This window comes from Lycium barbarum, chromosome 3 (genome assembly GCF_019175385.1).
Source record: "Lycium barbarum isolate Lr01 chromosome 3, ASM1917538v2, whole genome shotgun sequence".
NCBI classification, from domain to species: Eukaryota; Viridiplantae; Streptophyta; class Magnoliopsida; order Solanales; family Solanaceae; genus Lycium; species Lycium barbarum.
The window spans coordinates 7,091,591-7,163,679 of NC_083339.1; the positions used below are offsets into that span (position 1 = coordinate 7,091,591).

The 72,089-nt window shown below is 36.3% G+C and overlaps 3 protein-coding genes, 1 long non-coding RNA gene and 1 pseudogene across 4 annotated transcripts; 3 read left to right on the forward strand and 2 right to left on the reverse strand.

The window, feature by feature from the left end:
• Window positions 1-4,633: 4,633 nt before the first annotated feature.
• LOC132630208 (UPF0481 protein At3g47200-like) lies at window positions 4,634-6,798 on the reverse strand. The gene is made up of 3 exons (XM_060345792.1): window positions 6,308-6,798; window positions 6,031-6,120; window positions 4,634-5,207 (listed from the first exon to the last, which is right to left on the reverse strand). The coding sequence occupies exons 1-3, from the start codon at window positions 6,796-6,798 to the stop codon at window positions 4,634-4,636; spliced, it is 1,155 nt and encodes a 384-aa protein (XP_060201775.1).
• A 3,012-nt stretch (window positions 6,799-9,810) lies between these two features.
• On the forward strand, window positions 9,811-11,897 carry LOC132633690 (uncharacterized). Its single transcript, XR_009579743.1, has 3 exons — window positions 9,811-9,981; window positions 10,732-10,855; window positions 11,574-11,897. It is a non-coding gene; the product is annotated as an uncharacterized LOC132633690 (long non-coding RNA).
• A 15,941-nt stretch (window positions 11,898-27,838) lies between these two features.
• Window positions 27,839-28,555, reverse strand: LOC132630209 (UPF0481 protein At3g47200-like). Its single transcript, XM_060345793.1, has 2 exons — window positions 28,043-28,555; window positions 27,839-27,874 (listed from the first exon to the last, which is right to left on the reverse strand). Exons 1-2 carry the CDS (start codon window positions 28,553-28,555, stop codon window positions 27,839-27,841), a joined length of 549 nt encoding a protein of 182 aa, XP_060201776.1.
• A 45-nt stretch (window positions 28,556-28,600) lies between these two features.
• On the forward strand, window positions 28,601-29,176 carry LOC132630210 (uncharacterized). Its single transcript, XM_060345795.1, has 2 exons — window positions 28,601-28,721; window positions 28,794-29,176. Exons 1-2 carry the CDS (start codon window positions 28,682-28,684, stop codon window positions 29,174-29,176), a joined length of 423 nt encoding a protein of 140 aa, XP_060201778.1. The 5' UTR covers window positions 28,601-28,681.
• A 21,283-nt stretch (window positions 29,177-50,459) lies between these two features.
• On the forward strand, window positions 50,460-55,989 carry LOC132630211 (uncharacterized; annotated as a pseudogene).
• Window positions 55,990-72,089: the final 16,100 nt, after the last annotated feature.

The window sequence follows — 72,089 nt, forward strand, 5'->3', positions numbered from 1 at the left end:
CATGGTTAAATGAACTTAATCAAGTGAGATGGAGAAAAATTAATGCATACAAATGCGATTAACAGGTCATCTAATCTGAACCAACACCTGATTAGTCCAATGACATACCCACCAACAATGTAAACTTGAAGCACCGGGTGAATCTAAACTTACCCATAAAGCTAACATACTCACAGAATTAAACTAAACAGGACTGATTATGCTTAATGCAACCAAAGTAACTCCAAACGAAACTAAGATACCAATAAGCAAACAAATCAACAAAAATAGTTTAAAACATTCAAACGATTGCTAAAACAATTTAAAAGGAGGAAATTTACCTTCTTTGGGTGCAGCGAAATGAGGCGAAGGTTTCGATATCCACTCGAACACCACACTCCGAATTTGTATAGATCCGAAACAGAACCCAGAGCGAAAAGCGGACAGAAATGATTTGATATGTTTCTTATCAATCACCAAAATATATGACTACTACAAATTGATATATTTTTTAGGGGGGGGGGGGTTTCCCACTTTAATTTCTAGGGGATTTCTCGGCTAAAACGACCTGTTCTTGGGGAATTTCTTGAATCGAAAAAATCCTCGTTCTTGGGGAATTTCACCAATCAAAAAATCCCTCCTTTTTAGGGATTTCGGGTTCCAGCCTGGTTTTTGCAAGGCAATTTTTGGGGGTTCTAAAACCTCAGTTTCTTCGGGAATTTTTTTTTAATCCAAAAAACCTCCCCTTTCGATTCAACTTGACAACCATTTATAGGTTTTTTTTTTAGCTTTTGTGTTGAAGAAAGAGAGAGAGAGGAGCAGGGGGACAAGACGAAGGTGGGGAACAGAGGGAAGTGGGAGCGGGGCGTAGGCGGCGGTGGTGGGGCGAAGGAGATATGATGAAAAAGAGGAGGGAGCGGCAGAAAAGGGGAGAAGAGAGAGGAAGGAGAGAAAGAGGAAGGGAGCGGCGGAGGAAAAAGAAAAGGGAGAGGGAACCCTACCTGTTTTCTTCATTTAAGAAACGGGTTGGGTCCATTTTTGGACTGGGTCGATTTTAAATGTGGGCTGGGGTGAAAAATGTTGGGCTGGGTATTAAAATGTGGATTGGGATAAATTAAAATGTGGGCTGGTTGGGTAGATGAATTAAAATATGGGCTGAATGAAAGAAATAATTTGGCTTCTAAATTTAAATAGAAGATCCATTTTAATTAATTATATACTAAGTGTGCTAAAATATCCCCTAATATAAAGTATGTGTTTACTAACATTTATATGAAAATAAAATGACGCCGTAATAGTCGGGCGATAATATATTTGAAATTCAACAGTAAGTAAATGCTATTATTAAATTACGCGAAGATAAATGTGACGCGTGTGCATAAGCTGGTAAAATGCCAAAATAGATAAAAAATTGTGAATTAAAATAATAATAATAATAATAATAATAATAATAATAATAATAACAATAATAATGATAATAATAGTGGTAGTAGAAACGGTGATAAGATGATGGCAGGATAATGCAATGCCGGTATTAATAAGGAGCTAATGATTATAGTAAGATATAAATATATATTTTTTTAATTTGCCAAAAAATATTAGAAGCGTAAATAGGTATTTCGGAGGAGAGGCGGGACAAAATCGGGTGTCAACAGTGACTATGCAACTGAAGCGTGTGGTGAGTCTTCCAAGAAATTTAAGTTCGACTATGAAAATGCCTTTCTTGACCGTCGCCATTTCTGGTCCACCCCAAACTCTAATCTATTCCACTCCCTTAAAGGTAAATCTTTTGCTCATGGTCGAATAGTGGATTTTGATGTAATCTCGTCACTACATTGTAATATCCAGCAGTTTTTTACTTTCAAGGTTGGGTAAATCTTTTCTCATACGCACCTACTCGTGTTTATGAACATCATATTCGCATGTTTTATGCTAATCTTAGAGCTACGAAAGATGATCTTGAAACCCTTGTTTTTGGTACTCATATTCTGTTTGATAACTCTGGTTTTGATGAAATGTTTAATATCGAAAGCTCTGGTTTTTCTGCCTTGTCTCGTAACTCCTGGCCATCTGACTTTGAGGTCACTTATGAAGAGGCTAAACGGTCCATTTCTCTTGACTCAACTGGTTCCCTTCCCCCTCACTTAGGCCCCAAACACTAGTCTTTTGAGACCTGTGTGATTGCTCACATTATTGCTACTACTATACTACCTCGTGTAGGCTCTTTGTCGACCCTCACTCAGCATGATACTCTTCTTACTTATTGTCTGGTTAAGAAGCGTAAAGTCCACATTTCCTCCCTAGTCATGAACCATATGTTAGACTCTGCTTCTGATCCTACCAACTTGCCCTATGGTATACTCATTACTCGCATTATGGAAGCCCATCATGTTAATCTTGATGACCACCCCTATTTTTATTAAACAATGTTATGACTCTAGAGCATTTTTTAGTATGGGATATGTATGTATGGATGATGTATGGGTTCTCAAAAAGGATGTAGATAAGGAACCTGACCAACCCTGTCCACCTGTCTTCCAATCATCCAAACCTTCCTCCTCCAATCACCCATCTGATCATCCCTCTGATATTCTTGCTAAGTTCTCAATCCTTGATGACAAAATTGACTCTCTCAAAGATCTCCTTGTGTCCACTCATTTTCATATGAAAAAGTCAGGTATATCTCTAAAGAAACTGGTGCTGATATTGCTCGACTGCGTCTTAAGATTGATGGCGGTTTAAGGGAAGCAGGTAAGGTGGCTACCAAACTACAAGGTAGTGTTGATGGTCTTCTTGCTAAGTTCACTGCAACTCTGGATGCCATGAAGGAAGCTATGGTTAATACCTTAGCGTACTTTCTTCGGCCCTTTGCTCAACAGCAGCAGGAGCAACAACAATCTGATGGGGAGCAGGATTAATGATGTTTTGTCCTGTTTTATTAAGACAATCTTTTTGGTTTTAGGCATTGGCCCATCTTGACTATGTTATTTTTTCTTAACTATCCGTAGACTACAACTTGTGGATGATCGTTCAGCCTTATGATCTAACCCCTTATCGCTTCACCTATAGTTTGTAATTTTTGTTATACTGTTATTATGGCCTTTGCTGTGTGTCTTTCTTTTTGATTGATGCCATAGGGGGAGAAAGAGTTCAGTTTGAACCAGTTAACTATTCAGGGGGAGAAGTCTCGGGATTAGCAACTACTCAGAGGGAGAAGTCTTCTACTCTAATATTCAGGGGGGGGGGGGGGGGGGGGGGCATTATTCAAGTTTAAAATCAACTAGTTAAACAGGGAAGTTGACTACACTTACACTCACTTTGAGTAATTATTTTTTTGTCATCATAAAAAAGGGGGAGATTGTTAGTGTTATGATTTTAATGATGACAAATTGTTGTGTAGGTACCAATACTCAAAGGTTAAATCAAATGGATCGAAAAAATAAGCCTAACGAACAGCAGGAGTTCAGTCGGCTGAATAGAAGGGCAAGCCCAAGTCGGTTGCATAAAGAAAGGAATTCAAGATAGGCTACTGCGTATTTTTGGAACAAAATCAGTTTTACTCAAGCATTTAAATCAGCACAATCATGGTGAGCCAAGCATTAAATCAGACCTGCTATACAAGGAAACAAGTACCACTCCAACAAGGCAAATGGCGCACAAGGAAAGCAGCTGTACAACCTTTATTTCTCATCAACAACGTACAAGGAAAGAAGCATCTGCCAACCAGGCTGATACCATAAAAGGAAAGGATCATTACAAGTCTTAATAAGCTCTTGCTTTATTCTTGGAAATTAGGATCCTCAAATATTCTTAATTTTCAAGGATCATATCTCTTGGGTTGATATCTCTGCAAAAATAGAGCGTAACGGCTAAACATGTGAAGACTATTTAGTCGAGGCTCCAGTGACAAAGAAAAATATACAGTCGTCTCATACTCTCAAGTTCTCTGCTTTACTTTTCACAAACATTGTATTCTTGAGTGATATAGTGTAAACAAAAAAGAAAGGAGATATATAGAATAGTTTGTGAGGCATTGTATCAAAAAGAATTCGAGTGTTTGAGTGTAGACGTAAGAGCTCCATTCAAACAAACCATTGTACCAAAACATTTACAAAGAGCTGCAGAGAGCACCCTTGCAACTCAAGGGGATTGGACTAGGATTCACATTGAATCTGAACCAATATAAAATACCTGTGTCAATTTTATTTCTGCATTTTTATTACTGCATTACGATATAGTCGACTAGTGTTCTCAGTCAGTCGACTATCTGAACGAAAAAGTTACAATTTACCCCCCCCCCCCCCCTGCCCCCCTCTTGTACTTTCAATCACGATGCTACATTACTATTCCGCTGTAAATACCGTGAATATTATTTCTGTGACGGGTTTATTCCCAACAATTTCGTCTTTCATTTCCCCCATACGTGGGTGTTCCATATGACCAAAATAAGATTCAAATTGATAAATAGTATGCAACTTTATTGATCACCATAATCGTTGAACAAAAGCACGAGCTACAAGAGCCATTTAAAACAAATAATACAAACAACGAAAAAAGGCAAAACTATAGAGCTTATTAATTCCAAATACCAAAGTACATATAGAATAGTGGCTACATAAATACATTACTTCCTAGGATAGATAGTGAAATAGGTTTAGACAAGAGTTAAGCCAAGTAGTACAATTACTACAAGCAAAGCCATAATTGACCATGGACTACTAAAATGAGTCGAAAACAACTCTGCCAAAAATATTCCCTTTTTGCTGCTAGTATGATGTTGAATTTCCCGTTTGACATCCAAAAAGCTACCAAAGGAAATTAAAGGACCAGCGGGAATCTCTTGCAACACTTTGACGACTTCCTTATCTGTTCCTAAACCATTGAAGAGTATTCCTTGCTCTCGTAATTCTTTGACATCCTCAGCGCTTATTACGAGCGATTTCATAAAGTTGACATAATTTGTTATCTGAAAGTCAATTGCCATTGCCGATGTGTCAATGCTCATCTCATAAGCTATCATGTTCGCATACGTTACCATGGAGATGATATCGATACGTAAAGGTGGAAGCTCGAGCTGCGCAAACAAGTAGTGAGATTTGAATTTGATTCCTGTGAGAGTTTTTAGGCTACTTGGCTTACACAAAATGCCTTTTGATTTGAGGTCTCTAACCGACCGAAACGAGTTGATACCATCAACTTCTCTTTGATTTTTGGAAACTCTGGCGCATCTGAAAGATGTATGTGATAATAAAAAGATGGAAATACGTCATGCTAAAGAATATTAAGGATCTAATATTGTGATTTGTTAAAACGAGACAAACATATTGTAATATGTAATGATAATTTTAGAGATCTCTCGTCAAGTTTAATTTAGTAACACAAACTTCCCTTTTGATTTACAATATTTAGCTTATGTCTCTTGATTTACTTTTCAAAAATAATCACGTAGGTTAGTTTTTCCTCCATATATATCACAACAATACTGAAAGCACGATTTAATCACAGACATTGGGATTTAGTTAAGCCTAATATCATAAATCACAAAAAAGATTAGTATAATAAAACCAAACCTCAAAAAGATCTCTGAAATCATCCTCTAATAAATACAACTACGTCATAATTTTTGTGGCGGCGTTTAGTTTCGAGAGTCAAGGGAGTTTTCTTTGACCACGACTGTTTCATATGCCTTTAAATTTTTAAGTATTATGACTTATATAGTACTTTTGACGTATGTACTTCAAAAAATTTAAAGATTTTATGTCCAAATTCATAATAAAAAATTATGAAATTTGACTCTTGAAATCCAAAATTATATTGGGACACGGGTAAAGGGTAGCCCGGTGCACTAAGCTCCCATTATGCGTGGGGTCTGGGGAAGGGTCGGACCACAAGGGTATATTGTTTGCAGCCTTACCCTGCATTTCTGCAAGAGCCGGTTTCTACAGCTCGAATCCGTAACCTCCTAATCACATGACAGCAATTTGACCAGTTACGTCACGGCTCCCCTTCAATTTATTGGGACAGAGGTTCTGCCAAAAAATGAATACATACCGGAAATACATTTGGAAGCAGGTTGACGGGAATTGGTCTGTTGCTAATGAATTAGGTCGTCCAGAATTGTAACCAGGCACATATACTTCCCTAAAAAGTTGAAGAAGATGAAGACAATACTCATCACTACTCTTTATTTCAATTGCCTCATCAATATCCCCCCCCCCCCCCCCCCCCGAACACCATGAGCTGGCAGAACTCGTAAAGCAATTTCTTCCAGGAGTAATTTTTACCTTTTACAATAATATTACCATCACCATATATCGAGGTGGCCAACCTTTTGAGAATCCAGAGTGGAATTTGGTTCTCGAGTAATAGTATATCATTTACAATTGCAAGTATTGTTACTCTGTCAAGTGCACCAAAAGCTAATGTGAAATCCAGCATATAGCTCAAAAGTAAACACGCATCGAGGAGCATCATTCGAGCTAACTCAGCATCACTATAACGGTCCGTAGAACCTTCAACGTAACAGTCTCTGATTTCCTTGATGCTAACAAGAAAACTATTGTAATTATTAACCACGTCATTGTGCCCTGGAATCAAGTGTTGCATCACTTTATATTTGTATTCTTCCGTAATTTGAAACTTTGGGTTTCCATGATGATAAGGCCCAAAAGAAACAATCTTTGGATCGTAAAGATGGTCCTTGTTCTCATCTCGTAAACATTGTGGAACTTTACGAATTTTCCATCCACCCGAGGAGGATCTCGGCGTGCACAAATCTTGGAGGACAACCTCATCGATGTTGACAACGTTAATTTCCATATCTGGTCTGCTAGCTAGAGAATGCTCAAGTTTGGGTTTGGGAGCTATATATTTTAACTCTTTGGAAATCCAAATCCATTACTCCAAATATATAAGGAAAACAAGAGGGAATAAATTCTCATATCCAAGGATAGCTTTGAGGTCAATTTAAACATTTTAAGGAATGAATTGAGATCAACTCAAGTACGTACAATAATACTGACATTGCCAATAAGTTTATTTGTGTGACTGCAAATAATCTCATAAAGTCAAATTATTTTTAAATGTAGAAATGTGACATTCTTTTGAGACAATATAAAAAGAAAAGTGTGCCATATAAATTGGGACAAAGGGAGTTTCGTTATTGAATAGTTAACAAGGTAGTTATATATTTTTTAGTATTTTCCTATACTTAATATATTGCCATGTGTTTCTTTAATAGAAATAAAATAGGGAAAAGAACGTGTGTGCCCCCTCAAATCAAAATAATTATCAGTTCATATGCCCATTACTTCGTACTCCCAGAAAAAACTAAAACTATTTACCCAAGATGCCCCCTAAATTTATGATACCAACATGGTATATAAATATACTGAGATAATATCTTGGAAGACAGCTTTAGTCCTTCTCTTAGTCCTCCATGATATCATCATGGTATATAAATATATAGAGATGGTATTATGGATGATCATGTTCATTTATTCAAAAAGACACACTTTTCTTGAAAAAAAAAACCTCTATGATACCATCACCTTATATACATATACTGTGGTGGTATCATGGAGGACCGCTTGAGTCCTTCAATGAAACACTCCTCGAGACTGTGGTACCATTGTGATATATAAATATACTGAGATGGTATCTTGAAGGACTACTTCAATCCTTCTCTTAGTCCTCCATGATACCATCATGATACATAAATATACTGCGATGATATCACTAAGGAAGGAGTTTGGGCAAAGGGGTACGTCGGGTAAATAGTTTTGGCTGGTTGGGTAAGAAGGGAGTTAATTTAGGAAGGGCATGAGGAGAATAATTATTTTATATTTTAGGAGTAGTGTTTCTTTCCCAATAAAATATGGCATAGCCACATTATAGAGTCGCTTGAAAAATCCCACGAGGGCATTTGCGCGTGACACATTTTTAGAAAAGAGCAGGGAATCACACTCTAAAAATTTCAAGGAAAGAATAGAGTAAGTCTAAAAAAACCCACGAGGGCACTTGCGTGTGACACATTTTTAGAAAAGAGCAAGGAATCACACTCTAAAAATTTCAAGGAAAGAATCGAGTAAGTCTAAAAAAGCCCACAAGGATACTTGCGTGAGACACATTTTTGGAAAAGAGCAGAGAATCACACTCTAAAAATTTCAAGGAAAGAATAGAGTACGTCTTTTCAGTTGGCTCTTCTCTGAAGCAAAGGAGTGACTCTCTTTTTGTTCCTTGTCTCAATAATCACGTAATTTGTTATCAAAGACATTTATTTTTCTTTTGTGTTTTAAAAGTTATTTAACTTTGTCTAATTAGCTTTCATAGTCATTTTAACCAAAAATATAATTTTCGATAACGATTTAATGACGTGATAGCTGTAAGTGTTATAAAAAATATTTAAAAAGTTAATATCAATACTCGGGTTTAGTTAGAAACCAATACCCGACCCCATCCAGCTCTTTCCAAATTGGATCAGCTCTAAAATTAATAAAATACTTCCTTACAATCCATTGAAGTGTCATATAAAAATTGTTGAATACATTTAAAATTTATACTTTAGATTCGAAGATTATTAATTTGACGATACTACTTACATGACTTGCATAAACTCTAAATCGACACCCAAACTGTTTTTGCGGGTCGGGTTAGGGATTGGGTCGGGTTTAAGGTGGGTTGGGTCCTAAATAAATTTAAACACTGATTTTAATTTTTTTTAATATATTTTTTAAAATTTACAGTTGACACGTCATTAAATAAATATAAAAAAAGTATTTCCGACTACGATGACCACAAAAACTAATTAGATAAAGTTAGATGAATTTTGAAAAACTAAAAATAGGTGACTTTGATGATCAATTACTATTAATTGAGTGGCCATTCAGGCAACTAACTCTTTTAACTTTAAAGTAGTAACTTTGCCAATAATAACTATATAGCTACATCTTTAATATATATATTTACTATTTTATGTTTATTATATATATATATATTCTACATTTTTTGATAAATAATATATAAGGTTAACAAGGTAATTAATGTATTTATATATTTTATTATTTTTCTATAATTTCCATGTGGTTCTAAAATAAAAATAAAATATGGCATAGGCCACCAGTGCCGGCTAGACTATGAAGCCACTCAAGCAATGGCTTGAGGTTCCAATTTTTTGAGGGCCAACACTTTTAGATGTATTATACTATGTATTATTAAAAATAAATTTGTTTTGTTAAATTTGAAGAGAAGTTTTTGAGGAGAAAATACAATATTTTTTTTTTTTTTACTGTGGGGATCATTGTAATAATTAGAGAATGAAATGTTTTTTAGGAAATTGTTTCCTTATGTAGGTAACTGGGTACCTACTTTATTGCCTCATTTATATCTTAACAATTAAAATGGACCCTCATTATTATTCTACATTTACCTTTTTCATTCTCCGTTTTACTATTCTTGTAACACCCCAAAATTTTCTTTTTTTGAAAGTAACACCTCAAATTATTTTTAGAAGAAAAAATAATAATATTTTTTTAGTTATGTTTCGGGTGATCTGACTTCGGGAGGTCGTAATCCCATCCGAATTTGGGAATTTGGGAAAACTCATAAAATGAAAGTTGTAGATAATTGAAGTACCTTTCCAACCATATATTATGGGCTTATAGATGACATCTAGATAAAGAGTTATGGACATTTTAATGCAGAAAGGTCAAGCTGGACAACAAAATTTGGCCCAACCCGATTCCAAGTCGGGTCAGGCCCATTTCCTTGACATTTAAGGGATATTTTCAGCCTCCCTTCTTCATTTCCAGACCAAGAAATATCCAGAACATTTTAGAGAAAGAGAGAGAACTTCCTAGGCTAAGAAAAGTCATTTTTGACCAAAATCGGAGCTCCGAATCCCAAAGCTCGTGAAGAGAAAAGTGTAGTACGAGTTGTCATCGTCATTTTGAGCTGAATATTGACCTTGGGGAAGGATATTTTCGTGGTTGAGCTACTTCTAAGGTATGTATAAGATTTATTTTATGTTATTAAAGTGTTTATTTGGAGTTTTAACGGATTAGAACAGAGAAAATAACATTATAAACCCATTTGTTGCCTTATTGCAATTTATGGATTGGGGGCTGTTTTGTTGGATTTAAATGGGTGGAATTAATGGAGTTATGATGTATAATAATTGTTGATATTGTTATTGATGTTGTTGATAAGTTGTTGTTCTTGAATTTGAGGGAATAAAGTGTATGAAGATATTGTATACAAACCCGTTTTTTGGATTGGGACTGCTGTTAGTGTTTTTAGCATAACTCCTTGTATACAACTCCATTTTGAGTGCTTCAAGATGTTCTGGAAATCTATTTCATAGACCTAAAACTTTCATTCAGGCCGTAAAACCCAGTTTTGCCTTTAGATACTCGAAAAGGGGTGATGAAGTCCAGGGGGAGGTGCTATCCAGATTTCTGTTTTGAACATCCTACATGGACTGCTGTTAGTATTTTGGGCATATCGTTTTGTACAAAATTGCTGTAGGGGTGATTCAAATTTCTATGAGACCCTAAGACATATATCTACAACTTTCATTGAGGACACAAAGTCCAGTTTTTCCATTACCCCTTCGAAACTGAGCAACAATACAAGACAGTAGCCCTGTCCAGAATTTCTGTTTTGATAGTTTGGGCTGATTTTCGTTGATTTCGTGTTTAGTTGTGATATGATGGGACTTTTGAACTTAAGTAGATATTGTATTGTGTATTTAAGGTATATATGCTCTTGTACAAGCTAAGAGGAACTATTTGACGAAGTGGACTTTGATTGGTCTATGGCGTAGATGATTTGAACTCCTCGAGTTGTGGTAGAACTTGTTGTGTGGTAAAACGCCAAGGTTTGTGTATAAACTTGAACTTAAAATATCTTTATTTTTCTGGAATTTTGAAGTATCTTGATGAGTTATTTCTTTACTCTTCATCTTATATTATTGTATGGTTATTGTCTCAAGTATTGCAAGACTTTTGCTAAATCGCCCACTTGCACGAATTGCTTGATCATTTTGCATTCTTGTTGAGACTTTGTCCTTCTTGTTATGGTGACTAGTCATCGATATTGGCATGCCCCTCGATTCGGATCTTGCCCATCTTGACTTTGGATTTACATTTCGTCTTGACGATGGATTTTCGTCCATTTTCGAGTACGAGTGGAAAGCCACTTTCAACATGGTTCTTGATTCTCTTGATATTGGGTGACAACCCTTCTTGATATGGGCTTCGGTCCTTCTTGATTTCGGAGCTTCGGCCCGTCTTGATATTGATTGTGCGTAGTGTGATGGCATGACGTACATATTGGGCGAAATTGGTTATTTGACAAATTCTCTTGAATTGAATTATAAGCTTTCTTGATACTTGAGCCTTAGTATATTAGTAATGATATTTTGAAACTCTCCAAGGTTTGTATTCTATACTTTGACATACTTGTGCACTTGGGCTTATTGTTACCTTATTGAGTCACTTACGGCGAACAGGGGAATTGGAGAATTTAATGGCTCCAAGCCCAAAGTTTATACACCACTAAGCTTTATGCTTAGTGATAGTTGTTTTCTATCGTAGGTAATGTGCGAGATGAGATATGAAGATGGCCACTTGGAGTATACTTTTGGGAGCCTTAGTGAAGATCACATGTGCATATGCATTTAGTTTTTGTAAACTTTTGGGGACTTGTACATGATACATGTGTGACACTTATGTATGAAATTTTGAAGGCTTGTGGAAAACAAGACCATGTGCTTGTAACTTAAACTTGGTGACTAGTTTTGCTATTTTAGGGTGTGATTTTAACCCAAGTCATGCCATGTACTGGGTTTATATTTTGTCTTGTAATTATGTACAAAGGATGATAATAGTTTTGTGAAAATCACTAGTTTGAGTTTTGTGTATCTTATGGACCACCCGCAATGGTGTTGATTTGAAAATAAAATTTCAAAACAAAGTTTCTTAAATGTGTTGACTATTTGAGAAGGGAATTACCGTTTTAAAATGACACTCTGTTATTGTATTTCATCTAAGAAATTTTTCGGAGAGCGCAATAAAAAAAAATGTCGTACTTTCAAATATTTCCGCATGGGCCTTTTTCCGCTATTAAATATATTTGTGAATATATTTTGGCATAAGTTCCTTCTAAACGGTGTAAGTGTAAAATTGACTTTTGTTTCGTAATGGTGTCCTCCCAAAGGGGGGTGCTACAATTCTTGTTCTCAATATTCTGAATTCTCAAACGGCTGCAAAATTACTACTGCTTACAAGTTACAAGAGATCAAAATTTGCTTGTTGATGTATTTTAGTGCCTCTCTCCGAAGTTTAGCTTTAGGCCCCTAATTTTGTTGAGACGGCCCTGTAGGCCACATTTAGAGTCATCTGAAACAGCCCATGTGTAACAACCCATAAATTTGAACTAGGTGTGAATATGTAAATATCAAGTGTTAAGATTATATTTTATCTATATGAATCCATTCTTGATGAATTCGGGTGGAGGATGGTCGTTTTGAAGTCAAACCAACTAGTGAAGTTCTTGAGGGCTCTTAAATTCGCCTTAGTTTTGGTAGGTCTGTATTCTGGACGATTTTCGTGAAAATGTGTTGAGAATTTGGAAAAACCTCCTCAATGAAGGTTGTAGGGATTTGAAATAGCTTTCCAACGGTATATTATAGGGGTCAAACGGACATCTGTGCAAAGAGTTATGCCCGTTTTACTGAAGCCTTTCTGCACTGGAAAATTTGCCTGCGTTACGCTCCACGTTACGGGCCATAACATGCGTTACGGGCCGTAACTTGGAGCCGTAACGTCCCCAAAACTTGCAGAACCTCACTGGAAATTTGGCCTGTGTTACACTCCAAGTTACGGGCCGTAACACGTGTTACGGACCGTCCCTTGGGGCGTAACACAGGTGAAAACAGTACGTTTTCGGGTGATCTGACTTTGGGGGGCCATAACCCCATTATTCTTTGGGAATTTGGAAAAACTTCCTAATGAAAGTTGTAGATAATTGAAATACCTTTTCAACCATAGGTCGTGGGCCTCCATGTGACATCGAGATGAGGAGATATGGGTGTTTTAAGACAGAAAGGTCAAGCTGTTGGCCCAACCCAATTCAAAACCGGGTCAGGCCCATTTTCCTTGGTATTTAAGGGAAATGTTCAGCCCTAGCAGCCACATTTCCCCTACCAAACCTTCAGATTTTTATAGAGAGAGAGAGAGAGAGGAGAGTTAGAGAGAGAAAGTGGTGAATCAATCAAGTTCGAGGCCCCGAATCCCGAGGCTCGTGAAGGATAAAGTGTAGAACAAGTTGTTACCATTGTTCTAAGCTAAAAATTGAACTTGGGGGAGGTTGTTTTCGTGGTGGTTGTTCCTATAAGGTATGTCTAAGATTTTAATGATGTTTTTATCCTTATCATTGATAGATTTGATGAGTTAGAATAGAGAAAATAGCATTGAAAGTTCGGTTATAACATTTGGATACCAAATGACTTGGGGGCTGTTTTGGTATGATTAAATGGATATTATTAGTTGGATATTGATATAAAATAATTGTTGATATTGTTGTGGATGTTGTTGATAAGTTATTGTTCTTGGATTTGGAAGTATAAATTTTATTCAAGATCCTTTAATGAATGGAAGGAAAAGCAATCTTTTCATGTTCCTTGAACTCTAATTCATGTCTAAATGGCGGTTAATGTGTGTGAGGGGACAAACCCACATTAAACCTAGTTTGTAGCAAACCCTATATATGTATAAGATATTAATAATGTTTTCCTCTATAAGAGATGTTTAGTAATGTTAGTTAATTGTTGGTAATGACATTCTCATTGGTGAATTGGGACACGAAAATCTTTGTAAAGAAGTTGTACGTTTTTCAATTATTGATTGAAATGACTTATCCTTTCGACATGCATAATGAACTTTAAGGTTATTAATGGTGTGACTACTTTGAGACAAATTGTGAATTGGCTTCTATGCCATGGATTTTGTTGTTGTGTTTGCCTTGCCATTCGGGAGGAAGAGTGGCCACTTCCGGGTTCGCTAGCTGAGGTGCATTAATTGACTTGCTATTCGGGAGGAAGAGTAGCCACCGTGAATCCATATTCCGGTGTATTGCGCAGTGTGCCTTGCTATTCAGGAGGAAGAGTAGCCACCGTGAATTCATATTCCGGTGTATTACGTAGTGTTGTTGATAAGGAGTTGGGTCTATATGGGCGATTGTGATATACATCTTTATTATGGAACTGGTTACTATGCCTGATCGATTTAAAGTATAATCGAAACTGGGATTTTGGAATGGCTTTATAAACTGTGCAATAAGTGATATTAAGAATCACAAAGTGGAATGACAGTTTTATACTATCTTTTCAGAACTGATTTCTTTATGTATTATTATATTTTATTTTTATATTACTTATTGTCCCCGAGACACTCACTGAGTACGAAGTACTCAGGCATACCATTGTTGTTTTTGATGGTATGTTAGGTAACGAAGGAGAGCAGGTTCTTGGTACTTCAAGCGCTTAGAAAGGACTTGATGTTGCTGCTGATTTGGTGAGCCCACACGTTCATTTGTGGGACACCCTTTTATTTTGTTCATTTATTATTAGTTTTGGGCTGCGTCCCGATGAGTCAAACTATTACCTCTTATCCTAGAAGCTCCATAGTATACATTCTTGTGGGCAGTTGTTGAGTTTTGTTAACTCTTGGGCGTTTGTCACGTTTTGATTAACTTTTATGATATTAAAGACTTCCGCTGATTTAATTCTTGATTCATGATATGTTACATTTAATTTATAAATTGTTGGAGGCGAATGTTGAACCTGGCGGGTTCAACTATTATTATTGTGTTGTTTAGGTTCTTCCGATATTGTTCATGATGTCGGATGCCGGTCACGTCTAGGGTGGGTATTGGGGCGTGACACCATGAGGGCATTCATGTGTGACATATTTAGAAAAAAAAAGAAGGGGGAATTACACTTCAAGGATAGAATAGAATAAGCCTTTCAGTTGGCTCTTCTCTGAAGCAAATGAACGAGTCATTGTTTTTTTTTCCTACTCGGTCTACAACATTTATTTTGGAGCCTCAATTAATATAATCAAATTACGTCCCGCATGTCTCATTTTAAGGGGGGAAGCGCCCCCTATCAATTTTTTTCATATCCAAGAGTCGCACTTGAATATTTATTTGCATTTATTTAATTATAATATTTTATCATATAAAATGTATCACCCCCAAAAATATTTTCTGGAAGAACTAAAGCACAACACCACCTAAAAAACGTCTAGGACCACGTGGAAGCAATTCAAGCCCAAATAAAATGGTCCAAGTGAAAATAGGAATGCACTTTAATTTCCCACTTTATATAGGGGTAGGAGGCTGATCAAAGTGTTACTCCATTATCTACATGAAATTGGTACGACTTTACAACTTCAACGAAAGGTAGATTTGATTAGTTTTAGAATTTGATACGAATTCATATTGGAAAGAAGTTTAAAGGTTCTAGAACTATAGTTCTAATCTCTATTTCACGTGCATGTGTAGCCCCTAGAATTATTGTAATTGAAAACTTTATCTAAAGATAATAAATTTAATCACGATACATAATTTTAAAACACATTAAATAAATAGTGTTATAGCTTATAGCGGGGGGTCGGTTTTGATCAATAATGTATTCTGGTTTTGATTTGTTAAACAACACATCATGAATACTTAGTGTTGGATTTAATATAATTTTTTCCCCTCAGTTATGTATCTATTTCTGATTATAGTGCTATGAATATTCTCAATGATCCGATTATTTGAATAGCTCAAACCTCATGAAAAACTGATACAGTAACCATTTGAATGTTCCCCTCCTTCAGTTGGATTGAAAAACTCTCTAACTTGATGGTCGCATCAACAATTGTTATTGATCCATATTTCTATTATACCTCACACGATGTATCATAATCCCTACTCCTCTTCTACCAAGTGCTATAAATAATAGCCAATACATTAGACAATTACTTAAATACATTTACTAAATATATTATATACAACCATTGTCACTTCATTAAGCAAATTGACTTTCCATAGGACAAACATATCCTCAGCTTGAGATGAATGAATTTATATTTATTTTTAATTTAATCAGATTTTTTTTCTGCAGAAATGTTATGCATACATAATTTCATGGCTATTGTTATTATATTTATTATAAAAATATTTTCTTGGGATTACTATAAAAGATGAGTTTCAATTTTTAAGGGCATGAAACTTCAAAATTGCTTTTGTAAGTAATATAAAAATACTGATAGATAAATAAGAGGACATTAATTTTGAGAATATTTATTTCTTATTATTTCCTAACATAAATTTTAAATAAGATATAACTCAGTGACAATACATGGTTGATTTTTTTTCACTTATTGGTATTAAAAACAACACAAGATGAAGTTCATCTTGTACACGTGTCAATATTTGTTACTTATTATTATTTTTAATAATTGGATTTGTTTGGCTTAACGTGTCTAAATCTTAAAAGGCATGCATGCAAACATAAGAAGATCACAATAAATAAGTTAGAATATAACACCAACACATCTTGGGTGGGATCTACCTTAGGTTACAATGTACAAGGTAGTTACATTAGTGCTGAGATTTCTAGTATTCAGCTATGTCTAATAGAATTATAGATATCTACTTTGACATATTCCATCTGAAAATACGTAGAATATGTGTATTTTTTTTTCTCACTATGACACAAACGCCCAATAGTTAGTGGATGTAAAACATCACAGACTCGGGGATCAAAATTCCCCCAAGATTAATCAACAATAACCCAAAACTAATTGCATCTCGTCCGCTATAAAGGGTGTGTTGCTTGAAAAGAGTCTGGTACCTTTTTGCATTTATCGCTACTCCAATTTTGACTCATCTTTTCGCATAGAATCTTCATATCTGTAGTCTGTGGAAAGTTCTCATGCTCTTCATTGGCTTTGTTTCTCAATTGATTTTCTGATATGAAATATACTTCTACAAATTGTAATTGAACTTACATATTAGAAGAAAGTAATAACAAAAGTGTCAATTGAGAATGCAACACTGACAAACGGTAGAAAGAGGGTTTAACATTATCTGGGAAAGGAGAAGCAGTAGTCTGTCTTTCTTTAAGTCTAGGTTTTTAATTTGTGGTTTACCAAGCCTGAAGGCACCGTCCGTTAGAGTTTATATAGTTGTAGGAAGTGGTCAAAGGGGGTTTTTACGTAGATGTTTTAAAAGTTACAATAATATCCAATAAATAGTTTACTTATGAAGGGCATAAACGTTGTTCAATATTTAAAGGACATTTTGATGTTCAACATTTAGTGAAATGTTGAACATCATCGTTTAAATATAGAAATGTTTTTTCTTGGTTGAATTTCATAAACTGGGGTTTAGGGTGGAAAAACATAAAAGAGTAGGAATATGCAAATACGTTTGATTGTTTATCAGATCATAAGAACCAAATTTGTATCAGTTAATCAAGATTAAAGAGATACCTCAATTAAATAAGTAAATATTTGAAGTTTACTTAAATTGATGATGTACAAAAGGCAAGTTCATGACAATAAGTTGCTTGATATATACTATAACTAACATGGACAAATAAGTACCAACCAATGTAGATTTCCAAAACTCTAAAATCTAAATCATGAACAAATTTCTCACGAATAGGGAAATAGTCTATGAGGAAAAATAGAGAGTGTGAGCGATATCATAATGAGATGGGAAAATCTTAAAAGAGGGTTATTTATTTTGAGTGTGCAGTGATCTTTGGAATATTTTACTCAGACCTACAAAGTGTAAATGTCACGCCCCGAACCATGGCCTGGACGTAACACGGCACTCGGTGCCCGACTGCATGTGACCGAGCGAACCACATGGCTTGCTGAATCATCATGATACATAACATATGCGGAATATAACGTGAATGCATGATGAGCCTTTATAAAACATGTTAAGTCATAATACTTAATAAAATACTTGTTTAAACATGAGTGAGCCAAAATGGCTATACGACTCCAGATGTCTGACACGACATAACTGACTTGTCTAGTCTATGAAACCTCTATCATGAGTCTGACTGGAAAACATACTTACTGGGAAAAGGCCCCCAGCATACCTTTAGATACATAATTAATCATAAAATAAACGTTGACTAAACCCCGAATGAGATGGGGCTCACCAATAAGCTGATACGAATGTTGTCCTACTGGGCAGATGTGTCGTCCTGTATATCAGTACCTGCATCGTGAAATGCAGGCCCCCGGGCAATAAAAGGGGACGTCAGCACATTGAATGTACTGGTATGTAAAGCAACCGAAAGAAACAACATGGGACATGGAATAACATGTTAAGAACTGAAACTGAAAACCTGGACATGAACATGGGCATGAGTGCATATGTATATAACATAAGTAAAAACATGATAAGTAGGGAGAGCAATAACTTATAACCGATCCATGGTCTGGTTCTTGCGTCCCGCCAGCAGAACACTCAGTCCTTGCCAGGGAACATGAGATTTGATAAAATATGAAAGGATCCAATCATTATGAGAGATCGTCCGGAACATGGGTGGAGCGATCCTCATCCTACGGTGGCTACGTAGTTTCAGGCTATCTGAAGCCCTCCTCGGTAATTAATGCAACTCCCAAAATATGAACATGAAAAATAGTGGCACTTGCTGCCCATGGTATATCATGAATCATAACTTGCTTGTACATAGTGTTCATGAATCATAACTTGCTTGTACATGGTTTTCATGAATCATAACTTGCTTGTACATGGTTTTCATGAATCATAACTTGCTTGTACATGGTTTTCATGAATCATAACTTGCTTGTACATGGTTTTCATGAATCATAACTTGCTTGTATAGTTTCATAAGATAACTTGTCATAGTCTTGCAAAACTTGTTTTTCGTTCATGAGTAATAACAATAGTTCGAAATCATATATATATACTTGTCTTGAAAACATGCTTGTAACTTGCTGGATGAAATCATAAAGTTTCATATAAACATAATGAGAACACATGAGGAAGAATTCATGATTCATGGATTAAGCTAGGATTTCCTAATAACCGTAATGGAAGATTAGGAATGCAATAACGAATATAGATACAAAATTCATGCACATAAATACATAATTACGGGCTACCAATATGTTGGGTTTAATGCCCTAGGATTTGAACTTCATGGATTTTACGAAACGGATCATGGGGAAGAACATAGAGATTCCCACATGTGGATGGAAGTTATACATACCTTAACTTCCTGCTTTTGAGCGTATCACAATGTCCTTCAATCCCTTCTACTTCAATCTATAGCAATACAGGTCATAGGGACTCTATATTAGCAACAATATCCATGTTTTGTTCATCTAAGCATTTTATCAAACACTTGGTGGGCATGAAGCTCCACAACCTTCATTAATGGTGTTTTCTTCCCCCAATCCCCATTCTATTACTTCTAGCTGATTCTACAATCTCAATTAGATGTAATTGACATCATTCTTCATCACCCATATGAATACAACAATCCCAAGTCAACAATCCAAAAACCCTAGCATAGTTCATATAATTCTCTTTATCAAACCCATTTACTATTCTCCCAAGAACTTATCAACACTTTAATCATCATGAAACATCATAAAACTTACCTTGGTTATTGTAGGAATAATCCTTGAGTTGAAATACTTCACTTGAACAAAACCCTAGTTCCACCTTCCATGGAATTTCTTGACTTGAATGGATTTGATGTGTTTCTCACACTTAGTTTTGTGGATTGATGAAGTGGATCTTTAGTTTCACTTGGATTCTTGCATATGAAGTGTTTGGATGGCTCTACAGAACCCTTGAGTCGTGTAGGAGAAATGGGAATGAAAAAAATGGGTTTGGGTCTCTTATTAACATCTTAAAATCTGACCCATCGGGCAATTCTACGCCCATTTTTACGTTCCGTATAATGGTTTTACGGACCGTATAACTCACCGTAAAACCATTCCAGTGATTTGGACATTCTGTGCTCATTTTACGGTGTGTTTTACGTCCCGTATAATGGTTTTATGGACGGTATAACTCACCGTAAAACCATTCCAGTGATTTGGACATTCTGTGCTCATTTTACGGTGGTCTGAGTCAATTTTACGGACCGTATAATTGTTTTACGGACCGTAAAATTGAACCGTAAAACTGACCAACGAAATATCATTCTCTGTGACCATTTGACGGACCGTATAAATATTTTACGGACCGTCAAAATGTTTTACGGACCGTCAAATGGTCCGTCAAAATTCTTCTGCTCGGACAGTCTGTCGTATAATGGGCATAACTCTTTGCACAGATGTACGTTTGAGGCCCATAATATACCGTTGGAAAGCTATTTCAAAGGGATACAACTTTCATCAAGAACGTTTTCCCAAATTCTAAATTAATAATGGGGTTATGGTCGTTGGAAGTAAGGCCATCTATAAACTCACTTGCAAACATGCCCCGTAGAGTGGTTTTCAACTTTGTTTTGCCCAAAGACTCTTCTCAAGTCTTGATTGGGTTTCAAACACCATTTATACACTACTAAAATTGGGTTCATTATACCCCCATCTTATAATACAAATCTTAACCCGAATGCACGAGGTGTTACAATATCTCCCCCTTGGGATCATTCGTCCTCGAATGATGGGTCTTGGTTAAGGATATGACTGGACATAACTTGAATATATGAACGTGAAGAAACATGACATGGAACATGGAAATCTGACATGACGTAGTTTCATGAAAACATCCGTGCCCAAACATGAGACATGAATAGCGAATACCTGAACTCGAACGTGAAATGTGAGGCATGAATACATAAGGGACATTATAACTCTTCTCCGAAATGTCATTGAGCCATCATTAATTCGATACTCGTAATTCTTTCCCGACATACAACATATACCTTGCTTTCCTTAACAACTTTCGTCTCCTACCTCAAATGTCTTTGAAATCTCATTTAGAATCATTAAATATTACTTCTTACTTGTCAACATGTCGTATACGTCATACCCTTCGTGGGTCTATTCGTGGTATGCTAACGGGAAAATTTCCAAGGTGTAACATTCTCCCCCTCTGTTGGAACATTCGTCCTCAAATGTTAATATTCGGGATTCTACAAAAATTTCGCCAGAGTTTCCCCTGTAATATGGCACTAACAACCTGTCACAACAGCCCATAATATCATTGCCTCACAGGGCTACATCATAATAGCACTACAAATTGGCCACACACGACCAAAAACATGAAAAGAAAGCTTACATACCTCAAAATCTTGGGCTTCATCATAAATCTCTTCTGCGGGCTGAAACAAGTATGGTACATGGATTTCATATCCTCCTCGGCTTCCCATGTAGCTTCCTTAACTTTCTAACTCCTCCACAGGACTTTCACTGAGGCTACTTCCTTAGTTCTCAACTTGTGAACTTGACGATCAAGAATGGCTACGGGGATCTCCTCATAGGTGAGGCCATCCTTATCTATTAGAGTATTAGCAGGAACAACCAACGATGGGTCTCCTACACACTTCCTCAACATGGATACATGAAACACTGGGTGTACAGCGGCCAAATCTTGTGGCAACTCAAGTTCATAAGCTACTAGTCCGATCTTTCGTAGAATTTTGTAAGGTCCAATATATCTGGGGCTGAGTTTTCCTTTCTTGCCAAATCTCATGACACCCTTCATGGGTGAGACTTTAAGGAACACCCAATCATCTATTGAAAATTTTAAGTCCCTTCGCCTCACATCTGTGTAAGACTTCTGGTGACTCTGAGCCGTTTTCAAACGCTCCTGTATTAACTTAACTTTCCCCATAACCTGGTAAACCAAATCTGATCTTAACAACTCTGCTTCACCAACTTCGAATCAACCAATTGGTGATCTACACCTTTGCTCAAAAGGGTTTCAAACAGTGTTATCCCAATACTAGCATGGTAGTTATTTTTGTAAGTAAACTCAATAAGAGGCGGATGATCATCCCAATTACCATTGAAATCAAGGACACATGGTTACTGAACTGAATGAATACATGACTACTAAACTGCTGAGATATTAAATTGAATGTCTATTGAACTGACTGAAGACTGGCTGACTGAATACTGAGCTAACTAAATACTGGATTAGCTGAATACTGAGCTGGCATGAATACGTGAGTACTGGACTGATATCTGAGTACTAAGCTGACATAAATATCTGAGTATTGAACTAACATGAATATCATAACATGAGATCTGAATAGCGTATCTGTCTGACCATTTGTCTGAGGATGAAAAGTTGTGCTAAGGTTCACCTCCGTACCCAATCCTTTCTGAAAGGATTTTCAGAAGTTCGCTGTGAATTGAGCACCAAAATCTAAAATAATGGACACTAGGGTCCCATATAATCCGGAAATTTCATTAACATATGACTTGGCATAATCTTCTTGTTCAATCTGTGGTCTTAACTGGCAAGAAGTGCGCTGACTTCGTAAGTCTGTCCACAATCACCCAAATTAAATCATGCCTCCTAGGTGAACGAGGTAGACCTGATACAAAGCCCATACTGATCATTTCCCATTTCCAGACAGGAATATCAACATTCTGAGCCAAGCCACCAGGCTTCTGGTGTTCGGCCTTCGCCTGCTGACAAGTCGGGCACTTAGCTACAAAATCTGCCACATCTTTCTTCATATCGTTCCACCAGTAAATCCCATTGATATCATGATACACCTTAGTGGAACCTGGGTAAATGGAATACCTAGAGTTGTGAGCTTCTAACATGATTCGTTCTCTGAGCCCGTCAACATCTGGAACGCATAATCTGCCTCGATATCTCAAGGTACCATTATCTCCCTGCTATTCAAAAGCTAAGGCTTTCTATTCGTGAAACCCCTCTTTCATCTGCAGCAAGTAGGAATCACCAAACTGCTTCTCTCTAACTTCAATGACCAAGCAGGAATGCCATGTTCTGGGCAATAACTCCACCCACTTCGGAGTCTGAAAGTCGAATTCCTAGCTTGGAGAAGTAGTGAAATTCTTTCACCTTAGTTCTCTTGTCTGCCTAAATCATGAGTTGTACTTCCCATACTTGTTTTTTTTTTTTTTTGAGATACTTCCTAAAATACTCATAGTACGGTTGTGCGCTAAGTCTTTTACGAGCACCTTAAAGATTAGAGTCTTGTGCAATGGCACTACCCTTATGACACATAACTCGGCATGATCTTATAGCTTTTCTGTGATCGCCTAATCGATAGTAATTGAACTTTACACGATTCGTTCGACGATCATTCTACTCACTTCGGGTTTCCTCTAAGATGAGGCATATTCCTTATGGAGACTATCTCATTATGCCAACTTAACTGAACTGAGGTTCTTCATATCTCATACTAACCATTCAGGTCTTCATTTATCTCATTGGACTTACTAGCGATTTATGCATCTCCCCCTTAGACCAAGGCTAACATCTTATACTTATAAATTCTTCTCCTTTTGATGGGATTGCAATTAACATTCCTTATCTTCTGCAATTTCTTTGTACTCTACAACACTGACGATTTTTTTTTGACTCACATCTGAGCAATTTCTCATGGGGAAAAACTAGATTTACTTACATGAATGGGTTGCTACTGTATTCATAACTGGCATACTCCATCTTAACGACTTAACTCTGCTCACACTGTAAATATTAGGACAACCCCTTTTTGACAACTCTTAAAGGCTATTCTTCTGTAGTTTGCTCTTTTACGGCTTAGCTGATTTCTTCTTCCACTAATCACTCTACTCTGAACTTAACTTAATCCCTTGGTTTCTAACACACATTCGGATGTATCCGAACTGTCACCCACTTAAGGTGTTCATCTGAATAGGAATTCAAATCATATTTCTCAAAGTCAGCCGTACTCGTAACTTAGTCAAATATTATTATTACTGTTGACATGGCTTTTCCAGACATATTACAAACTTATATCTCATTCTCCTTCTATTTCTAGGAAAATTTTGGCAGAGTTTCCTCTATATTTCTTACTATCCCAAAACCTACACGCAAGAAATACCAACAATGCCTCACAAGGCCAACATATATACATATATCATATCATATCGTAGCCACACAGGGCTCCCAATTTCGACAACAGTATAAAAATGATAAACTTAACTCATATGTCCAACTCAAACTGTACCTGTTACACTTTCCTGTTTATTTTTCCTTTCAATCTTTAACTGCAAATGGAGTGGGTCCTGATGACCTCCGGTAGAAAGCTGTCTACCACCACTCCCTTGAGATCCTCCATGATTTACCTTTTTCCTGTTGTATTCCATTCTCCTTTCTCAAGAACATCATTATCATTCAACATACCATTCATTCCACTATACCCCTTCTCGGGCAACTTACATTATATTCCACTTTCAATAGCACTTGAAGTCTCATTTGTTACCAGTAAGTACTGCACAATTGTACCCCCTATGGGTAAACATCCTTACTTGGACCTTGAATTTTCTGTTCATCTCCTGCGCATTCGAAACGTACGTAATTCGAGAGGAAGAGAAGTTTCTTATTGCTCTAAGCTTCATGGCACGATCTAGAGCAGATAGAAATGAGACAATCCTGAATGTCTTGGTGGTCAACTGTTTATATGTGTGGCGCGCACACACATATAAAAGTGACCCCACTGGACACGGTTTCATAGACTCCCTAAGACTCTTGAACCTAGGCTCTGATACCAAGTTTTGTCACGCCCCGAACCATGGCCTGGACGTAACACGGCACTCGGTGCCCGACTGCATGTGACCGAGCGAACCACATAGCTTGCTGAATCATCATGATACATAACATATGCGGAATATAACGTGAATGCATTATGAGCCTTTATAAAACATGTTAAGTCATAATACTTAATAAAATACTTGTTTAAACATGAGTGAGCCAAAATGGCTATACGACTCCAAATGTCTGACACGACATAACTGACTTGTCTAGTCTATGAAACCTCTATCATGAGTCTGACTGGAAAACATACTTACTAGGACAAGGCCCCCAGCATACCTTTAGATGCATAATTAATCATAAAATAAACGTTGACTAAACCCCGAATGAGATGGGGCTCACCAATAAGCTGATACGAATGTTGTCTTACTGGGCAGATGTGTCGTCCTGTATATCAGTACCTGCATCGTGAAATGCAGGCCCCCGGGCAATAAAAGGGGACGTCAGCACATTGAATGTACTGGTATGTAAAGCAACCGAAAGAAACAACATGGGACATGGAATAACATGATAAGAACTGAAACTGAAAACCTGGACATGAACATGGGCATGAGTGCATATGTATATATATAAGATAAGTAAAAACATGATAAGTAGGGAGAGCAATAACTTATAACCGATCCATGGTCTGGTGCTTGCGTCCCGCCAGCAGAACACTCAGTCCTTGCCAGGGAACATGAGATTTGATAAAATATGAAAGGATCCAATCATTATGAGAGATCGTCCGGAACATGGGTGGAGCGATCCTCATCCTACGGTGGCTACGTAGTTTCAGGCTATCTGAAGCCCTCCTCGGTAATTAATGCAACTCCCAAAATATGAACATGAAAAATAGTGGCACTTGCTGCCCATGGTATATCATGAATCATAACTTGCTTGTACATAGTGTTCATGAATCATAACTTGCTTGTACATGGTTTTCATGAATCATAACTTGCTTGTACATGGTTTTCATGAATCATAACTTGCTTGTACATGGTTTTCATGAATCATAACTTGCTTGTATAGTTTCATAAGATAACTTGTCATAGTCTTGCAAAACATGTTTTTCGTTCATGAGTAATAACAATAGTTCGAAATCATATATATATACTTGTCTTGAAAACATGCTTGTAACTTGCTGGATGAAATCATAAAGTTTCATATAAACATAATGAGAACACATGAGGAAGAATTCATGATTCATGGATTAAGCTAGGATTTCCTAATAACCGTAATGGAAGATTAGGAATGCAATAACGAATATAGATACAAAATTCATGCACATAAATACATAATTACGGGCTACCAATATGTTGGGTTTAATGCCCTAGGATTTGAACTTCATGGATTTTACGAAACGGATCATGGGGAAGAACATAGAGATTCCCACATGTGGATGGAAGTTATACATACCTTAACTTCCTGCTTTTGAGCGTATCACAATGTCCTTCAATCCCTTCTACTTCAATCTATAGCAATACAGGTCATAGGGACTCTATATTAGCAACAATATCCATGTTTTGTTCATCTAAGCATTTTATCAAACACTTGGTGGGCATGAAGCTCCACAACCTTCATTAATGGTGTTTTCTTCCCCCAATCCCCATTCTATTACTTCTAGCTGATTCTACAATCTCAATTAGATGTAATTGACATCATTCTTCATCACCCATATGAATACAACAATCCCAAGTCAACAATCCAAAAACCCTAGCATAGTTCATATAATTCTCTTTATCAAACCCATTTACTATTCTCCCAAGAACTTATCAACACTTTAATCATCATGAAACATCATAAAACTTACCTTGGTTATTGTAGGAATAATCCTTGAGTTGAAATACTTCACTTGAACAAAACCCTAGTTCCACCTTCCATGGAATTTCTTGACTTGAATGGATTTGATGTGTTTCTCACACTTAGTTTTGTGGATTGATGAAGTGGATCTTTAGTTTCACTTGGATTCTTGCATATGAAGTGTTTGGATGGCTCTACAGAACCCTTGAGTCGTGTAGGAGAAATGGGAATGAAAAAAATGGGTTTGGGTCTCTTATTAACATCTTAAAATCTGACCCATCGGGCAATTCTACGCCCATTTTTACGTTCCGTATAATGGTTTTACGGACCGTATAACTCACCGTAAAACCATTCCAGTGATTTGGACATTCTGTGCTCATTTTACGGTGTGTTTTACGTCCCGTATAATGGTTTTACGGACCGTATAACTCACCGTAAAACCATTCCAGTGATTTGGACATTCTGTGCTCATTTTACGGTGGTCTGAGTCAATTTTACGGACCGTATAATTGTTTTACGGACCGTAAAATTGAACCGTAAAACTGACCAACGAAATATCATTCTCTGTGACCATTTGACGGACCGTATAAATATTTTACGGACCGTCAAAATGTTTTACGGACCGTCAAATGGTCCGTCAAAATTCTTCTGCTCGGACAGTCTGTCGTATAATGGGCATAACTCTTTGCACAGATGTCCGTTTGAGGCCCATAATATACCGTTGGAAAGCTATTTCAAAGGGATACAACTTTCATCAAGAAAGTTTTCCCAAATTCCAAATTAATAATGGGGTTATGGTCGTTGGAAGTAAGACCATCTATAAACTCACTTGCAAACATGCCCCGTAGAGTGGTTTTCAACTTTGTTTTGCCCAAAGACTCTTCTCAAGTCTTGATTGGGTTTCAAACACCATTTATACACTACTAAAATTGGGTTCATTATACCCCCATCTTATAATACAAATCTTAACCCGAATGCACGAGGTGTTACAGTAAAATTCTTGCTATAGTAATATCAGTTGCTTCTCTCGGCCCGTGATTTTTTCCCTTTTGGGTTTCGATGTAAAAATCCTGGTGTCATTATCGCTCTTTTTTATTCTTGTTGATTAACCGTATCACGATACGACATTATTATTCCGCTGTAAATACCGTGAATATTATTTCTGTGACGGGTTTATTCGCAACAATTTTGTCTTTCATTTCCCCCATATTTGGGTGATTCATATGACCAATATAAGATTCAAATTGATAAATATTATGAAACTTTATTGATCACCATATTTGTTGAACAAAAGCACGAACTACAAGAGCCATTTAAAACAAATAATACAAATAACGAAAAAAAGCAAAACTATGGAGCTTATTAATTCCAAATACCAAAGTACATATAGAATAGTGGCTACATAAATACGTTACTTCCTAGGATAGATAGTAAAATAGGTTTGGGCGAGAGTTAAGCCAAGTAGTACAATTGCTACAAGCAAAGTCATAAATGACCATGGACTACTAAAATGAGTCCAAAACAACTCTGCCAAAAATATTCTTTTTTTGCTGCTAGTATGTTGTTGCATTTCCCGTTTGACATGCAAAAAGCTACCATAGGATACTAAAGGACCAGCGGGAATCTCTTGCAACACTTTGACGACTTCCTTATCTGTTCCTAAACCATTGAAGAGTATTCCTTGCTCGCGTAATTCTTTGACCTCCTCAGCGCTTATTACGAGTGATTTCATAAAGTTGACGTAATTTGTTATCTGATAGGCAATTGTCCTTGCCGACTTGTCAATGCTCATCTCATAAGCTATCATGTTTGCATACTTTACCATGTAGATGGTGTCGATACGTAAAGGTGGAAGCTCGAGCTGCGCAAACAAGTTGTAAGATTTGAATTTGATTCCTGTGAGAGTGTGTAGGCTACTTGGCTTACACAAAATGCCTTTTGATTTGAGGTCTCTAACTGACGTTGATACCATCAACTTCATTTCTTTGTTTTTTTTGCAAATTCCGGCGCATCTGAAAGATGCACGTTACAATAAAAAGATGGAAAAGCTCTAGCGCATCTAGCTCCAAGGTCAAATTCTTCAGCAAGGCAATGGAACCATGCAGTCATGCCGCCTGCTGCTGTTCATGGGAGGAATTTCCCTCCTGGTTAGTTTCTTAAATTATTTTGTTATCCTTTGTTATGTTTTGAATTTAATAGTAATGTTTTGCAAACTGCAGATTCAAGCTTCTATTGTTATGATATGAACCACTATGATATGGTTACCGGCAATATCTCTACCTCTCCGGAGATGGGGAATTACCACAATGATTTCAACTCCAACAGAAGTTCCCTTCCTCAACATTTGCCTGGCAACTTGCAATCTTCGAGGGGAGTCCGAAGTAGCTACAATCAAAGATCTTCCCCTGCTTTTAGGGCTTCTTCAAGCTATTTGCGCCATGGGCATGTTCGTACTTCAGATGACGCATCACAGTTGTTTGCTGAAGGTCACTCCTCAAGACATTCACGGCCATTGTCTACTCTAGGACTGCGTAGTAGCGAACGAAATGGGAGAGCTAGGGTATCTAGTGATAGGTACAGATCATTGTCTAGTTGCATCTGAGGTGTGTATGCTCATCTTATACAAGAAATTGTCATGTCGTCTTTTTGAAGGTCTTAGCTCCTGTCTAGGCTCCCTAGAGCAGATACACCGTCTTTTGTCATCATGACATTCATCTAGTTGTCTTGGTTCAAGCCACTGCATGAATGTCCAGTACTTTCTTTTTCTTATCCTCTTATAAAAAAATGACCTTTGTGCTTCATTCCACAAGAATGTCAAAAGTCTTGTTCTGCTTTACATGTGTGTATACATATTGGTGTAAATTCTTTTTAGTTAAATCATAGATGCTACCAGGTGTACTTCGTACAATTCTTTAACCAGCCAATGTTGGGAATTATGTGCTTCACTTTGAAAGATTAACTGGGAATATATATGCATGCACACAGTTTTATGATATTTAGGGTCGTGTCATTAATTTAAGCTGTTTGACTTGTGATCATTCCTGTTAGGGGTGTACAAAGTAAATCGACAAATCGCACAAAATCGATAAACCGAGTCAAATCGAGAAAAAACTCAACTAGTGATTTGGTTTGACTTGGTTTGGTGTTGAAAAAAAACCCGACCATAATTGGTTTGGTTTGGTTTTAACTAAAAAAGTCGAACCGAACCAAACCGACCCAACATTACATGTATTCAATTTTTAAAATATTTTATACATAAAAATATTTATTTGTAATGTAATTTATAAATATTTCTTAAATTTTTTCGTAGTTTTTTACCTATTATCATATTATTCAAGCTTGAATTTAGAATTTTGAATGTCAATAAGTTTTATATCTTATGGATGTTAGTAACTCAAATAAAGTCTAAACCAAAACCAAGTCATCACTAATGCTAACAAAAGAAATTCAATTTACCACTAGAAATGACAATAATGTTGGATATCTATTCTTTAGTTTTGCATATTTTATTTAGAGAGTGCAAAATAACTTAAGATTTTTTTCTTTGTCATGTAATTAATACTTATTAGCCGTACTTATTTTAGCATGACTTAGTATTTTTAGATTATGGTCATTTTCTTTATGGCTTGTTAATTAGCAATATTTATTTTAGCCGATTTTATTAGCTTTTGTTGAATATTTTAATACAATGTCATCACTCTTCTCACATTTTGTGTTATTTTATTAAGAAACACCTTAATTATATAGTTGTATCTTACTAGGACTAAAGATATATTTGAAGTAAAGGCTATATATATTTTGTATCAAGACTATTTAGAAAAAAAACCCGAAAAAACCGAATAACTCGAGAAAATCCATGGTTGAAAAACCCGAATTTTATTGGTTTGTTTTGGTGTTTAAAAAATCCGAACCAACCCGGTTCATGTACACCCCTAGTTCCTATGTCCAGTCAGCCTTTGATGAAATTCAGTCAGAGCTCCTCAATTTTCATAACTTATAATTTAGTGGATTTATTTTGCTTTTTGGTATTGACACTTGTTTATTCCAATTTGGCACACTGGGAAATACAGATAACTGCAGATGGCAACTTGGTTTTAATATGATGTTTTGGTTGATCATTTCTACTATCTCTGAACATCACCTTCATGACATGTTGAATGTAGATTGAGTTGAAAATCATCGTTTAAATATAGAAATATTTTTTCTTGGTCGAATTTCATGAACTAGGGTTTAGGATTGGAAAACATAAAATAGTAGGAATATGCAAATACGTTTGATTGTTTATCAAATCATAAGAACCAAATTTGTATCAGTTAATCAAAATTAAATAGATACTTGAATTAAATAAGTAAATATTTAAAATTTACTTAAATTGATTCTGTACAAAAGGCAAGTTCTTGACAATAACTTGCTTGATATATACTATAACTAACATGGACAAATAAGTACCAACCAATGTAGATTCCCAAAACTCTAAAATCCAAATCATGAACTGGTTTCTCACGGATAGAGAGATAGTCCGTGAGGAAAATAGAGAATGTGAGAGGTGGGAAAATCTTTTAAAAAGGTTATTTCTTTTGAGTGTGTAGTGGTCTTTGGAATATTTTACTCAAACCTACAAAGTGTAAAATACTTGCTATAGTGATATCAGTTGCTCCTCTCGGCCCGTGATTTTTTCCCTTTTGGGTTTCCACGTAAAAGTCTTAGTGTCATTATCGCTCTTTTTTATTCTTGTTGATTGACCCTATCATGGTGCTACATTTTTATTCCGCTGTAAATACCATGAATATTATTTTTGTGGCGGGTTTATTCCCAACAATTTTTTCTTTCATTTCCCCCATATGTGGTTGTTTTATATGACCAAAATAAGATTCAAATTGATAAATACTATGCAACTTTATTGATCAACATATTTGTTGAACAAAAGCACGAGCTACAAGAGCCATTTAAAACAAATAATACAAACAACGAAAAAAAGCAAAACTATGGAGCTTATTAATTCCAAATACCAAAGTACATTTAGAATAGTGGCTACATAATTAAATACATTACTTCCTAGGATAGATAATAAAATAGGTTTGGGCAAGAGTTAAGCCAAGTAGTACAATTGCTACAAGCAAAGTAACAAATGACCATGGACTACTAAAATGAGTCCAAAACAACTCTGCCAAAAATATTCTTTTTTTGCTGCTAGTATGTTGTTGAATTTCCAATGCAACATCCAAAAAGCTACCAAAGGAAAGCATAGCACCAGCGGGAATGTCTTGCAACACTTTGACGACTTCCTTATCTGTTCCAAAACCATTGAAAAGTATTTCTTGCTATCGTAATTCTTTGACATCCTCAGTGCTTATTACGAGCGATTTCACAAATTTGACTTAATTTGTTATCTTAATGTTAGTCACCTTTTCCGACTTGGTCGCATAAGCTATGCTCATCTCATAAGCTGTCATGTTCGCATACATTGACATGGTGTCGATATGTAAAAGTGGAAGCTCGAGCTGCGCGAACAAGTAGTAAGATTTGAGTTTGATTCCTGTGAGAATTCGTAGGCTGCTTTGCTTACACAAAATGCCTTTTGATTTGAGGTCTCTAACGGACAGAAACGAGTTGATGCCAACTATTCTTCTTTATTTTTTGGAACGTCTGGCGCATCTGAAAGATGTACGTGACAATAAAAAGATGGAAATACGTCATGTTAAAGAATATTAAGGATCTAATATTGTGATTTGTTAAAACGAGACAAATATATTGTAATATGTAAAGATAATTTTAGAAATCTCTCCTCAAGTTTGATTTAGTAACACAACTTCCCTTGTGGTTTACAATATTTAGCTTATGTCCCTTGATTTATTTTTCAAAAATAATCACGTAGGTCTGTTTCCTCCATATCACAACAATATTGAAAGCGCGATTTAATCACGGACATTTGGATTTAGTTAAGACTAATATCGTAAACCACAAGAAAGATTAGTTATAATAAAATCAAACCTCAAAAAAGATCTCTGAAATTATCCTCTAATAAATACAACCGCGTAACAATTTATGTGGCGGCATTTAGATTCGAGAGTCAAGCGAGTTTTCCTTTGACCACAACTGTTTCATATGCCATTAAATTGTTAAATATTGTGACTTATATAGTACTTTTGACGTATATATTTCAAAATATTTATAGATTTTATGTCGAATTCATAATCAAGATTAAGAAATTTGCCTCTTGAAATTCAAATTATATTGGGACAGAGGGTAAAGGGCAACCCGTTGCACTAAGCTCTCGCTATGTGCGGGGTTCAGGGAACGGCCGGACCACAAGGGTATATCGTACGCAACCTTACCCAGCATTTCTGCGAGAGACGGTTTCCACGGCTCGAATCCGCAACCTCCTAGTCACATGACAGCAACTTTACCAGTTACGCCAAGGCTCCCCTTCAATATATTGGGACAGAGGTTCTGCCAAAAAATGAATACATACCTGAAATACTTTTGGAAGCAGGTTGACGGGAATTGGTCTGTTGATAATGCACGAGGCCATACATATTTGAAACCAGAGACATATACTTCCCTAAAAAGTTCAAGAAGATGAAGACAATGCTCATCATTACTCCCTATTTCAATAATGTCCTCTCCATTCAGGAAGAAAAACGTTTTCCTGCAGAACTCGTCAAGCATTGCCTTCCAGCGCGTTTCACCAAATCTCGAGGTGGCCAAACTATGGAGAATCCGAAGTGGAACTTGGCTCTCGAGTAATACCATATCATTTAAAATTGCAAATGAGGAGCATCATTCGAGCTAACTCAGCATCACTATAACGGTCCGTAGAACCATCACTACAACAAATGTGATATATAGCTACGAAATTATTAGCTACGTTATGAAATTCGTCACCAATTGTTCATTTTTCGTGACGAAAATTATATTTCGTGTTTAAATACATGAGGCACATACTTTTAGTGACGAAACATAATATTTCGTAGCAAATTTTTGTGCACTAAAGTTACCCACCAAAAAATGAGTTGGCGCCATTTATTAAGTACTATTAGCTACGAATTTGAAATTATTAGTGACACATTATTTTGTCACTAATGATGTACCCAATTTGTGACGAACCATTTTTTGTCCTAAAACTAGTTACATTGTGGACACGAAAAACTTTCGTCACAAAAAATATGTTGATAAAATAGTGACAAATTAGAATTCGTAGCTAATCATTGTAAACTTTAGCCACAAAATTTTATATTTAATTGTGACCTTACCTTTTGTCACAAATAGTTCATACAATTAGTGACAATTGTATTATTGTCTTTATTTAACCTGCAATATAGTCACAACGAAATTTGTCACAAAAAATACAATTTTTAAATGGCTAAGACTTAAATTTCGTCGCTGAATAGTGAAATTATTGGCTACGATTTTTTTTTTTTGTACTTATAGGTCAAAAGATCATCAATGATAGGACATCTTGATCTAAATAAAATAAAAATGAGAGTTTGATCGGTCAATACCGCACAAGCATAATTTTCTTTGATTTTAAATATTTTAGTAGTTTAGATGAAAGAAGAAGCTTTAAAAATGATACACCATCTAACATACAAAGAGCACAAAGATTCATAGATAACAATATAATTACATTTTTTTTTTAAAAACAATATGTATTTTTAAAGATGCGGCATATGTCTCTCGTTATTTTATCTTCATTAATTTTGTAATATTCAATAGAAATACAATATACATGCATAATTAATATTAGATACAGTAAAATATTTTGAATAATGTTGTATGTCATAGACGTTTTATATTTTTTTTTAATTTCTACTTCATAAGAAATCAGTAAGAATTTGTAATATTTAAATACAATTTTTGTAGTGATAGCGCACTGCACATCTTTAGTGACTGGTAATATTAGTAACGGAAAATCAATCACTAATTCATTGCAATAGTTAATATAATTATTTTATGAAAGCTTTTACAATAACTTTTTGCCGTAGCTCTATCACATAATTTTTTAGTATTATTTTTACAAAGAATTTAGCCATAATTTTAGCACCGTATTTGGTAAGAATTATTGCAACAAACAATTTATCTCAATCATTTTTTATTTTTATAAATTTGAGATTCTTCACTATTAATGTCTGCAACTAGGGGTATTCATAGTACAGTTTGGGTCGGTTCTTGGCTAAAATTAAAACCAAATCAATTTATTCCATTTTGTAATTATTAAAATCAAACCAAATCAAATATAATATATATCAATCAGTTTGGTTGTTGTCAGTTTGTTTTCTGTTTGGTTCGATTTTTCGATTTTTAAGAAACCTAATGTTTTCTTTCTCATTTCCCCACCTACAATTTAGGAAAGAATTTTTCATTATTTACAACTTATAACCCGTTATTACTCTTTTATTGTGATAGCTATAATTTATTTGGAATACGGAGAAAATGTTTTAAAATGTATAAGTTTTAATCAAGCGAATAAAGTTTAGAAGAAATACAAAATAAAAATATAAGCAAATCTTATAGTTATTTCTTTAAATAATTGAATTAATTGGACTCATGGCCTTCTTTTAAGAAATGAGCTTTAAGGTGTAAGTTCATTAACCCATTAGAGATGAATTATATTTTGATGAAAAGTATACCAAGTAATTAAAATTACTTATAAAATTAATATATTGATATATACAATTATAAAATTGTGTATATAATTTGACGGTTTGGTTCGAACTTTTGTTCGGTTTATTTTTATTAAAAACTAAACCAAACAAAACTTATCCATTTTTTAAAATTTTAAACCAAACTAGACCCAAACCCAAACAAATATCATCTTATTTAATCGTTTTGGTTCGATCTTCGGCTTGGATCGGTTTCTGACCAAACTGTGAACATCCCTAGTCGCGACCACACTCAATGCCTTAAACTTTCCCCATATTCATGGTATCATATTCCAATTATATTTTGTCGTGTGTGGGTTGCACACAACGGATATTACTTTTATTTTTACTAAAAACCAAACCAAACAAAACTCATCCATTTTTTAAAATTTTAAACCAAACTAGACCCAAGCCCAAACAAATATCATCTTATTTAATCGATTTGGTTCGATCTTTGGCTTGGATCGGTTTCTAACCAAACTGTGAACATCCCTAGTCGCGACCATACTCAATGCCTTAAACTTTCCCCATATTCATGGTATCATATTCCAATTATATTTTGTCGTGTGTGGGTTGCACACAACGGATATTACTTTACTTACATCATTAAACTTGTAATTAATCTAGTTTAAATATAAAAATTTGTGGGACCTTACAATTAATATTTACAATTTGGGGTGTCAATGGTAAGGTTCAGGCGGTTATTTTTTAAAATTTATACCATACTGAATTTTCAATAATTTCATTTCATATAACCAAAATTAGAGTTTTTCAAACAGTCCCGTCATCCCGGTTTCTCTTCAGTATCGGTACGGTTAGGTTATTTTCCGTACCTTGTTTTGGAAAAAAATATCACGTAAGAATCACTAGCAGAATTTAGGACACAATACCATGCATAATTTTGTAGGATTTTGACAAAACTCTCTAGACAGTTTTACTATTTAAAAAGGTGATAAATTAAGAAAACATAAAAGACGATAAGAATAGAGATTTATCCCACTATTTTACAGTACTATAAAACAATGTTAAGCAAAGACAAAAATACAATTTAGATGGCGTGAGCGGGAAGAAATCAATCAAGATGAGACCCAAGAACTGAGTCTACTATAAGATTAAGTATTCATTAAGGGAAAGTTAAATCACACGAGATGAAAGATACCTAATATCTTGTAGGTTGCTACCCAAGATCGTCGGAATACGTTGTAGCTTACAAGTTACTACTTGAGATGCTATAACTAATTTAATTTCAATAGGAGTAGTATAATAAGTTTCAAACTTGGGACTAAGTTTCAAACTTGGGACTTTGAGTGTTAATTATGTTATCGGCTCATAATTGTTTTCATCATCCAGGGCCAAGGTGAAAATTCTAATATATTATTATTCTTAAACTTAATATATAAAATATATTTTACACATAAATTTATTTGGCACGGTCGGTATTTTTTCGATTTATTTTAATAAAATTAAAAACCTTCCTAATTCTTTGATACGGTTATAAATTTATATAAAAGCCATCGATTTTATTAAAAGAAACCTAAAAATCGGTTCGGTACGGTTCGGTCGGTTAAAACGATTGTCTAAAAACCATTGACACTCTATGTACAATTATCCTAATACTAAGCCTGCTCATATACATACATAATATCGATCATATATACAATTATTTTTAAAGTGTGTCACATTTTGTCCAAATAAAAATTGTGAAGTAAAAAGTGTTGAAATCATCCATAATACAAAAATCAAAGATAGAAATATAATTTTAATATTTAATGGTAAGTCATGAAGTAAAAACAAGTCATAAGTATGGAAATTTTACACTAAAATATTCGAGGGAGGGTAAAATAACAAAACTTGATTTTCAATTATTTTATTTCCCTCCAATATTTTCGTGCAAAATTCCCTCTCCCAACCATTCCCTATTTTGCCTCCCTGTAAACCACGATCAGCTTACCTACTCATATAAAGTTTAAGTATCCCACTCGAATGCAAATACTTATACTCCAAATCAGAAGAGAATTCCTCGTATATATTTTCTTCCTTTCCCAATTGATTGTTATCCACCTTACAGTTCATTAACTCTGCCTCTCTCTTGTTTGATTATAACTCGTCAGTATCTCTCCCTAATAAAAGTTCCTAACAACATTTGCCAATGTTCTATGAGGAGTTGAATATGTGTTTTTTAGCACAAGGAGCAATTATTTTATGGTAATTATTCGACTCCTACAAAGAGTTCATCTTAATGGAGGAATTCTTGCCATCTTTTTAATAAGGAGGTAAGTTTTTATTGATTTTTGATAATCGAATAGTTAACGATTTAGTAGAGAAGTTATCATTTCTTTCTCTTTCTATTACTTGCTTCACTAATTAATGTTAGTTTTATTATTACAGTTGAAGATATATTTTGATATAAAAAATTATACTAAAATTATATATTCTTTCTTTTCACACAGGTACATGAAGGTGCAAAAAGAGTGAAGTTTTTAGATAAAGGACGCTATATTGGCACATGAGGAAGGAACATACTTTTTTTAATTTATCATTGTTCATGTATCTCAATTAGACTTTTGATGTTTGAGTGATTTTATTTTATTTACTCAATGAATTTGTAATCAGATGCTACCTCACTATAATATAGATGTAATTAGTATATGATTTTTTTCTGTATTTTTGATATTACACGTCTCTTTTATTTTTGTATTCTTTTATTTACATAAGCTAATTTTAAATGTTGAAATGTACATGTAATTACTGATAAAAAAAAATATTTAACTATAGAAAGTAAATTGTATTGCTAAATTCGTCTCAACTTGATTACATTAAGTGAAAAAAAAATTTATCCCTAAATGGCCTTTATATTAATAACATAATTATATTTTAACTACAAATTAACTTAAAATTTGATGACATTGACATTATCATTAATTAATATAACATATAGTGACGAATTAGTCTTGTCAGTAATAGCACCATTTTCGATGCACAAATAATTTTCAACGACGAAATTGTTTACTTTCCTCGACAAACAAATTTGTCACTAATTTATATATTTAGAGACGAAAATTTTCTTTCGTACCCAAAGCACATACCTTTTAACTACAAATTATGTATAGCTTTAAAGACAATCAACGTCGTCACTAATTAAAATTATAATTAGTGACAAATTAGATTTGTCGGTAATAAACGTCTTTTTAGCGACGTAATAATAATTTTAGCTACAAAAACTTTACGCTATTTATGACAAATAAGTTCGTCATAAATACTACTTATTTAGGGACGAAATTTTATTTTGTAGTCAATATAACGTTATTTAGCGACGAATCACTAAGTTGTCTCTGTATACTTTTAGTGACCCATGGTTTAGGGACGAAAGATTGACGAATTTTTTTTCGTTACAAAAAACTTTTTGTGACGAAATATGACTTTTAAGTGACAAAATAATTCGTCACATATAGTGAAATTTGTTGTAGTGCATCAACGTATTAACTCTTTGGAAATCCAAATCCATTACTCCTACTATATAAGGAAAACAATCAGGGAACAAATTCTCATATCCAAGGATATCTTTGAGGTCAATTAAGTATTTTAAGAAATGAATTGAGATCAACTCAAGTAAGTACAATAATACTGACATTGCCATATAAGTTTATTGCAAGCTTTACATATTTGTGTAGCTGCAAATTATCTTGCTATGTGTTATTATCTTGCAAATTATCTTATAAAGTTAAATTATTTTTAAATATAGAAATGTGGTATTCTGTTTGAGACAACCTAAAAAAGAAAAGTGTGTCACATAAATTGAGACAAAGGGAGTTCGTTATTGAATGGTTAACAAGGTAGTTATATTTTTTTTATTATTTTCCTATACTTAATATATTGCCATGTGTTTCTTTAATAGAAATAAAATAGGGAAAAGAACGTGTGTGCCCCCTCAAACCAAAATAATTACTCGCCCATATTCCCCTTACTTCTTACCCCTAGAAAAAACAAAAACTATTTACCCGAGTTGCCCCCCAAATTTATGATACCAACATGGTATATAAATATACTAAGATGGTATAATGGAAGACTGCTTCAGGACTTTTCTTAGTCCTCCACGGTACCATCATGGTATATAAATATATATACTGAGATGGTATCTTGGAGGACTACTTCAGTCCTTCTCTTAGTCCTCAATAATACCATCATGATATATAAATATACTGCGATGATATCATGGAGGAAAGAGTTTGGCCAAGGAGGTACGTCGGGTAAATAGTTTCGGCCGGTTGGGTAAGAAGGGAATTAGTTTAGGAGGAGCATGAGGCAAATAATTATTTTATATTTTAGGAGTATTTGATGTTGTTTTCCCAATAAAATGTGGCATAGCCGCATTTTAGAGTCACTTGAAAAAGCCCATGAGGGCATTTGTGTGTGACACATTTTTGGAAAAGAGCAGGGAATCACACTCAGAATAAAGTCTTTTCAGTTGGCTCTTCTCTGAAGCAAAGGAGTGACTCTCTTTTTGTTGGTTGTCTGAATAATCACTCAATTTATAGTAATCTATTATTAAAGTCACTTAGTTTTCATTTGTGTTTTAAAAGTCATTTAACTTTGTCTAATTAGCTTTCATAGTCATTTTAGTTGGACATATAATTTTCAGTAACTATTTAATGACGTGATAGCTGTAAGTGTTACAAAAAATATTTAAAAAGTTAAAATCAATACTCGGGTTTAGTAAGAAACCAATACCTAACCCGACCACATCCAGCTCTTCCAAATTGAATCAGCTCTAAAATTAGTAAAATACTTCCTTGCAGTCCATTGAAGTGTCATATGAAAATTATTGAATACATTTGAAAATTTATACTTTAGATTCAAAGATTATTAATTTGAACGGTACCATTTACATGACTTGCATAAAATCTAAATCGGCACCCAAACTGCTTTGGCAGATCGGATTAGGGATTGAGTCGGGATTAAGGTGTGTTGGGTCCTAAATAAATTCAAATACTGATTTTAATTTTTTATATATTTTTTAAAATTTACAGTTGACACGTCTTTAAATAAATATAAAAAAATGTATTTTCGGCTAAAATGACCATGAAAACTAACTAGACAAAGTTAGATGACTTTTGAAAAACAAAAAATAGATGGCTTTGATGATCAATTACTATTAGTTGAGTGACCATTCAGACAACTAACTCTTTTAACTTTAAAGTATTAACTTTGCCAATAATAACTATATAGCCACATATTTAATGCACATTTTTTTGATAAATAATATATAAGGCTGACAAGGTAATTAATGTATTTATATTTTATTATTTTCCTATAATTGCCATCGGGGTTCTGAAATAAAATAAAATATGGCATAGGCCACAGTTTAGAGCAATCTGAAAAAGCCCACGAGGGCATGCATGTGCGACATATTTAGAAAAGAACGGAATTACACTAAGAATTTCAAGGAAAGAATAGAATAAGCGTTTCCTTTTTTTTTTTTTTTTTTTTTTTGTTTTCACTCAGTCTATGGTATTTATTTTGGAGCTTCAATTAATTTAATCAAATTACGTGTCGTAAGTCTCAGTTTAAGGGGAAAACACTTCTTATCAATTTTTCTCATATCCAAGAGTAGAACTTGAGACCTCTAATTAAAGATAGAAAGATCTTATTCAATTTCTCAATAGCGACGATGATTTAGGCTAAGCGTAATTTTTCATGTCGAACCCCAGACAACCTATAGCATCACGATCGTAACGCAATAGAGATGACGATTAATCAAGGGTGATTTAGATTGTATACTTCAACAATATTTACCATTCAAGAAAATTCATCAAGAACCTTAAGAAGATGAGATTTAAAAAATTGTTTTCATAGATGAACCTTGATAGTTTGAAATATTAAATTGATGTCATTTGAATATCAGGGGTTAATCCAGAATTTCACACAAGCGGGTTCAGTGCATAACCACATTAACTGACAAAAAGTGGTAGAACCCAACCAGACAAGTGGGCGTCCCAACACTTTAATTTTTGGTTCTTAATGCTACCATAAACTGAACAATTTTTATAAATTGCTTACGACGTTTAAAATGTTTAACAAAATCAATTTGCTTTAAATAAAAATGCTAACAATGATCCAATCTAATTTGACAGTTTTATTTCAACAAATGTAACAATTTATTGACCTTTAATTAAAAATATTATTTACTTGACCAATTTACATATTTATTTAACTCTAAGAAATTTCCCAAAGTTGTAAATATTTTTCTTATTAATAAATAACAACGTTGTTAAGTATTTTTGGAAAACGACAACAAAAATTACTATTTTAGTTATGGAAAGGGCCAAAAATATCCCTAACGTATGAAAAATGACTCACAAATATCCTCCACCCACCTATTGATCTAAAAATACTCTCAATCTATTTTTTTTGGCTCAAAAGTACCTCTTACACTAACATCCCAAATTTGATGTCTTTTTCAAACTTTAAAAAGTCACATGGCTTATTATGATTGGCCATATAAATTCTTTAATTAAAAAAAATTAAATCCATCACTATTGAACCAAATAAATAAAAAGAACAAAATAAAAAAATGTCCATTTTTGTGTAATACTAGTTTCTATGTATGTGTCTCGCACTTGTAGACAGGTAATTTTTTACCCTCCCGGGATGCTTTCATTGTCTTATTGATTAATTTTTCTTTTAGTCTACTCTTGGATTTTAACTATTATTTCATTTTTTAGTAGGTTTGTCTGTGAAAATGAAAAAAAGGATAAAAAATATTCGCTATTTCCAAGGCATAAGTTTTGTGTTTAAAAGAAAGAAAAATTACAAAAAAATAGGTTTATTTTAATCTAGTTTTTCTAAGTTAATTCTATCTTTTTGATTTTTCGTTAGTCTATTTATTTAATTTTTTTTCTTAGTTTTGGTTTAAAAATAGTTAATTAATATATTTATTTTGGTATTTTATATGTCCTTCTAATGGAAAATAAAAATAAAAAATGGAACCAATGATGGCCCGCCACTTGGCAAAGTTTCACCCTATCCACACAAAAAAGCATAATCCATTTTTGGGAAGGGAATATTCCTTTCATCTTTCAAGATATTTTTATTCATATGGGCATTTTGGGAAAAGAAAAGAAGGAATAACACACTCAAAACCCTAGCCTAGACACCATATAAATATTTAATTATAGAAACCTAGAGAGAGGGAAAAAAAAAACCTAGCCGCCATTTTCCATCCTACACACACTAGGACAATCAGCCGCCAATACTACACAATATACATCAGCCGCAAGACATATTCTTATAGAGTTGAGCCAAAGACAACCTTCTTTCTCTTGATCCCTTTAGAAAATAATGAGATTAGCCATGGAAACACCATAGTATTTTCATATTTTTACGCTCTTTTGGCCATTCTTCATTTTTCTTTCTCCCACAAAACGCAACACTAAGTTGGTGATCCCGTTTCGAGGTTCGTTGTAGGTTCTGGTCTTGAGAAGCTCGCCATTAGAGGTGTGTTTATTTCTCTCATTTTTTAGCTTATTTTTGACGAACTACCATGTTGATGTATAAGTTTGGATAAAGATTTTTGAGGTTTAAAGTTGGAAGCTTTCTTAGTCCACTCTTTAACCCTTTTCTTCTATCTTACTTGAATGATTAGTTTGTCAAACTTCCTGATATACGGTTTATACTGTGGAATATGGCTCATTGTTGAAAGATTCATATATTTTAAATGATGTCGGCTTTTTAAATGCAGTACTTTTTTTGTTGTGTTGTTAGCATGATTAAAAATATGAGGTTAGCACGTTTCTTTAGATTCCAACAAGTTTTGCTAAAATTAGCTTTCTTTGTTTTTTCAATGTTAACAAAAATAGTATAATTTGGTCAAAAAAAAAAAAGTCTTTCCATGCTTCAGCTACATTTTTGGGTGTTGATTTATTAGTGCTAAGATCATGCATTATTTTGCGTAGAAAACATTTCTTTTGTTATTTAGTGTTCTGAAATGTGCAATTAATTGAAGTTAGAATGAAGTTTTATCTTTAATGGTTACGTAAGTGATTAGCTGTTTTGGCAGGAGTTGTATAAATTAAGTGTCATTTGTTTGAGTGTGTTATTTATTTATTTATTTATTTATTTATTTATTTATTTTAACATTATCTGGTTCGGTGCTTTAAGAATTGGACGAACTAGTATTTCATTGTTTAACATTGCATAAAATTAAAAGGTTTTGCAGCTTATCCAGTAAAAGAGTAGTAAAGAATTTAAGGCTAAAAGTGAGAAAGTTCATTCCTTTATTTTGATGCAATTTAATCGGGTACAGTAGTCAATATCTACATGTGCATTGTTTAGGTGTTCATTTTTATTTGAATGTTAATTGAAAGGGAAATCCAGTGGTATCATGATTTGATTTTATGTACAAATGAAAAATGCAACTTCTGGCATTGATTGCATAAAACAGCCGGTACTATAATCACGTGATTGTGAGATGAGCGAGATGGGGCGTAAATTATTTCAAACCCCGTTGTCAAGAATAAAATAAAAGAGCGGAAAAAACAATTGTAAGGGAGCGAGATGGGTTGCGAATTTATTCAAAACCCGTTGTCAAAGAGTGAAAAAGGACTAAAAATATAACCAAATAATAATATTAAGTCTCGAATTTCAGAGACAAATAATTGCATTCAACGTTAGATGAGCTTTAGGCGCGTTTTAAGATGTTTGTTTCGACTAAGAATGCAACTACGCATCTTATTCCGAGACACCCTAATAACTCAAGGATGCTGTTACGTACCTTGGCCGAACTCTTTTAATAATTAATTTTGTTTCGAATAAGAACGCAGTTATGCATCTTACTTTGAGACGCTTAAAAGATTCGGAATGCGGTTACGCATCCGGTTTAAGACCAATAAATGTTCAACAATAAAAGTACGAGCAAATCAAGGTTCAAATGCATTATATATTCAAAGATTTATTTAAGCTAAGTATAAGTCAATGAAGCGACCGTGCTAGAACCACGGGACTCCCCGGTCAATAGAATTCCTTACCCGGTCTTCTGTTTTCGCGGACCATAATAAAAGAGTCATTTCCTTTTGATTAGGGATTCGTAAGGTGGCTTGGAACACCAAGCGACTCTGTAAATAAAATAATCCCTTTTCAAAACCGTCACTTCAAATGAAAAAACCCTTTAATAATAAAAACCTACGTACCTGCGCGTTTATAGCGCGGGAGCGCAAAAAAAAGGGGTGTGACAGCTCTGGCGACTCTGCTGGGGAACTAACCAGAATTCGAGCTTTGTGATATTGCCTTATATTTGGCTTTTATTATTATTATTATTATTATTATTATTATTATTATTATTATTATTATTATTATTATTTGGATTTATTATGTGTTGTTGAGTCTAATGTGCTAATTGCCGCTCATTTACCGCTTTAATATTGTTGAACTGTATTATAAAATGCCTTCTCTCGCGTACCCTTCTGAGTCTCTGAAACACTTCACACACGGGCACAGGAATGCAGTTATGCATCCTAACTTTATGTCAAGATATAGCCGGAGCGTCTTGGCGCCCGGTGGAGGATTTTAGTCACACATGTTAGGCGGGACATGATAAGCATTGAAGTCGGAATAGCACTGCTACCGACAGTATTGCCCCTCCCCGGCTCGAGTTGTCCGCTCGGGTGACCCAGTCTAGACACCTTTGCCATTAGGTCTTAAAACCTAGCAGAACTGAAAACGCAGAACTGATATCCCTAGTAGGCTACGCTTATCTGCATCACGTGCATTTGACTTAGTGGGACTCGGCACAGGGGTCGGGCCTGACTAGGACAGGTGACCTTTTTATCAGACCAACATGTGCATCCAATGTGCTAATTGTAATATACTTGGAAGGTGCCTGATTGTTGATCGGCTTTAGGATAACCAAGGGGGTTCGAGAGAGATAAATATCACTGACTTTTGGGCCATTAAAAAAAAACCCATTTGGCCCTACCCTTCTTGAAAAAAAAAGAAAAAAAGAAAAAAGAGGAGGTCAAATATCATCCCCATTTTTTTTGAGTTTATACGAACTACGCGAGCCTGATTCTCACCGTCCGTGAGATACGTAGGCAACTCTTCTCGAGTTCGGCCCCACCTTCTCAGGTTTGAGAGGTTCATTTGTGTCATTTGTGTAGTCCTTTTGTCCATTTGTGTCAGGTTAGTTTGTCAAAACAATACAGATACTAAGTCACTTCGCAGAGTCCTTTTCATAAATTAAACGTACCCACGAATCGGTGACAGGTTATTTAGATAATTCACTCTAGGTTTGGTTTTTCAAGTCCAATGTTGGGAAAATTTGTTGAGTTTTGCTATCTGGGTCACAGTAGACTGCTGTCATAAAAAAAAAACATACGGAGATTGACTGTGATTTGTCTTGCCTCAGCTTTTAAAACCACATATTTTACTATAAGTTTATTTGTCGTCCACGTGCATTCATGAGTCCAAGTCTAAAAAGGTCAGTACTTTCATATCCAACAGGTCTATATGAGTCTTAACCATGTATTTACATCCATAGGTACAACATGTTTTATCCGGGCCGTGGGAAGTGTCAAAAGAGGAAGCGAGATGGGAGTATACCACTTCAGGTTGTCCATTGGAAACTTTGGACATGGTGGAATGAAATGGATGTGCTAGAACACACAAAGATCTTTAAGCATATGGGGTTCTTGACCAACATTATGAAAATCGACCCTAGGAGGGATGTGATTGATGCTTTGCTATCCTTTTGGGACCCTACAAAGAATGTGTTCCGATTTTCAGACTTCGAGCTGACCCTTACCTTAAAGGAAATTGCTGGCTATACCGGACTTGGTGAGAACCTACACCGCCAAAAGCTTGTAGCCCCAAGACTTATTTCTGTGAACAGTTGCCTCACAAAAATGAACATCGCTAAGCGCAAAGAGGGTGAGAAGAAAAAGGGCAAGGAAGAATTTTTGGATGAGGGTTGGGAATCCCTGGACAAAGGTTGGGTTTCTTTAGAATTCTTGTATGAGAGGTACGGGAGAAAAGACGGGTTTGAGAGGTTTGGAAAGAGGCTCAGTAATAAAGGAAAGTTTGAAATTTGGAAAGACCACAGTCGTTTTGCCTTCATGGTGGCATTTTTTAGGAATAATGGTCTTCCCAAGAAGGGGGCAGAAAATCAACATCCGTTTAGCCGGGATAGTAGACGTCTTGACCACAAAAAAAGATCATACCATTGTGCCAATGATCTTAGCGGATATTTATCGGGCCTTGACGGTTTGCCAAAAGGGAAAGGGTTACTTTGAAGGGTGTAACATATTATTGCAAATGTGGATAGTGGAGCATCTCTTCCGACCTCGTCACGTGGCAAGATTTGTTCATGATCGGAGTGATTACATTTCAAGCTATGAAACTAGGGTAAAGGATTATAAGCAACCGGATGGTGTGGAGGCATGGATTGGAGAATTTCGTTCATTAACGTCAGATAAGATCACTTGGAACTTCCCTTGGTTCCCTTGGAGAGAAGTCTTATACACATCTACGCATCGCCCGTTTCTCTTATTGATGGGTATTAGGGGTGTTCAACCGTACGTACCATTACGAGTTTTACGATAATTGGGTCGGCGCCAGATAATACCTGTAGTAGAAGACATGACGAATTTTGTATTTGAGGTAAGACCAGAAATCCCCTTGCCTGAAGGATTGGTTGTGGAGATTTGGAATGGCTGTCGGGTTATGACATTCGATACAATGGTTACCGAGCGTTATTTGGGGGAAGTGCATCCGGGATACCCTATATGGCTCGAGAACCAACCAGTTGTGAAAGTTCAACCCAAGAGATCCACAAAAGGGCTAGTAGATTATGAAGCCGAAATGGACATAAAAATCACGATGGCAATGAAGGAGCACCATGCCGCCAATCTACTCTTAAAAGCAGATTTAGAGCGTGCTAGAGCAAGCTTGGCCCAACAACAAATGGAGTATGAGGAAAAGATCAGACAAGCCCGTTTAGAAGTAGGAGCAGATTATCAATCCACACTGCAAACTATAAACACAGACCTGGAGCACGCTAGGGCAGTAATTCAGCAGCGGGATGTAGAAATTGCCGAGGAAAGGGCCAAAACAGCCGCACTACAGGGAAAGCTTCAACTGGCCACGATTAGGGGGTCACAAATAGCGGAACGTGCTAAAATTATTAGACAAGGTTTGCAAGAGAGATTGAGCATCCTTGAAGAGGACATGCACCAACAGCAGAATGAGTTTGAACGAAAAGAAGAACAGTTTAAAAAAGAGAAGGCTGAGTGGTTATGCTCCCAAGATAAACTTCACGAAGAATTGGAGGAAGCAAAAAGGAACTTGGCTCGCCAAAATGTAGGCTCTGATATGTCCCAGTTAATTCAGGAAAGGGAGATGTTACAGGAGAAATTAGAGTCAGTGACCGTGCGTGAGAAAAAGGCGAGAGAAGAGGCCGCTGCCCGTGAGTTAAGGATAAAAGAATTAGAGTACAAATGTGGGACGGTTCGAGGTAGGGTCTGAGGTATGGCCATTCGCTCTTCACAAGAAGGTTTGGAATATGAAAGATTGGGCTATGAGCAGTTTCATTCGCAAATACCTACCTTTGTCGATCATCTCACCCGTACACTGCAAGGTTTATAAAAGGATATGGGTGGCCAGCTGAATCAGAGTCATCATAAAGGGGACAAGGAATAGAAGTGTCGATGCAGTCAACGTGTTCGTCTTTTAACTGTCGCTCTTTCATTTTTCCTTTGAGTCAGTGTTACGTTGTCTTTAGTACTAGTGGAGTCGATTTTATTTATTTTTTCATCCTTTCTTTGAGTCCTTGTAAAAATGATGGAATGAAAGTTGAAAATCAATGGAAAAGATTTTGTTTTCAAAATAACCCAGCTATTTGTACGAACTACGTTACGATCTAATTCATGTTTTCAACATGATACGTAGGCAACCCCCAACGGGTTCGATCGAAGCTTGTAAAACCTGCAAAAAAAAAAGAGAAAAGAGAGGTTGAAAGAAAGAAAGGGAGAAGAAGAAAATAGAGATGAGCGATGCAAAAAAAAAAAAAAAGGAAGCGAGGTTGCACCTAGATAAGCCGGGATGAGACATAGGGCCTGCCATGGTAGAATTGATACATGCATATGAATGAGTGATTATGAATTGCTTAACCCTAACATTGGCTGTTTTACAGAGAAGAGTTAAGGTAAAAGTGGTTGGTTTGTGGCCATACTGGCAACGCATCATTATTTCACAAGGTCAAAGGGCAGTATCGGAATGACGGAAGGGACTTCGCTACCGATGATCAACACGGGGGATGAAACGGAACGGGTGGCTCAACAAGAATCTGTCATCGCTGAGGAGAATAGAATTCTCAGGCAACAAATGATTGAGATGTTGTAAGGGTGGTTGAATGGTCAGCAACCTCCTCAGTCAATCCCTGGGTTCCCCGACATCACTTCTGCTGCACAGGCATGCTCACAAGCACTGTTATCTACTGCGGAAGACCCGATATACCCACCTGGGTTCGGTCATTACACCAATTTGCCCAATACGGCGGAAACTTTTGTAGGTCGTCCTCCAAGGGTACCAATCAGGACCGATCATTTCGGGATTGCAACCACTGGGCCTGCCTACACATACCCACTGTCTAACCCCAAGTATGTTGCAAATATAAGGCCCGTTTACACAATACCTCCACCGGCGGTTATGCAAAGGTCAAACTTTGGGCCACCATCTGACATCCGTCAAGAGCAGCATTTGGCACCCGATATTGCATTTGGGGCTCCTGATCCTTATCATCAAACTCTACACTTTAGTCCAATCGATTCTGAAGGACCTGCTAAGAATGCGGTTACGCATCTTGGCCATGAATATGGAGGTCCTGCTAAGAATACGGTTACGCATCTTGGCGCTGAGTATGGGGTTGCTACTAAGGATGTAGAGCATGATGAAATGGTTAGGAAGATGAAAAGTCTAGAACAAGCTATGAAGAACTTGCAGGGATCAGGAAGCTATAAAAGTGTTTCATACAGTGATTTGTGTATGTTCCCGAGTGTTCACTTACCTCCGGGGTTTAAGACACCGAAGTTTGACAAGTACGATGGGCACGGTGATCCCATATCTCATTTGAGGAGATACTGCAACCAACTGAGAGGAGCTGGGGGTAATCAGGAATTGCTCATGGCTTACTTTGGGGAGAGTCTGACTGGTTTAGCTTCAGAATGGTTTATTGATCAGGACATTGTGAAATGGTATACTTGGGATGAAATGGCAAATGAGTTCGTGCAACAATTTCAGTACAATATTGATCTGGTTCCTGATAAAAAGTCTCTAACCAACCTGAAGAAGAAAGTTACCGAAAGTTTTAGGGAGTTTGCGGTTCGTTGGCGTGAACAAGCTGCAAGGGTAAAGCCACCAATGAGAGAAGGAGAGATGGTGAAGACTTTTCTCCAGGCACAAGATGAGACATATTATCAACACATGATCCCGGCCCTAGGAAAACCGCTCATTAAGGCCATTAAAATGGGAGAAATAATAGAAGAAGGAATCAAAACAGGACGCATTATCGGCTTTTCCGCGTTGAAGGCAACAACCCAAGCCATTCAAAATGGTTCAGGGAGTTTCGGTGGAAAGATGAAAAAGGAAGATGTAGCTATAGTTGCGCCTGGGCTACGGCGAAACCCGAGGGGCCCGCCTCGCCAATACACTCAACCCCAACCCCAAAACTACACCCAAGATCCATATAATTACCCATAACACTACTTCCCTCCCCAAAACCCACAATATTCTATTCTGCCCCCTCAGCACCCCATATACAGTGCACAGCCATATGTCCAGCCCCCTTGTTACCCGCAATGGCGCGCACCAACCCCACAAGTCCGTCCTCCACCTCCACAGACTTACCAAGGCCCGCCCAGATTCAATTTTCGGCCCAGGCCAGAGTACAAAAGGGCAAATACGGTCAAGGATAACTTTACCCCCATTGGGGAATCATATGCTGATTTGTTTCAAAAGTTGAGGGCATTAAATGTTTTAAGCCCAATTGAAGGAAGGATCCCAAACCCGCCTCCGAAAAATGTTGATTACTCTCAAAGATGTGCTTATTGCTCTGATACCCCGGGACACAATATAGAGAAATGTTGGTATTTGAAGAAAGCAATCTAAGATTTGATTGATACACAATAAATTGTGGTGCAAAATGCAGATATACCGAATATCAATCAAAACCCACTACCAAAGCATTAAGAAACAAAGATGTTGGAGTTGATCTATGGTAGTGATGGGTCTGATGTTCCGTACAAGCCTATCATGAAGATTGAAGCAGGCGTGGAGAAATCAGTAAATGTGGCAGATTCCGCAAAAACAACACCTTTTGGGTTAAATGAGGTTACAAAGAGACCAATCCAGTCAGACGCGATGAAACCCTTATTGACTGTGAAGGGAGCTCCAGATAAGGTTGGCGCAAGTCATGGAAAACCAAAGTTGATCGTGCCAGGGGTGTCGAGCAGGCCTATTTAACTGTCAAATGGGCGTTCACCACCCCTATCATTATTAAGCCAGTGACACAACTTCCAATAGTTGATGCTAAGGCGGTTCCCTGGAATTATAATCAGACTATGGTGACTTACCAAGGGAAGGAAATCATCGAAGAGGTAGACGAAGTAGGGGGCCTGACTCGTTCAGGAAGATGCTTCGCTCCGGAAGAGTTAAGGAAAACCAAACAGGTGAGGGAGGGCCAAATACCCGTTAAAAAACCAGTAACAGAGGAAGAAGCTGAAGAGTTCTTGAAAAATATGAAATTGTCAGACTATTCCATTGTGGAGCAATTAAGGAAAACCCCTGCTCAAATCTCTTTGTTGTCTTTATTAATACACTCAGATGAACACTGCAAAGCTTTGTTGAAGATTCTGAATGAAGCCCATGTCCCTACTGAGATTACAGTTAATCAATTGGAGAAAATTGCTGGGAGGATCTTTGGGGTAAATAGAATCACTTTCTCAGATGATGAACTACCCGTTGAAGGTACTGGACATAACCGAAGCCTTCATATTACTGTAAAATGTGAGCTTTCCTAGGTCATGAGAGTTTTGATTGATGGGGGTTCTGGTGCAAACATTTGTCCTCTGTCAACCTTACAAAAACTAAATGTAAGTACTGAAAGAATTCGACCAAACAATGTGTGTGTTAGAGCTTTTGATGGAGCGAAAACTGACGCCATCGGTGAGACAGATCTTGTGCTTACAATAGGGCCTGCTGATTTTACCATAGATTTTCAAGTATTGAACAGCAATGCCTCCTATAATATGTTGTTGGGAAGACCGTGGGTATATATGGATGGGGCAATCCATCCACATTGCATCAGATAATCAAGTTTGAATATGACAGGCAGGAAATGATCGTTCACGGTGAAGGGGATTTGTCCATTTATAAAGACTCCACTGTTCCTTTTATTGAAGTGGATAATGCTGATGAAACACTGGTGTATCAAGCTTCTGAGATAGTGGTAGCTGAGTAGATCCCTGAAGGGAAACCCATTCTGAGACTGCAATTGCCTCCAACATCTGTTATGGTGGTAAATGAAATGTTGAAACATGGTTTTGAGCCAGGAAAAGGCTTGGGGGCCTCTCTACAAGGTATGGTTTATCCGGTGTGTCCACGTGAGAGTCCAGGTCCATTTGGTCTGGGGTTCAAACCAACGGCTGAAGATAGAAAGAGGGTCAAAAAGCGAAAAAAAGAAGCATGGTCACTTACTAAGCCTGTGCCACCGATCTACAAGTCCTTCGTCAAGAACACTAGCAGTTTTTCCTAGCCAGTACTGGACGTGGATTTTGGGTTGATTGGGTGTTTCAGAACTTGTTTGTTGAAGCTGATATGGTTGAAATTTGAGGGGGTCCCAGTAACGCGGATGTGCAGTTCATTGGCCCTGATGTCCTACTCAGCAATTGGGAAGTCACTCCTCTCCCAACCAGGAAGGAGTTTTTGTAGTCTGTTTTGTTTTCCTTTCCTTTATCCGAGTTATTCCAGGGTTGTAATTCAAATTTTTGTTTTTCGCTTGTTTTAATGTTCAAACCCTTCTATCCTTCCTTTCAATGAAATGCAATTTGACTTTTCCATAAATTCTAATGTGTTTTTTTTTATTTTCTTTTGTACAGTTTTGTTTGTGCTGGTTCTAATGATATGACATGCATGCGGAATTCTCAGCCAGATCTTAAAATCCGACCTAACCATGAAACAATGAACCAAGAAGTTGAATATGATGAAGAAGAAGTACTTCAGGAAATAAGCAGGGATTTGAAACACTTCGAAGATAAAACGAACCCTAATTTGAATGAAACTGAAGCAATCAATCTAGGAGATCAAGATAATGTCAGGGAAACTAAGCTAAGTGTGCATGTTCAACCACATTCCAAGAAAGAATTAATCCAGGCTTTGTTTAAATATAGGGATGTTTTTGCATGGTCTTATGATGATATGCCGGGTTTAAGTACTAAATTGGTGGTTCACAAATTGCCAACTGACCCCACATTCCCTCATGTGAAGCAAAAATTAAGGAAACTAAAATCAGACATAAGTGTGAAGGTTAAAGAAGAAATCGAGAAGCAACTTGAGGCCAAAGTCATTCGAGTCGCTCGATACCCTACTTGGTTATCCAATGTTGTCCCCGTTCCGAAGAAGGATGGCAAAGCGCATGTGTGTGTGGATTATCGTGATCTAAACAAAGCAAGCCCGAAAGACGACTTTCCATTGCCCAATATCCATATTTTGTAAGACAACTGTGTTAAGCATGAGATTGCGTCTTTTGTAGATTGCTACGCAGGGTACCACCAGATCGTTATGGATGATGATGATGCAGAGAAGACATCCTTCATCACAAAATGGGGTACATATTGTTATCGAGTCATGTCGTTCGGGTTGAAGAATGCCGAGGCAACATATATGAGAGCGATGACCACCATATTTCACGATATGATGCATAAAGAAATTGAAGTAAATGTGGATGATGTGATCATCAAATCAAGAAAGCAGTCTGACCATGTCAAGGATTTGGTGAAATTTTTTGAAAGGCTTCGCAGGTACAATCATAAGCTCAATCCAGCGAAATGTATATTTGGAGTCCCGTCAGGGAAACTTTTGGGGTTTGTAGTCAGTCGGCGTGTTATTGAATTGGATTCTACAAAGATCAAAGCTATTCAAGAGTTACCACCGCCAAAGAACAAAACCGAGGTAATGAGCCTACTCGGGAGGTTGAATTATATTAGTCGATTTATTGCTCAACTCACTACAACTTGTGAGCCTATTTTTAAGTTGTTAAAGAAGAATGCTGCGATTGAATGGACTGGCGAATGCCAAGAAGCGTTTGACAAAATCAAGAGGTATCTGTCGAACCCACCTGTGTTGGTTCTTCCCGAGCCTGGGAGACCTTTAATATTGTACCTATCGGTTCTGGACAATTCCTTTGGTTGCGTATTGGGTCAACAAGATGTTACAGGCAAGAAGGAACAAGCAATCTATTATCTTAGCAAGAAGTTTACCACTTATGAGGCTAAGTACACTCATCTAGAAAGGACGTGTTGCGCTTTGACTTGGGTTGCACAAAAGTTGAAGCATTATCTTTTGTCCTACACTACTTATCTTATTTCCCGCTTGGATCCTTTGAAGTATATATTTCAGAAACCCATGCCCACGGGAAAGCTTGCAAAATTGCAGATATTACTCACGGAGTTTGATATTTCTTCTGTGACTCGGACCGCGATGAAGGCCCAAGCCTTGGCAGACCATTTGGCGGAGAACCCAGTGGATGAAGAATATGAGCCGTTGAAAACGTACTTTCCTGATGAAGAAGTGTCATGCATCGAGGAGGTAATTTCGGATAATGATCCGGGTTGGAAATTGTTCTTTGATGGGGCTGCTAACATTAAGGGAGTTGGGGTTGGGGCCGTTCTTATCTCGAAATCAGGACAACATCACCCTGTAACAGCCCAGCTTCAATTTTATTGTACTAACAACATGGCGGAGTATGAAGCTTGCATTTTGGGTTTAAGGTTAGCTATCGACATGGGAATTCAAGAATTATTGGTATTGGGAGATTCAGACTTGCTAGTGCACCAAGTTCAAGGAGAGTGGGAAACCCGTGATTTGAAGCTTATACCATATCTACAGTGTTTGCAAGATCTATGTAGACGGTTCATAACAGTGAAGTTTAAGCACATTCCTAGGATTCATAATGAGATTGGTGATGCTTTGGCCACCTTGTCTTCAATGCTCCAACACCCAGACAAGGCTCACATTGACCCTTTACACATAAAAACTCGCAATCAACATGCTTATTGCAATACAGTCAAAGAGGAACTTGACGGTGAGACTTGGTTCCATGATATTAAAGAATACATCGAGTCAGGGAAGTATCCATCACATGTCACCAGTGACCAGAAGAGAACTATTCGACGACTGGCAAGCGGATTTTTCTTAAGTAGAGGAATTTTGTATAAAAAGACTCCAGATTTAGGACTTTTGCGGTGTTTAGATGCTAAAGAGGCTTTAACTATCATGACTGAGATACATTCAGGAGTTTGTGGACAGCACATGAACGGGTATGTTTTGGCAAAGAAAATTCTTCGAGCAGGCTATTATTGGCTCACCATGGAGCGAGATTCCATTCGTTTCATTCGTAGGTGTCATCAGTGCCAGGTACATGGCGACTTGATACATTCTCCTCCTTTAGAATTACACACAATGTCTGCTCCATGGCCTTTTGCAGCTTGGGGGATAGATGTGATTGGGCCAATTGAGCCGAAAGCGTCCAATGGGCATAAGTTCATTTTGGTGGCCATCGATTACTTTACAAAGTGGGTAGAAGCAGTAACTCTCAAGTCGGTGACTAAAAAAGCCGTGGTGGATTTCGTTCATTCCAACATCATTTGCAGGTTCGGGATCCCGAGGACCATGATTACAGATAATGCGGCGAATCTCAATAGTCATTTGATGCATGAGGTATGTCAGCATTTTAAGATTTCACATCGGAATTCAACTCCATATCGTCCGAAGGCAAATGGGGCTGTGGAAGCTGCTAATAAGAATATTAAAAAGATACTCCGCAAAATGGTGCAAGGTTCGAGACAATAGCATGAAAAGTTTCCTTTTGCTTTATTGGGTTATCACACAACTGTGCGCACTTCAGTAGGTGCAACTCCTTATTTATTGGTATACGGGACCGAAGCGGTTATACCTGCAGAAGTTGGAATCCCGTCCCTTCGAATCATTAAAGAAGCTGGAATTGATGACGATAAGTGGGTTAAAACCCATTTAGAGCAATTGAGTCTGATTGACGAAAAGAGATTAACATCGGTATGTCATGGTCAACTGTATCAAAGGAGGATAGCACGAGCACACAACAAAAAGGTGTGTCCCAGACATTTCGAAGTGGGTCAATTAGTGTTAAAGCGGATTCTTCCACATCAAGACGAGGCCAAAAGCAAGTTCGCCCCAAAATTGGCAGGGGCCATTCGTGGTGAAGAAGGTTTTGCCCAATGGTGCTTTGTATCTGACAGACATAGAAGGCACAATGTCTGAAACTGCCATCAATGCAGATGCAGTGAAAAGATATTATGTATGATTTTCATCTCCCTACCTTTGGATTACTTGTTTGGTGCTTGATATTTTTAAGGGTTGATATGACGAAGGCATTCTATTCTGCTACCTATACATTATGTCATCCCTTGCTACCCCTTTTGAGCCATAATTTATTTTTCTTTCGCAACCCTCGTCTGGAATCAAGCTTTTCATAAATATTATTAAAAAAAACAACAACAATATATATATAAAACAACAACAAAAATAAATAAATTCCTGAACTACGTTCGACCTGATTCTTGTCTCGGCAGGATACGTAGGTTGCCTTATTCTGGGGTTCGGTCCAACCAAAGAAAATCCAAAATTTCCCATTTCGAAGAAACTGGGACAGAAGTTATTGTTTTCTTTTGAGTCGATTCCAAACGTTGTAAATCTCATCCCTTATTACTTTTGTATTGTCTTTGAGCCTCCATGCCATCCTTTATTTCCAACCCTATCCAAAAGCCACGTTACAACCAAATAAAAGACCTCCAGATCAATCATTAAGAATGTCAAGGCTGAGCAAGCTATGAGTATAAGGCATTTGCATCATTGACATCACTTGTGGCATCAGCATAAGGGAGATGGAAGAAAAAATGAAAATGAGAGAGTCTTATTGGTAAAACCCTCACGGGCACCGTAAGGCGATTGTGAGTTGAGAGAATTGAAAATGAGAGAGTCTTATTGGTGAAAACCCTCACAGGCACCGTAAGGCGATGGTGAGATGAAAAAAAATAAAAATGAGAGAGTCTTACTGGTGAAAACTCTCACGAGCACCATAAGGCGATGGTGAGTTGAGAGAATTGAAAATGAGTGAGACTTGTTGGTCCACTAGTTGTATGAAGGCCTTGATTTTGACGCAGTTGTTGGGCGTAGACATTCGGTTTCGAAGTCAAAGTGTTAATAAGATTTTATAAACATTTAGGATGGATAAAATCAGGTTGATTAAACCAAAATGCATGTCATATCATTGGAGCTGGCTACAACATTCAGATAAGTTTTCCCCGTTCTTTTCTTTCTCGGAGGGGACATCTTTTTGTTAACCTCTTTTCATCTTTATCTTTTATTTTTCTTTCGTCATTTGGATTTCATGTTTTTTTTTTTTTTGAGTTTTTCTGTTGCGAGATAAGTAAGAAAGGATCACAAAACTTGCTACCAGTTTTCCCAATTGCAAAGCAAAACATCTTGGTTAGCACATGAAGGTAACATAATTCAGTCGGCGTAAGGTACTTAACCAGCTGTCGACAGTTAATAGGTTCTAGATTCAGTGAAATACAAGGTTCAATAAAGTTTGAGTTAACGGACATTATGAAACAAGAGATGTATGGTCTGGTGTTGAAGTTACTTCTGAGACATTTTGGCAACCATGTTTGAGTCAGTAATACCGTGGGTCAACAGGATGTGATAACTGTCTAAAGGCTGAGCCAAACAGGACGAGTGCAAAAAGCAGTTGCTTTCACAGCCAAGCCACAAACCAACCAGAAAGTTTTGAAACTCACAAAATTTTTCTTTTTTTTGAAACAGGGACATAAAATTTTATTCGCTACCTGCAGGTACATTCTGAAAAATGCAAGGCGCAAGTATTGCGAGGACAAAAATCAGGACCCTCTTGGAAAATGGGATTTAATTAGCAGGACCCTCCTGGAAAATGGGATTTAGTTTATCAGGACTCTCATGGAAAATGGGATTTAGTTTATCAGGACCCTCCTGGATAATGGGATTTAGTCATTAGGACCCTCCTGGAAAATGGGATTTAGTCATCAGGACCCTCCTGGAGAATGGGATTTAGTTATCAGGACCCTCCTGGAAAATTGGATTTAGTTATCAGGACCCTCCTGGAAAATGGGATTTAGTTTATCAGGACCGTCCTGGATAATGAGATTTAGTTATCAGGACCCACTTGGAAAATGGGACTTAGTTTATCAGGACCCTCCTGGAGAATGGGATTTAGTTTATCAGGACCTTCCTGGAAAATGGGATTTAGTCATCAGGACCCCTCCTGGAAAATGGAATTTAGTCATCAGGACCCTCCTGGAGAATGGGATTTAGTCATCAGGACCCTCCTGGAGAATGGGATTTAGTCATCAGGACCCTCTTGGAAAATGGGATTTAGTTATCAGGACCCTCCTGGAAAATGGGATTTAGTTTATCAGGACCCTCCTAGATAATGGGATTTAGTCATCAGGACCCTCCTAGATAATGGGATTTAGTTTATCAGGACCCTCCTGGAGAATAGGATTTAGCTATCAGGACCCTCCTAGAGAATGGAATTTAGTTATCAGGACCCTCCTGGAAAATGGGATTTAGTTATCAGGACCCTCTTGGAAAATGGGATTTAGTTTATCAGGATCCTCATGGATAATGGGATTTAGTCATCAGGACCCTCCTGGATAATGGGATTTAGTTTATCAGGGCCCTCTTGGAAAATGGGATTTAGTTATCAGGACCCTCCTGGAGAATGGGATTTAGTTATCAGGACCCTCCTGGAAAATGAGATTTAGTTATCAGGACCCTCTTGGAAAATGGGACTTAGTTTATCAGGACCCTCTTGGAGAATGGGATTTAGTTATCAGGACCCTCCTGGAGAATGGGATTTAGTTATCAGGACCCTCTTGGAAAATGACATTTAGTTTATCAGGACCCTCCTGGATAATGGGATCTAGTCATCAGGACCCTCCTGGACAATGGGATTTAATTTATCAGGACCCTCCTGGAAAATGGGATTTAGTTTATCAGGACCCTCTTGGAAAATGGGTGTAGCTAGGGGACGAACTTCCTAGTTAGTACATTTGATTTTACTTCCATAATTAAATTATTTTATAGTTTATAATTTTGCTAACACTCACCAAAAATTTCCTGGTACGAACTGGGACAAAAATGTTTTTTCGTGTTCGTTGTTTTTGGTAATTTGCAGGACCCACCTGAAGAATGGGATAAAGTTGCAGGATCTGCCCAGACATCAGGAACCCGCCTGGAGAATAAGGATAATTTTCAATTACAAGCTCAGGAGCCCGCCTGAAAAATAGGGTGTACTTTCAGTTGGTTTCAAGTTCAGTCAGAAGCAACAGGAGCCCCGCCTGGAGAATAGGGATGACTTTAAATTTTAAGTTCATAAACAAGCATGAAAATCCAAGTCGAGATTCAAGAGAAGCTGCATAGATAGAGTCTTGTACTTGTATTTTCTTTTTAGCTTTTATTTTTTTCATTTTAATGTAATAACAGGAGCCGCGGACCGGAACCTCGACAGGACCTCAATCGACTTCCCCAACTCAGTATGTTCATCACCCATCTTACCTCTTGAACTACACGAGACCTGATTCCCTTGTAACCCGGGATATGTAGGATGCCCAAGACCAGGGCTTGGTCACATTTTGTTCCATTCCTTTTTCTTCCTTCAAATAAAGGTCGGGTCCAAATTTGTCTCGTTGTCTACGTCTTTGTCTGAGAACGCTTCGCGCCCCCAACCAAAGAGGGACATGCTGTAGACACGTAATTTTTGACCCTCCCGGGATGTTTTCATTGTCTTATTGATTGATTTTTCTTTTAGTCTAATCTTGGATTTTAACTATTATTTCATTTTTTAGTAGGTTTGTCTGTGAAAATGAAAAAAAAGACAAAACATATTCGCTATTTCCAAGGCATAAGTTTTGTGTTTAAAAGAAAGGAAAAATTACAAAAAAATAGGTTTCTTTTAATCTATTTTTTCTAAGTTAATTCTATCTTTTTGATTTTTTGTTAGTCTATTTATTTAATTTTTTTTCTTAGTTTTGGTTTAAAAATAGTTGATTAATATATTTATTTTGGTATTTTATATGTCCTTCTAATGGAAAATAAAAATAAAAAATGGAACCAATGATGGCCCGCCACTTGGCAAAGTTTCACCCTATCCACACAAAAAAGCATAATCCATTTTTGGGAAGGGAATATTCCTTTTATCCTTCAAGATATTTTTATTCATATGAGCATTTTGGGAAAAGAAAAGAAGGAATAACACACTCAAAATCCTAGCCTAGACACCATATAAATATTTAATTATAGAAACCTAGAGAGGGGGAAAAAAAAAACCTAGCCGCCATTTTCCATCCTACACACACACTAGGACAATCAGCCGCCAATACTACACAATATACATCAGCCGCAAGACATATTCTTATAGAGTTGAGCCAAAGACAACCTTCTTTCTCTTGATCCCTTTAGAAAATAATGAGATTAGCCATGGAAACACCATAGTATTTTCATATTTTTACGCTCTTTTGGCCATTCTTCATGTTTCTTTCTCCCACAAAACGCAGCACTAAGTTGGTGATCCCGTTTCGAGGTTCGTTGTAGGTTCTGGTCTTGAGAAGCTCGCCATTAGAGGTGTGTTTATTTCTCTCATTTTTTAGCTTATTTTTGACGAACTACCATGTTGATGTATAAGTTTGGATAAAGATTTTTGAGGTTTAAAGTTGGAAGCTTTCTTAGTCCACTCTTTAACCCTTTTCTTCTATCTTACTTGAATGATTAGTTTGTCAAACTTCGTGATATAAGGTTTATACTGTGGAATAGGGCTCATTGTTGAAAGATTCATATATTTTAAATGATGTCGCCTTTTTAAATGCAGTACTTTTTTTGTTGTGTTGTTAGCATGAATAAAAATATGAGGTTAGCACGTTTCTTTAGATTCCAACAAGTTTTGCTAAAATTAGCTTTCTTTGTTTTTTCAATGTTAACAAAAATAGTATAATTTGGTCAAAAAAAAAAAAAAGTCTTTCCATGCTTCAGCTACATTTTTGGGTGTTGATTTATTAGTGCTAAGATCATGCATTATTTTGCGTAGAAAACATTTCTTTTGTTATTTAGTGTTCTGAAATGTGCAATTAACTGAAGTTAGAATGAAGTTTTATATTTAATGGTTACGTAAGTGATTAGCTGTTTTGGCAGGAGTTGTATAAATTAAGTGTCATTTGTTTGAGTGTGTTATTTATTTATTTATTTATTTATTTATTTATTTATTTATTTTAACATTATCTGGTTCGGTGCTTTAAGAATTGGACGAACTAGTATTTCATTGTTTAACTTTGCATAAAATTAAAAGGTTTTGCAGCTTATCCAGTAAAAGAGTAGTAAAGAATTTAAGGCTAAAAGTGAGAAAGTTCATTCCTTTATTTTGATGCAATTTAATCGGGTACAGTAGTCAATATCTACATGTGCATTGTTTAGGTGTTCATTTTTATTTGAATGTTAATTGAAAGGGAAATCCAGTGGTATCATGATTTGATTTTATGTACAAATGAAAAATGCAACTTCTGGCATTGATTGCATAAAACAGGCGGTACTATAATCACGTGATTGTGACATGAGCGAGATGGGACGCGAATTATTTCAAACCCCGTTGTCAAGAATAAAAGAAAAGAGCGGAAAAATCAATTGTAAGGGAGCGAGATGGGTTGCGAATTTATTCAAAACCCGTTGTCAAAGAGTGAAAAAGGACTAAAAATATAACCAAATAATAATATTAAGTCTCGAATTTCAGAGACAAATAATTGCATTCAACGTTAGATGAGCTTTAGGTGCGTTTTAAGATGTTTGTTTCGACTAAGAATGCGGCTACACATCTTATTCCGAGACACCCTAATAACTCAAGGATGCTGTTACGTACCTTGGCCGAACTCTTTTAATAATTAATTTTGTTTCAAATAAGAATGTTGTTATGCATCTTACTTTGAGACGCTTAAAAGATTCGGAATGCGGTTACGCATTCGATTTAAGACCAATAAATGTTCAACAATAAAAGTACGAGCAAATCAAGGTTCAAATGCATTATATATTCAAAGATTAATTTAAGATAAGTATAAGTCAATGAAGCGACCGTGCTAGAACCACGGGACTCGGGGAATGCCTAACACCTTCTCCCCGGTCAATAGAATTCCTTACCCGGTCTTCTGTTTTCGCGGACCATAATAAAAGAGTCATTTCCTTTTGATTAGGGATTCGTAAGGTGGCTTGGAACACCAAAAATCAATTCCAAGTGGCGACTCTGTAAATAAAATAATCCCTTTTCAAAACCGTCACTTCAAATGGAAAAACCCTTTAATAATAAAAACCTACGTACCTGCGCGTTTATAGCGCGGAGGCGCAAAAAAAAAGGTGTGTGACAGCACGTAGATTTTTAATCAATTATTTATAGTATTAATTACACTAACCACACTTATAATATGCTCAGTTTCGGATACACCTGTTGTTTTTTGTGTATGCTATGAAATCCCATACTTACATCCTAGGAGGTATATCCGTTAACTAAATTTATTAAAATATAATTATTAAAACATAACTAAACTTATAAATAAAAAGCTTTACCAATGAAATTTTAAAAAGACGATCACGCCTTTGATTAGAAAAGAGAATTATCATTTCTTAAAATATGTATCTTTCAAAACTCATAATAGAAAATGAATATTTACTAAACTATATTAACTATTAGTAATAGCTTTCTTTCACTCTAAGAATGTAATTAAGTCATTTGTATTTATTTAATTATAATATTTTATCATATAAAAATGTATCACCCGCAAAATAATTTCTAGAAGAACCAAAGCACAACAACACCTAAAAAACGTTTAGGAACATATGGAAGCAATTCAAGCTAAGCCTGTCAAGTGGGCCGGGCCGGGCCGGGTCATATAAATGCGGGTCACATGGGGCTGGGCCGGGCCATAGTTAGTGGGTTGGGTTGGGGGTTGGGTTGGAGGAGCGAGGGGTGTTCGGCCCAGCCCCCTACCCGGGTAGGGGTAAATAGTGGGCTAAGTGGCCCGGGCCGGATTTTAATAAAAAATTCTAATACTAAAATTTATTAAGTTTGATACTTTAAAAACTAGTTGTTGTCAACTTTATTTTAACGATCAAGTTCCTTAAATTATACTTTGGCCCTATTTTCAATCTATAAATACCATTCATTCTTCTACATATTGTCTCACAATTCTCTACTCTCCTCTTTTCCTAAATTTCCTACTTATCTAAATCTCTCTCTCTCTCTCTCTCTCTCTCTCTCTCTCTCTCTCTTCCAACTTCCAAGTTCAAATTTCAAAATTTAAATTTAATGGATAATGATAATCCTCCACCTTTTCCTCCAGTCCGAAGATCAATTTCAAGTTCGGTGTGGTTGCATTTTGAGCGAGTACCGGTTTTTGGGGGTACCGGTCCGTTACGTAGGCACTTGGACAAAAGGCACAAAATTGAACTTTGAAGTTTTATTTCTTCTTTAAATTTCTCCATCGATGCCAGCGTTTTGAACTTTTCATTTGTATTAAGTTAACCGTTAAAGTTTGTATGTTTTGAATTTGCAATGTTATCAATTTAAGTTTGAAGTTTTATTTTAAATTACTTATGTAGTCTTGTATCACATTCTCAACTTTTTATAATTTGTAGCACTTAAATAGCCGTTGGGAGTCTTCATTCCAATAACATATTCAAGATATACACAAATATACCATTAACATATACAAGATATACATAAACATACCACTTATATAACTTTTTTTAAAAAAAAAAACAAAGTGGGCCGGGCTGGGCCCCCGATGGGCCGAAACCCGGGTTGTTGGTGGGCCGGGCTACCGGGCTGTTGGTGGGCTGGGCTATCGGGCTAAATGGCATGTCCGGCCCAGCCCCCTAACTTTTTCCACTAGCCCAGCCCACCACCCTCTTACTGGGTTGGGGGGCCAGGCCGGTTATGGGCCGGTCCCGGCCTGACCCGACCCAGTTGATAGGCTTGATTCAAGCCCAAATAAAATGGTCCAAGTGAAATAGGAATTCACTTTAATTTCCCACTTTATATGGGGGTAGGAGGTAGATCAAAGTGTTACTCCATTATCTACATGAAATTGGTACGACTTTACAACTTCAACGAAAGGTAGATTTGATTAGTTTTAGAATTTGATGCGAATTCATATTGGAAAGAAGTTTTAAACGTTCTAGAACTATAGTTCTAGTCTCTATTTCACGTGCACGTGTAGTCCCTAGAATTATTGTAATTGAAAACTTTATCTCTAAAGATAATAAATTTAACCACAATACATAATTTTAAAACACATTATAAAGAAATAGTGTTATAGGCTTATAGCGAGTCGGTTTTGATCAATAATGTATTCTAGTTTTGATTTGTTAAACAACACATCATGAATAAATAGTGTCGGATTTAATATAATTTTTCTCCCCTCAGTTGTACCTATTTCTGATTATAGTGCTATGAATATTCTCAATGATCCAATTATTTGAATAGCACAAACCTCATGAAAAACTGATACAGTACTCAAAAACTCTCTAACTTGATGGTCGCATCGACAATTGTTATTGATCTATATTTCTATTATACCTTACACGATGTATCATAATCCCTACTCCTCTTCTACCAAATGATATAACTAATAGCCAATACATTAGACAACTACTTAAATATATTTACTAAATATACTTATATATAACCATTGTCACTTCATTAAGCAAATTGACTTTCCATAGGGCAAAAATATCCTCAGCTTGAGATGAATGAATTTATATTTATTTTTTATTTAATCAGATTTTTTTTCTGCAGAAATGTTATGCATACATAATTTCATGGCTATTGTTATTATATTTATTATAAAAATATTTTCTTGGGATTACTATAAAAGACGAGTTTCAATTTTTAAGGGCATGAAACTCAAAAATTGCTTTTATAAGTAATATAAAAATATTGATAGATAAATAAGAGGACATTAATTTTGAGAATATTTATTTCTTATTATTTCATAACATAAATTTTAAATAAGATATAACTCAGTGACAATACATGGTTGATTTTTTTTCACTTATTGGTACTAAAAACAACACAAGATGAAGTTCATCTTGTACAAATCTCTTCTACGTGTCAATATTTGTTACTTCTTGTTATTTCTAAAAATTGAGTTTGTTTGGCTTAGTGTGTCTAAATCTTAAAAGGCATGCATGCAAACATAAGAATATCACAATAAATAAGTTAGAACATAACACCAACACATGGTGGGTGGGATCTACCTTAGGTTACAATGTACAAGGTAGTTACATTAGTGCTGAGATTTCTGGTATTAAGCTACGTCTAACAGAGCTAAAGATATATACCTTGACATATTCCATCTGAAAATATGTAGAATATGTGTATTTTTTTTTTCACTATGACACAAACGCCCAGTAGTTAATGGATGTAAAACATCACGGACTCGATCGGGGATCAAATTTTCCCCAAGATTAATCAACAATAACCCAAAACTAATTGCATCTCGTCCTCTAAAAAGGATGTGCTGCTTGAAAAGAGTCTGGTACCTTTAGTATTTATCGCTAACTCACAAACTCTTTCCATTTGTAGGTGAGCCTTCTTCATGTACGCTACTCTAATTTTGACTCATCTTTTCGTATAGAATCTTCATATCTGTAGTCTGTAGAAAGTTCTCATGCTCTTCATTGGCTTTGTTTCTCAATTGATTTTCTAATATCAAATATACTTCTACAAATTGTAATTGAACTTACATATTAGAAGAAAGTAATAACAAAAGTGTGAATTGACATTGCAACGTTGAACAAAATGTAGAAAGAGGGTTTAACATTACCTGGGAAAAGAGAAGCAATAGTTGTCTTTCTTTAAGTCTAGGTATTTAATTTGTGGTTTACCAAGCATGAAGGCACCGTCCGTTATAGTTTATATAGTTGTAGGAAGTGGTCAAAGGATTTTTTTTTTATCTAAACAGGATTGGTATAACTTTCGAACTTCAACGATTGGTAGGACACTGATTGGTATTAAAATTCTATGCAAATTATGTTACGTAGATGTTTTAAAAGTTAGAATTATATCCAATAAATAGTTTACTTATGAAGGGCATAAACGTTGTTCAATGTTTAAAGGACATTTTGATGTTCAACATTCACTACTAAAAAACAGTATTTCCCGAACTCAAAAAACCGACCTCAAATAACCTACCTCACGAGGTCGGTAAATTCGTAATATTTATTTTTCAATTTTTTTAAAAATAAACCGACCTCATGAGGTCGGTAATATTGCACCAAAATTTGAAAAACGAAATGTACCGACCTCAGTAGGTCGGAAATTTATTTGATGCTAAATATAATAATTTTATTTTTAATTTAAAAGAATACCGACCTCACGAGGTCAGTTTATTAAAAATAATTTTTAATAAACTGACCTCGTGAGGTCGGTATTCTTTTAATTAAAAATAAAATTATAAAATAATTCTACATACCGACCTCGTGAGGTCGGTATAATTAGTCAAATAAATGAAAAATACATACCCAGTTAAACGTATACGTACCCTTCATCTTTCCTTTTTCTCTCTCTTTCCTCTCACCTTTTCTCTCCCCCCAATCTCTAACCCTAATAACCCGCCCGCCAGTCACCATCGCCGCCTTCCAGTCACCGTCGCCGCCGTCTCTACCCAGTTCTGCCGTTGCCATCCACAACCAACCATTTGAGGTATGCTTTCTTTCTTTTCATGGCTAAGAAATTTTCTAGGAGGCCCAGCTGAAAAAAGCTTGCTTCAGATATTGTAAAGTGAGTTCCTGTACTTGTTTCTGATTTGCAAAGTGAATTCCTGTACTTGTAATGTTTGCATTCCTGTAATTGTTTCAGATTTACAAAGCGAAATCTTGAATAAAATTACCTGTACTTGAGTTCCTGCCCGTCAACAATGAGGCTGCTAAAATTTGACAAACAACGAGAGTAGCTGAGCAAGAAAAAGAAAACGTAAAATAGAAAAAAATAGAGGTTAGCTATCGCTTGAAAGATTAATCCGTTAAGAGTTGGAATTTACTATCACACGAGAAGAGGGCAAAATTCATATCAAGTGCCTCTAAACGACTGCACTGCATACTAATCCACAAATTCATGGACAATTGTGAGATTAATACATCATAAAACCACATATTAGGTCAACATATGGAAGTTCAGACATTGATAAGTTATATTTCTGTTGTAAAATGTGGGATCCAAACCTGTTATCACCCTTCACTCTACGACTTCACGATACTCGTCGTCTATTCTCTGCCTTAATGTCTGGAAGAACATGACTTATTAACAATTTAAATTAAAGAAAAAAGACAGCACAAAGCAAATAACACGACTTGGCTATACCTGAAATTCTCGTTTTAGTATGCTCATGAATCGAGTATGAATAATGTTGGTTCCTCAGGAGATGGATTCGGTACACATTTGTCTGTTTCCTCTGATGCACACTAGATCCTTTTTTTTTCTTGTTTGCTAGAACTGCATCTTGTTGTTCTTTTGATTTGATATGAGTGCAAAAATTTGTGCATTAAATGTTTTTGGTGTCTATGTCCAAACCAAGCACTCTCTCCACCCCAATTTATATAGTAGTGTTTGTCTAGACACGGAGTTGAAAGAAAGAAGCACTTTTGTAACTTGTGGTTTAATACAAGCGGCCTTAGACCTTTGTGTGGCTATAAATCATCTTATATACGGTAAAATGCGAAGTTCAAAGTCAAGTTACTTCTAAATTAGGAAGTATAACACTCCTTTTGGAACAGACTAAAAAGGAACATATGCAACAAAAATTGGGATTGATGGAGTAAATAATATATCCATAGTCATAATCTCATGTTAAAAAACACAAAATATATTAGTATTATTTATAGACATAATCATAAAATTATCTTGTTAAAGATTTTATAGGCTATTCTATGCTTTATAATAAAATGTTATTATGTGAACCGATCTTCCACAGTAATGCAACCTAATATGGTGTCCAAAGACATCATTATTTGATTTGCTTTATTTTACCCTCCATGAGCCTCCCCTATCTGAGATTTTATCATCATTTTTATTCCATGGAGCCAAGAGGAGTGGTATGGATCTTTACATTAGAAGTATTTATAACTAACTAGCAATTATGAGTGGCATTTGTTCTTGGTTTTGAACCTTTTTAACTCCTTCCAGCATCCCTGGCCGTTATGAGTCATTTTGGAAGGAAGTCGACTCTGTCAAGCACATGTGGAGGAATAGAAAGGAATTGAAGGTTGAAGATGCAGGCATTGCTGCTTTGTTCGGCTTGGAGTGCTTTGCATGGTATTGTGCCAGTGAGATAGTAGGAAGAGGATTTACATTCACTGGTTACTATGTCTGAGATAACAATTTCTGAAAATTTGTTTGGGCAAATTGAACAACTGTAAGGTCGCTCTTTTTATTAGGATGAGTTGAGTAACAGGGATGTTGAAATGATAATGTAGCTAATGGTAGCTTTGTAAATACATAGAAGTACAAGGAGTTAGTGGCAGTTAGTGTAGGGACTTAGGTGCAATTAATGAGTTAGTTAGTGGAGTTAGTTGTAACTTTTATATACACTGTTAGTTAGGATATTTTTCATTCATCACATTGTAAACAAAATGAATAAAATTCTCTCTCTATAAACTAGCAGTCAGCTGTTCATATTGGGCTTCAATATCTTCATAGATCTAGTATTTCTCACTGCAATGGTGAAATTTAACATGGTATCAGAGCAGGATTAGGAAGATCGAAACTAGTTATTGCTAGAATTGTGTTCAATTTTGAAGATCCGTTTCAAAGTTTTGATCGAAAACTTCAATTTTTGTGAAATTCTGTTTCAGCTTTGATCGAAAACCTTCATTCTTGAGAATTAACAATGGCGGAGATAGACATTGATGATCATCGTCATCCTCTTTACCTACAGCCGTCGGATAATTCTGGAAATGTGATAATTTCGATTCAGCTGAAAGGATCTGAGAATTATTCTACCTGGAGCAGAGCAATGAGGTTAGTATTGCGAGCTAAACGCAAATTAAGGTTCATCGATGGCACCTGCACCAAGGACCAATTCAAAGACGATCTGAAGGAAGAATGGGAGCGTGTGAATGCTACAATTCTGACATGGATTATGAACACAGTCTCAAAGGAATTGGTGAGTGGGCTTGTGTATGCAGACGATCTTCATACGGTGTGGAAGGACCTTAAGGAGCGTTTTGGCAAGGTCAATGGATCGAGAATTTACAATATTCATAGAGAAATAACCACAATGTATATGGTACTTCTGACATTTCTGCTTATCATAGTCGACTGCGTTCACTTTGGGATGAATATTATTCCTTGATTCCTTTAATTTGTGGATGCGATAAGTCGAAGGATTTTATGGTGCACCTTGAGCAACAAAAGCTTTTTCAGTTTATGATGGGACTGAATGAAACGTATAGTGCTGTTAGAAGTCAAATTTTGCTCATGTCACCATCACCATCTGTTAGCCAAGCTCATGCTATGCTTGCTCATGAGGAGAGTCAAAGGAAGATTTATGGCTTTAGTTCACAAGGAAATGTTGTCAATGAGATACATGAGAACATAGTGCTGATGAGTGTTGGTGACAATCAGCAGAGATACAGGAAGTTCAATAACCCTGGTAGTTCCTCCAACAGTTCCAATAAACTTTGGTAGTTCCTCCAGTAACTCTTCATATGACAACACAACCAGTACTAGTAAGAGGTTTAATAGCTTTAGTCATTTGGTTTGTGAGTTTTGTAGAGCTAAAGGTCACACAAAGGAAACTTGCTATAAACTAGTAGGATATCCATTAGGTTTTAAGGGGAAGAAGAAAAAAGTATATAGACAAGCAAATATAGTGATAAATGATGATATGTCAGTCAAGGAAGGTGCAGAAGTTAGAGGAAATTTAGTTGCTGCTCATAATGAACAATCTCACAGGGTGATTCATGTCTCTAGCAACAGTGGAAGCACTCAGAATTACTTCACTGATGATCAGTATGATCAAATCATGAGGTTGCTGCTTAAAGGCAAGGGAAGAGAGGTGGAAACTTCATCCAACATGGCAGGTAATGCCTCTATAGCAAATAATGTTAGTTCACAGTCAACTGATGAGCCTAATGATAAGTCCTGGATAGTAGATAGTGGTGCAACTGATCATATGACTAATAATCCCAAATTGATGACAAACATAACTAATTTGCCTAACTCAAAGAAAGGTAATGTACATCTCCCAGATGGTAAAACTGTTCCAATCGCTTATCAAGGGAATTGCAGTATTACAGGTGGATATACTATAGGGAATGTCTTGTATGTGCCTGACTTCCAGTACAATCTTTTATCTGTGTCAAAGTTAACTAAAGAGCTTTATTGCTCAGTGCTTTTCTTTCCACACATCTGTGTATTCCAGGACCTAAGCACTGGGAAAGTGAGGGGGATTGGTAGAGAAGAAGGTGGTATGTATCTCTTGCTTTCACAGAACTCTGAAGGAGGAGATGATGACAACATAAGAAAAACAAGTTGTTTTGTAGATAGTGGCACAACAGATGTTCAGGTTTGGCACAAAAGACTTGGTCATATTCCAGCAAGTGTTATGAAGAAACTAGATTTTTTGAAGAATAAAGTTTCTGTTTGTATTTTCAATAACTGCACTGTGTGCCCCATGGCTAGACAAGTAAGGAAACCCTTTCCTATGAGCACTACTAGATCATCTAAGACTTTTCAATTGTTACATATAAATATCTGGGGCCCATTCAAGGTTCCCACTTATAATGGCTATAGGTACTTTCTGACAATTGTAGATGATCACTCAAGGATGATATGGATTTACTTGATGAAATTGAAAAGTGATTCTATTGTTTTGCTTAAAATTTTTGTTAAGATGGTCAATGTGCAGTTTGGTATGTATGTCCAAATGCTTAGATCAGATAATGGTGTTGAATTCTTCAGCAAAGAATGCACTGATTTCTTGCTAGCTAATGGGATTGAACACCAAAGTAGTTGTCCACACACTCCCCAACAGAATGGAGTGGTGGAGAGGAGACATAGGCAAATCTTGGAGGTTGCAAGAGCCTTAAGATTCCAAGGGAGCATACCACTACAATTCTGGGGAGATTGTGTCCTCTCTGCAGTTTACCTAATCAATAGACTACCCTCTACAGTTTTGGGTGGAAGATCTCCCTGTCTTCCATAAATGCAACCCTAGCATGACACACTTAAGGGTGATTGGGTGTTTATGTTATGCTACTATGACTGAGAGGGTGGATAAATTCTCACCAAGGGCAGTTGCAGCTGTACTTATGGGATATTGCACGACTCAAAAGGCATATAGATTGTATAATCTCAGGAACAAGAAGTTTTTTACTAGTAGGGATGTTACCTTTAGGGAGCATTGTATTCCCTTTCAAGCAGATGCAACAGGCAGACACAACTCCATTGTCCTTGGAAGTTGATACACATTCTATTGATTCTCATACACATATCCCCACACATCTTCCTGCAGGTTCAGTTATAGATACTGATCATGATCCATTATCACCACTTCCAAATATTTCCCCAGATATTGTTCCACATCACTTGCCAACTGACCATCTGGCCCATCCCCTACCAAGTGTTAGGTCCCTAATAGAGGAAGTAGAACTGGTTGCCAATGTTGATCATGGCATTGCTGCTACTATACCAGCTGAGTCTGCTTCCCATTTGAGGAAATCTAAAAGAGGCATTAAACCTCCCATCTGGATGAGTGATTATGTATGTCCAGGCTCAGGAAAATCCAAGTCGAATCTCTCTTATCCTATGTTTAATTACTTGTGCTATAATTCTCTGTCCACCCAATATAAAGCCTTTGTTAGTGCAGTTTCTCTTGATGCTGAGCCTCAGTCCTATGATGTTGCTTTAAAGGAACCAAGATGGGTTGCAGCTATGTAGTCTGAGATTAATGCTCTAGTTCAGAACAATACTTGGGCTATAGTTGATATACCCAAAGGCAAAGTGCCTATTGGTTGTATGTGGGTCTATAAAATTAAATACAAGTCCAATGGAGATGTGGAGAGGTTTAAAGCTAGGCTAGTGGCCAAATGGTATAGTCAACAAAAGGGCCTAGACTATCAGGAGACCTTTTCTCCTGTTGTTACAATGGTTACTGTTCGAGCTGTTATTGCTTTAGCTGCCATGAACAATTGAAGTCTTTATCAAATGGATGTCTACAATGCATTTCTGCAAGGGGACCTTAAAGAAGAGGTTTACATGCAACTGCCACCTGGATTTGGTAGCCAAGGGGGGAATAAGGGTTGCAGGCTCCTCAAATCCCTCTATGGTCTTAAACAAGCTTCAAGACAATGGAACTTGAAGCTTACTAATGCTCTTACAATTGCTGGTTTCATTCAGAGTCAACAGGACCATTCTTTATTCACACTAACACAGTCTGGCAAGCAGGTGATTATTCTTGTCTATGTGGATGACCTTTTAATCACAGGTGATGATGAGCAGCT

Coding starts and splice junctions, on each gene's coding strand:
- LOC132630208 (XM_060345792.1), bottom strand. CDS start 6,798: ATGGAAATTAACGTTGTCAACATCGATGAGGTTGTCCTCCAAGATTTG. Junction 6,121..6,307: donor CCACTCTGGATTCTCAAAAG/GTTGGCCACCTC, acceptor TCAACTTTTTAG/GGAAGTATATGTGCCTGGTT. Junction 5,208..6,030: donor TGCTTCCAAATGTATTTCCG/GTATGTATTCAT, acceptor TACATCTTTCAG/ATGCGCCAGAGTTTCCAAAA.
- LOC132630209 (XM_060345793.1), bottom strand. CDS start 28,555: ATGAAGTTGATGGTATCAACGTCAGTTAGAGACCTCAAATCAAAAGGC. Junction 27,875..28,042: donor TGACTTTGCTTGTAGCAATT/GTACTACTTGGC, acceptor TGGCTCTTGTAG/TTCGTGCTTTTGTTCAACAA.
- LOC132630210 (XM_060345795.1), top strand. CDS start 28,682: ATGCCGCCTGCTGCTGTTCATGGGAGGAATTTCCCTCCTG. Junction 28,722..28,793: donor TGGGAGGAATTTCCCTCCTG/GTTAGTTTCTTA, acceptor TGCAAACTGCAG/ATTCAAGCTTCTATTGTTAT.